At 39.5% G+C, this 72,089-nt stretch overlaps 1 protein-coding gene and 1 pseudogene across 1 annotated transcript; one reads left to right on the forward strand and one right to left on the reverse strand.

Annotated features, from left to right (window-relative positions):
• Positions 1-331: 331 nt before the first annotated feature.
• Positions 332-959, forward strand: LOC147606582 (uncharacterized; annotated as a pseudogene).
• Positions 960-28,455: 27,496 nt separating this feature from the next.
• LOC147606583 (fe-S cluster assembly factor HCF101, chloroplastic-like) lies at positions 28,456-48,638 on the reverse strand. Its single transcript, XM_086792232.1, has 5 exons — positions 48,418-48,638; positions 30,365-30,443; positions 29,159-29,282; positions 28,927-29,051; positions 28,456-28,794 (listed from the first exon to the last, which is right to left on the reverse strand). Exons 1-5 carry the CDS (start codon positions 48,636-48,638, stop codon positions 28,678-28,680), a joined length of 666 nt encoding a protein of 221 aa, XP_086648358.1. The 3' UTR covers positions 28,456-28,677.
• Positions 48,639-72,089: the final 23,451 nt, after the last annotated feature.

Consider the following 72,089-nt stretch of genomic DNA (forward strand, 5'->3'; position numbering starts at 1 on the left):
CTTCCATGTGCTGACCACAAGGTACATCTGACATGAAAGATATGGAATCTGACATGAAATCTGACATTTCTCTATTTTTTTAAGATATGGGTTCTTCTTGAGTCAAAGATTGTTCCATCCGGTCCTGGTGCCCCCTTACCCGACACAAGAGATTCAAGCTCTGTCAATGTTTTAAGAGAGAGGGTTAAGCAAAATAACATGGTGGATCCTTTGCTTATATTTTTTCCCATAAGTGTGATTGAGCATCCACCAGTGGATCCCCAAAGAGGAAGAAGACCCTTAGAGGTTCGTGCTGTTGTTGGATCATCATGTTCATAATCTAAAGTACAAAATGAAAAACAAGCCGAATGCCATTGTGTTACCCTTGCTTGTTTTAGTGGATAGACAACAGTGTCCTTATAAGGAATCTTGGGTGAAGGCCAATTCTAAGTCTTACAGATATTGGGTTCTTGGTGGTACTCATTCTTTGCTTGCCAAACAAGAGCTTGTTGCCAAATATGAGGATGTTGGCACTTACAAAATGGCTATGTGTTGGGTGTATGTTGGTTTAACAAATGAGGAGGCAAAGGTACTTTCCCTTGACCATAATATTGACCCAAAATTTTGAATGGAAATGACTTCCATTCAAAAGATAAGGTTCTTTCATAATGAGTGGATTGATTCCTTGAAGCGTGGTGAGAAAAGTGATGAGAAGTTTCGAGTTGCGCTTTGTGAAAAGTGTGGTGTTGAAGTGAAAAAGAAAGGTGGTCGTGGAGTAAGTCAGAAGCCCAATGTGAAACAATATGATAACTATTTTCAACTTGCCTTTCGTGATAGATGAATTCGGGATCTATAAGAAGATATTTTTAAGCTACATGAGCAGGGAAAATTAAAAGGTCAAAAGTTAAGCAAGTCTGTAGCGTCTAAAGGTAAAGGTGCCTGAAGTGATGATGCACCAAAGCCCATCCCCGAGGAAATGAAGATAACAATGTGGAGACATTTACCAGGAATTTGTGAACTATCATTGTTCATTGCAGTTCTCTCATGCGTGAAGGGTGGAAGCATCTCCCTAAAGCAAATGGGAGAAGAATTTGAAAGGTTTGTTTGTTAAATTAACTCTTTTTTTTTAATAAAGTTTTACTTGTTTCATCAGCTTTGATTGCTTTGGTTGTCTATTAGGCAAAAAACCATGCTTCACATGTAGAGAATAATGATTGAAAAGTTGAATTGCTCTAATTGGGATGAGGTAGTGCTCTACCATCTAGACTCAAGCAAACCCCAAGTGTTGGAGAAGTTATTTGGTAACATGGTGAGTTGTTCATCTTGCCTTCTCTTTCTCTTTTCTAGTAGCATGTCTGAAATTCAAGTGCATTCACCATGGTCTTTGAGGAAAAATGACTTTTGATATCTTTTGGGTTGTGTCTTTGGCTTCTAGAATCCTAAGATAATGCTTTTTTATTGTTTGCATGTGGCTTTGTTTTCTAGAATCCCAAGGGATGTTCCATTTGTGTTTTATTTATGGATTAGTTTATAGAATCTTTAAAACAACCCCCCCTTTTTTGAAGATTTAGGATCTTAATAACCAAATAATGGCTTGGTTTCTAGCACTTCTTTTTTGTTTTTTCTTTGGATTCTAGAATCCACTGATACCTTACCTTTTGATATCTAACTGTGCTTAGATTTCATCTTTGTTTAACAAACCATTTTCTTCACCTCTTACATCTTGCTTGGTTTTTTCAGAACAAAGATCCATGAGGTGCCATCAAGAAAATCCTTGTAATTTCTTTCCCATTGTCATCTAGAGAGGAGGAGGAGACAAAGAGGAGGAGGAGAGAACAACCCCAAAGAATTGAAATCACTCCTGGTCTAACACTTTTCATTCCTCATAACGTAGACGAGTCTCCAACTCATTGGTGTGTTCATGAAGGAAGAGTTGAAGACATGAATACTTGTCATAGCACATCCTTACACTTTGGCCATTGCAAATGTTCCTTATGGTTTTGGTGCTCCAAACTCAATCAATGACGATGTGAAGTATGGAGTATATCTGCCTACAAAAAAGCATAGAGGCTTTTAGCAAGGTCACTACTTGTGACTCTTGGGCACTAGTATTTTTTCATGTCCATGATCAAATTATTGTAGCGTAAAAAGCCGTCATCGACTCAAACATGATGTGCTAAATGATGACATGGTAAGTAAAACCTTTGAAAATTTTGATACTAGCATTAAGGCATTATTATGTATTGCTCTTTTCTTAGATGTTAACTTTTGTTTTGTAGGACAAAGCCAAACATCCATGGCTATAAATTTTATCATCTTTCTTGGGCTTGTGAGTTTGCTACCATTGGTTATTACTCATCTTTGGGTGTGCAAAGTAGAGGATCATATAATTTTGCGGTGAAACCAAATCACACAATTGTTTTTGAATGACCAAGAGTTTGTAAAAAATTCAAGCACATGAGTGCAGTTCTACAAGGAGTCATAAATCCATATCAAAAGCCTCAGTTTTTTATGATGGATTTAATTGATTTACTTTCTGTGAAAGGAGAGTGGTTGATGGATCTCTTTGCGGGGACTAGTACCACAACTGTTAGTGCATTGAAAAGAGATAGAAAGGAATGTGATCAACTCCAGGTAAAAATTTATTGAGTAAAGAGTGACGGCTCTCAACAAGGAGTTACCAGAGACGAGTTCCAAGAGGTGGGAATGAAAAGCATGGCATCTAATCCTCATTTTCTTGATGCATTTGGAGAGTCACAGCCTCTGATTGTTGGTAGTGAGAAGGTTGAAACTTGTGGAATTGGAGAGTCACAGCCTCTGATTGTTGGTAGTGAGAAGGTTGGGAGATAGTTGACCTTGTGGATTATGAGCGAGATGGCCCAGAGGTTGAGAAGTTACTAGCACTCCTCTTGCAATCACTTCAATGGGAAAGGAGGCGAGAAATGAGGAGGAAGATGAGCTTCCCATTCAATCATAGTTGTAATGACTTTTTAGATCTCGTTGACACATACTTTTAGTTTAGGAAAACTTGTCATTTTGTTTGTGAAGGTACTTGTTTCGATTTAGAGCTTAAATTGTTTGTAGCAATTGTTTGCTAAAGTTTGACATGTTTTGAATTTTAATTGGCATGTGATGGAGTTTTATTCATGTGTTATAATTCTTTGGAGATTGCATGCATGTAGGCCTAGTATCTTGATATCTTATCTCTTAAAGTATTTTGGTGTATTCATTGAATGCCTAGCTACAAAAGCATCAAAACCATGAAAATTGATGTGCTAGAGTCACAAATTTGATTGAGGTTCAAAAGGCTCATTTTTTTGCTAAGTTTTGGAAATAGAGCTTTTTAGGTGGTGTCTATGTTGTCTTTTTGTTAGAAAAATATCTTGTTTGTTGAGACAGAGAGGCCATCAAGTAATGCTATAAAATTTTAATTTAAAAATTAGCCTTTTTTAAAACAAAATTGAAACTATTTGTTACAAATGGGTTTACATGTTAAAAAAAGTGGCCATTTTCTAAGTTGTGAAATTTTGGATGCGCCCTTGCAAATTACAACTCACAACTTGTGCTAATTTTTTATGACTCGGTGTTGCAAACACTTAAGGTAAAGAGGAGCATATGTGGATTTGTCATTCTACCACCTAAATGTGCATGAGGCTACTCAAAAGAACTTGGATTTTTCATTTTCTCTATTTCTCTTCACTCTTTCTAAGGGGATAAAACCTTTCTTAATTTCTATTTATGTCCCTCATGGGACAAGCTTCTTGATTTCTATATATGTCCCTCATGGGACAAGCTTAGGGAATTGATTCCAAGAAGCCAAATATTCACATCTTAAAATCCAGACATACCATGATAATAGCTATGATCTTATTTTTTACCATGGTCTTAGGTAAGATCACGTGTTCCATTTCACACAGTCCCTACCCCAACTGAGGTGTTGTTAGTAGGGAGACCTTGCTAGAGCCAAGCATGAAGCTCTAGATGACTCCTGATCTTGAATAATTTATAATGAACCTCAAACTCATAATTATGATTAGTTTAGGATCTCATGTCCTTATTACTATTATAAATTACTCTTAGATAACTTAACCTCATAAGATAATGTATTATTATGAATTACTCTTAATTATAATTAGGCTTGGCCCTTGGTCCTTAAAAACTTTCTTGATTTCTATATATGTCCCTCATGGGACAAGCTTAGGGAGTTAATTCCAAGAAGCCAAATATTCACGTCTTAAAATCTAGACATACCATGATAATAGCTATGCTCTTATTTTTTTCACCATGCTCTCAGGTAAGATCACATGTTCCATTTCACACAGTCCCTACCCCAACCGAGGTGTTGTTAGGGAGACCTTGCTGGAGAGCCAAGCATGACGCTCTAGATGACTCCCAATCTTGAATAATTTATAAAGAACCTCAAACTCATAATTATGATTAGTTTAGGATCTCATGTCCTTATTACTATTATAAATTACTCTTAAATAACCTCATAGATAATTTATTATTATAAATTACTCTTAATTATAATTAAGCTTGGCCCTTGGTCCTTAATTAACTTAACCTCATTGATAGATCTGGTCCATGTTATATTTTTAGGGTACTTGGTAATGGCAACCTTATGACCACCCATGGATTTACCATGCAAGAATCAAGCCTTGTAATTTGTGCTCTTATTTCTTTGCCACAAGAAAATTAAATCACAAGATTTTTTCCCACAGTTGGAATTGTGCATGTTGAAGAAAGTAGTCATGAGGTTCTATAACTTTTATAGATACAAGAAAGATTTTGCTACTAGATAATAAAGCATTGAAGACTATTTTCTTTCCCTTGAATTCATATGAGATTCCAAGAGTATGATTTGTACAAGAAAGTAAATACTTGATTGATAAAGAAATTGTATTTAAAGCTAGCTTCAATTGATACATGATAAAAAGTTAGAACTCCAAGAGAATCCACTTCCATTTGCCAAACTTAAACACACATACTCGTGTATAAAAAAAGTAAATATATTTGTATTTGAAAGGTGTACTAATCTTTTGTGAATCTCAACAAGATCCAAGTGCCCTAAGCATTTGATCATGAATAAAAGGCATGGGAGGTGGGCTCTCTCTATATGTATGGTACATTTCTAAGGTGGAGAGGAGAGAGAGAGAGAGAGAGAGAGAGAGAGAGAGAGAGAGAGAGAGAGAGAGAGAGAGAGAGCTCCTATATCGAATTGTTTAAGACATGATGAGAATCCTTTTTCTATTTTATAAGACTTGAAGAATACTGTGGAATTATTATTTTTCCTAGATTTAACTTTATATACCCCCCTCTCCCCCAACAATCATGTGCTTGCATGCATGCACACAAACTCACACATGTGCACGCATGCACACAAACTCACACATGTGCACGCATGCACACACATATATGTATACACGTGTGTGATGATTGAATTAAACAACTTCACATCCCTCCTTTCCACTCTTTTATCCTACAAATTATGGACCTTGGTGCGATAAATGTTTCTTGAATTGTTGCAATGGTGTAGAAGCATGTTGTTTGCTTTTCAAATCTTAAACCATGAAAAAGCCTTCCCCATCACCATGGTCATGAAACGTAATTGATTTAGGCGTTGGAAAAGAGAAAAAAGTGAATCCTAATGGCTTAACAAAACAGTGAATCGTATTGGGTTAACATATATCCAACATATCTCACTAATCGTTATTTTCTCTCACCTACAATATGAATTAGGTGAAAAAAGGGATGAGAAAGATAAGCATAATTTGAGCTTATAATTGTTGAATATATTTCTATTGAGATTGAAGTTGTATCAAAGATTGAAATGATTCCATATCAATTTGGATAATAGAGGTGCACAACATCGATGATTTTATGGTGCCCTTTAAAATGAAGGCACCACCCATGAACAATTGACTGTGATGCTAATGTCATTAGAAAAGAATTGAAGAGAACGATAAAGTGAGATAATATCTCATGAAGTGTAGCCCGAACACCAATAATATAAGAGAAACCAAGAGTAGTGAATAACTTTGTATAAGTTAACTCTGTAGAAGTAGGCTATAAAAAACATTGAAGTTTGAGAGGTAATAAGGAGCTTCATGCATGTTTCTCTCAAAGGAGTAATTGGTTGGCCAGTCATAACAACCACTATTATTTCAAAAAAACAACAAAAATTTATACCTTATTAAGATATGATAAAGTATATGCACATGTGAGATTTTCTCGCTTTCTTTAATTGTGAGCCCTAAAAATCCTTGCACATGCAAAATAGCAAGTCATGAAAAACTACAACAAACTCATGCAAACAACAACTCAAGTCCATTTTGCCAAAAAACATTAAAAAGGAATACTTTTTATAGATTGTTTAAAATAAATCACTTTTTTGTAGGTGCACTTTAATTTTTTTTATAAATATTGCTATCTTTTCAGACATTTTAGTATGCATTTGATCACTTAAATCAAGAGAACTCTTAAAAAAAGACTTGATTTGGACCAAACCAAAACCTTGACATTCCATGAAAATTTGAGTACAAAAAACATTACAATAATTGCAAAAAACAAATACTCTAAGAGAGATCTTTGACCTTTTGCTTCAATATCTCTACAGTTGTCTTGTGCAAGTGACTAGATTTTTAAAAATCAAACCCATACACAAGGATTTCTACATCCTCTAGATTAAGTGTGTCCACAGGGGTCATGACAACTTCCTGCTTTCTTTCCCTTTCTAGGATCGTACTTGCCTTTCAATGGATCTTCTCCAATTGTCTGATACCAATGCACTTCCACAAATTCAATACATCTTGCTCTTTGAAAACCTTTGTGACTTTTACAAACCAAAATGGATTATCATTTTCATCATTGGTAGCAAGAACTGCGATTATTGTGCCCTCACTTAGCTCATTACATTTCCTTCCCACATTTCTTTCTCTTGTCAATTTTGTGCTCTTTCTAGGACCAACATACATTTCCCTTGTTTCTCAATGAGTAAGAGATAATAACTCCACTGAAATTGGCACATCACTGACACCACAACAGCTACAACATTGCCACTCCTTTTACTAAGGCCACTCTCGTGCCACACAAATGCCTGTTGTAGCTGAAATGTGTCATCCTCCCTGAACTCTTCAACCAGCTTCTCCTACATTGCAAAAAAACTCTCCCACCATGCTAGAGCTTGCTGGAAAATACAAATGTGCAGCACGTATTCTTCTAAATTCTATTTTTTTTAAATTTTGGAGTGAAAAATAACGATCTACATCTTAAGTGGAAGAAACATTTAGATTCAAGAATCGTTTTTATGATTCTGTAAAAAATATGAACTTGCAAAAATTCTTTAGTGAAACGAAATCCTAAGTTTAGAGGAAAATATGTATTATTGTTAAACTCTTAAAAAAACTAAACATAGGGTGCATGTTATTTTTTAAAATCCATGCTTTGAGCAAATTCTGGTTCCAAAACCCAGCTTGTGAAACAAAGTGGATTGTAGAATCCTACTTTGTGATAATCTGGTTTCCAGAATCCAACTCAAGAGCAAAATTGGGTTCTAGAAACCAGCCTCCTTGAAGAAGTGGATTCTAGAATCCAAAAAGCACCAAAAGCACAAAGGTTTATGAGGACGAAGGAGAGAAGACATGCACATCTTACAAGCTTGGGAAGGAGAAAGTAGCATTAAGTGTGTTCCGTGGTGACAGGCAAGCGGAGGTGTGCGTCAGCTTTGTTCATTCTCAGCTATGGTGCGGGAGCTGCCAGTGGCTTCGGTTGTGTTCGTGTGCTGCCGGAGCATCCTAGCACCGCCGCTGGCCTCTTATGATTCCTTGCGTCGATCGCACCCCTTGCGCTGTCGTGCACCCGCTCCTCGCGTTGCCTGGCCTCCTCTTGCACCTGCCCCTTGCTTGCGCTACCACCTTGTGCTGCGCTCCCTTGCACTACCCCCTTCTACCCCATGGCCATGGCATTGAGCGTTCCTCGCTTGCACTACCCTGGCTACCTTTCTCTCCCTTGCGCTACCTCGACTCCCTTGCGCTCCCTTGTGCTACCTTGCCCTACTCCCAGCTCCCTTACACTCCCCTTGCCCGGGCTCCATTGTGCTCCCTTGCACTGCCGCTTATCACCATGGTGCTTGGTGTTCCTCGCTTGCCGCCCGACTCCCTTGCGAACTACCACCCTGGCCCCGGCCTTGGCCCCTTGCACTGGCCACTCTGGCCCCAGCTCTTTACATTACATGCCTGCATTGTCGACAGCTGCTTTTTCTGCTACCAAACTCGGCTGCCTGCACTAACCTATGTGCACTGTCGACCACCCGGGGCCTTGCAGGATTCTAGAATCCCACTCCTCTTTCTATAGTTTTTCTAGTTTTTCCAGTCACTTCTCTTGTCCTTTCTGGTGGATTCTAGAATCCATGATTAACTTTTAGCCATGGTTGTTTCTTTTTTTGTAGGTCATGGCTTCTTAATCTCAACTTTTTCATGCAAGCAAGAAGTCTAAAACTTCAAGACAAACTTCTATGCAACCTCAACCCGATTCAAGCTCAAGGAGGAGACACTCAGGTGTGTTGAAGTCTTCTCAATTGGTTCCCGCACCACGGAGTCCGGGTTTTGAAGTAACGAGGCTTTTTGAAAGGCCATCTCATTCTTCTCATTGAGAGCTTCTTGTTGTTGCTGAGCAATTCCGTTGTGAGAGCTAGTGACTCAGCACATCAAAAAGCATCGCCAAAAGGTTAGAAAGGGAAAAAGTCAAGATCTGGCACTTGTGAGAGAGGCAAAAACCCTTCAAAGCTCTCAAGCAAAAGAAATATGGGATAAAGTTCTTGCGAACAGCAAGTAGGATCATGCATGGACACTCAGCTTTGGGCGTTATGGGGAGCGCATATAATTGATTGATTTAACAACCCCTTTTTTGATTGTTACAAAACACAAAGGACCTTCAAGTGATTCTAACAAGTACTCTTTTGTTGAACACATCGAGAAAGTGCAAGAGAACAAAGGCAAAAATATGGTATATTTTCTTATTGAGCGTGATGACTCCACTCGCTTTGCCATTCTTGTTTTATTGAAGGACTTTGAGATGGATGAAATAAATCCTCTGAGCACAAAAAACTTGAGGATTGATGCAATGCAAACTTGAGGCATGGTACGAACTAAGCTATTCCCATATTCTTTTCAACTTTTGTCTCTTTTTTTTTTTAAACATGTCATTGATTTCATTGTGTTTGGTTGTAGACATTTGGGAGAGCCTACAGTGAGGTGTTGGAAGGTTTTTTTAACTCAGATAAGAACTCTTCAAGTGACTACATCAAAGAGGAAGGAGAGGAAGAAGAAGAGTCAATTTATTCAAGTGATGAAGAGGTTGAGAAAGAACGCCCCCCCTCTCAACTGATGCAAACCCCTTTTACAGGTAAGAAACGAAGCAAAAAGTCAGGTAAATCAAAAGACTCTAAGTTTCTTCTTGAGTCAAAGATTGTTCCATCCGGTCCTAGTGCCCCCTTACCTGACACAAGAGATTCAATCTCTTTCAATGTTTTAAGAGAGAGGGTCAAGCAAAATAACATGGTGGATCCTTTGCCTTTATTTTTGCCTATAACTATGATTGAGAATCCACCAGTGGATCCCCAAACAAGAAGAAGACCCTTAGAGGTGTGCACTGTTGTTGGATCATCATGTTCATAATCTAAAGTACAAAATGAAAAACAAGCCGAATGCCATTGTGTTACCCTGGCTTATTTTAGTGACAATAGTGTCCTTATAAGGAATCTTGGGTGAAGGCCAATGCTGAGTGTTACAAATATTGGGTTCTTGGGGGCACTCATTCTTTGCTTGCCAAGCAAGAGCTTGCAGGCCGAATATGAGCATGTTGACACTTAAAAAATGGCTATGTGTTGGGTGTATGCTGGTTTAACAAATGAGGAGGTAAAGGTACTTGTCCTTGACCATAATATTGACTCAGACTTTTGAATGAAAATGACTTTCATTCAAAAGTAGTAAGCAGGTTGGGAGATAACCTTGTGGATTATGAGCCAGATGGCCCAGAGGTTGAGGAACAAGTTACTAATACTCCTCTTGCAATCACTTCAATGGGAGAGGAGGCGAGGAATGAGGAGGAAGACAAGCTTCCCATTCAAGCATAGTTGTCATGACTTTTTAGATCTCGTTGACACATACTTTGAGTTTGAAAAAACTTGTCATTTTGTTTGTGAAGATACTTGTTTCGATTGGTAGTTCAAATTGTTTGCAGCAATTGTTTGTTGAAGTTTGAACACCATATTAGATAATTTGGAAAAAATCTCATTCCCATTTGAAAAATGAGATCATGGTGAACTTGTCCAGAATTTTGTCAAAACCCTCTCGTGTGACATATCATTGGAAAGATCTTGAAGAGTAGAATCTAGATCTTCAATCTCCGACAAAATTTGAGTTGGCTTGTTTAAGATATATACAAAATTAAATGGAGTGATTGATTCTCAAAATATGAGATTTTTTTAAAATTATCTAATATTAACTTTTTGTCATGTTTTGAATTTTAATTGGTATGTGATGGAGTTTTATTCATGGGTTATAAATTCATCAAGATTCTTTGGAGATTGCATGCATGTAGGCATAGTATCTTGATATCTTATCTCTTAAAGATTTTAATGCGTATTCACTGAATGCCTAGCTACAAAAGCACTAAAACCATGAAAGTTGATGTGCTAGAGTCACAAATTTGATTGAGGTTCATAAGGCTCGCTTTTTTGCTAAGTTTTGGAAACAAAGCTTTGTAGGTGGTGTCTATGTTGTCTTTTTGTTCGAAAAATAGCTTGTTTGTCAAGATAAAGAAGCCATCAAGTAATGCTATAAAACTTTAATTTAAAATTAACTTTTTTTAAAACAAAATTGTAGCTCTTTGTTACAAGTTCGAAAAAGTGGCCATATTCTAAGTTGTTGTGAAATTTTGGATGAGCCCTTGCAAATGACAACTCACGACTCGTGCTAATTTTTTATGACTTCGTGTTGCAGACACTTATAAGATAAAGAGGAGCATATGTGGATTTTTCGTTCTACTCACCTAAATGTGTATGAGGTCAAAAGAACTTGGATTTTTCATTTTCTTTATTTCTATTCACTGTTTCTAAGGGGAAAAAACCTCTCTTGATTTCTATATATGTCCCTCATGGGACAAGCTTAGGGAGTTGATTCCAAGAAGCCAAATATTCACGTCTTAAAATCTAGACATACCATGATAATAGCTATGCTCTTATTTTTTACCATGCTCTTAGGTAAGATCACGTGTTCCATTTCACACAGTCCCTACCCCAACCGAGGTGTTGTTAGGGAGACATTGCTAGAACTAAGCATGAAGCTCTAGATGACTCCCGATCTTGAATAATTTATAATGAACCTCAAACTCATAATTATGATTAGTTTAGGATCTCATGTCCTTATTACTATTATAAATTACTCTTAAATAACTTAACATCATAGATAATTTATTATTATAAATTACTCTTAATTATGATTAAGCATTACTCTTAATTATAATTAGGCTTGGCCCTTGGTCCTTAGTTAACTTAACTGCATTGATAGATATGGTCCATGCTATATTTTTAGGGAACTTGGTAATGGCAACCTTATGACCACCCATGGATTTACCATGCAAGAATCAAGCCTTGTAATTTGTGCTCTTATTTCTTTGCCACAAGAAAATTAAATCAGAAGATTTTTTCCCACAGTTGGAATTTGTATATGTTGAAGAAAGTAGTTATGAGGTTCTATAACTTTTATAGATAGTACAAGAAAGATTGTGCTAGTAGATAATAAACTATTGAAGATTATTTTCTTTCCCTTGAATTCATATGAGATTCCAAGATTATGCTTTGTACAAGAAAGTAAATACTTGATTGATAAAGAAATTGTATTTAAAGCGAGCTTCAATTGATACATGATAGAAAGTTAGAACTCCAAGAGAATCAACTTCCATTTGCCAAACTTAAACACACATACTTGTGTATAAAAAAAGTAAATATATTTGTATTTGAAAGGTGTACTAACCTTTTGTGAATCTCAACAAGATCCAAGTGCCCTAAGTATTTGATTATGAATTTCTATATGCTACATTTCTAAGTGAGTGAGTGTGTGTGTGTGTGTGTGAGAGAGAGAGAGAGAGAGAGAGAGCGAGAGAGTGGAGGAGGAGGAGGAGAGGCTTTCAACATGACAAGCACAAGTCCAACACTCTATTAGAGAGAGAGAGAGAGAGAGAGAGAGAGAGAGAGGAGGAGGAGGAGGAAAGGCTTTCAACACGACAAGCACAAGCCCAACACTCTAAGAGAGAGAGAGAGAGAGAGAGAGAGAGGAGGAGGAGGAGAGGCTTTCAACATGACAAGCACAAGCCCAGCACTATTAGAGAGAGAGAGAGAGAGAGAGAGGAGGAGGAGGAGGAGAGGCTTTCAACATGACAAGCACAAGCCCAACACTCTATTAGAGAGAGAGGAGGAGGAGGAGGAGGAGGAGAGGCTTTCAACATGACAAGCACAAGCCCAGCACTCTATTAGAGAGAGAGAGAGAGAGAGAGAGAGAGAGCTCCTTTATTGGATTGTTTAAGACAACATGAGAATCCATTTTCTATTAAATAAGACTTGAAGAATACTGTGGAATTATTTTTTTCTCAAATTTAACTTTATATACTCCGCCCCCCCTCCCTTCCCTCACTGGAACCATGTGCTTGCATGCATGCAGAGGGACTCAAGCATGTGCATGCACACGTGTGTGATGATTGACTTCACATCCCTCCTCCTCTCTCTTCTTCCACCCTTTTATTTTACAAATTATGCGCACACACGGCGTTTAGTGTGGAAACTAAGCGCAAAAGGAAGAAAATTGTGTGTTGTCTACGTTGGAGAACGGGAAGGGGAGTGGCAATTTTTTTTAACGAGGGTACACGCAGAGACAGAAGAGAGAGAGAGAGAGAGAGAGAGAGGGAGGACATGTGAAGAGATGTCAGTTTGGGGAGGCAGTAGCTAGTGAAGGCGATCCTCATCCCATCGCCAAGGAAAGGAGAGGTGGCAAGGTCCCGTGCCATCGCAGTAGCTAGTACCATCACCTGCATCGCCTTCTCGGCTTATCACTTCCGCTCGCTCTCTCGGCCTGCGTCGCGCGCAAGAAAATGGCGATGGCCGCGCTGCTCCTGCGACGCCTCTTGCCATGGCTCCTTCATTCTCAAACGCTCCGCCTTGCCTTCACCTGCGCCAACGCCTCCGCTCTCCTCCACTCTGCTCTGAACTCCAACGAGCTTGAGCTTTGGAACTGCTATTGAACTGCCCAGCCATTGCCCTTGCTTCGATCGATGCCAGCATCAGGCCGCTCCTTTCTTTCTTCGTTTCTTGTACTTACAGATCTAGTGAGAGGTCCCTCCCTCTCCACTCCATCAAATAGGCACCCTGTCAACCTCTCCCTTTGTCATCCCCATTGCTCTTGGCATACAATGTAACCACATCAATGCACATTCATAAGAAGGATCCATAGTTCAATTTTAAGTTGCCCTTTTTTGTTTTTGTTTTTGTGGGAACATGCATTCCTTTCCTTTTCAACATTTTTTAAAGCAGACTTTTCCATTTTTAAGGGCTTGTAAATTGGCATATTGTTTTTCAAAATTAAGCTTCTAATTTGGTTTGGGATTATCCCAAATCTCGTAATAGTTATGCTAATTCACCCTAAGGTTCCTGGATAATGGAATGAAGATTCGTTGGCTTCATGAACTTAATTTGTGAGTAGCTTGTGTAATTAGGGTTCCTTGATAATGAATGAAGATTCATTGGCTTCATGAACTTAATTTGTGAGTAGTTGTGTAAGACTCCTTTGGTACTCCATGGGTTTTTGTCTCTTTTGGTACTCTATGAGTTTCTATCTCTTTTGGTACTACATATCTTTCTTTTCCATGGGTTTTTTTGTGTTTGTCCCAAACTTGCTGGTTTTTACTCTCTTTTCCTCAAACTTGCCTCCATCTAACATCTATAGTATCCTTGCCTTTACACAATAGCTCCTTGATTTCCTACCAAACCACTTTGATTAAGATTCTCTCCTACCAAGGCATTAATCATAAAATCATCTAGCATCTTTGAAGCCTATTTTCCCCATGTTTCTTTAGAAAGGAGACTTAATTTTACATTCACCTCGCAAGAGTGCCCTTCCTATTTTTTTTACTCTTGAATTGCATCCTTCACCTAAACTATTTCAAGAGCCATCATCATGACAAAGCAAGGATAAGTTGGTGTGGTTTTTGTTCTCTTTTTGTCGAAGCGTAGAAATTAGATCTTTCAAATTTTATACATTCAAGAATTTTTTAAACCCATTCTAGTGGAGCCTAATTCTATTTTTATCCCATGGTCATAAGGCACCATATGTAATAAAAGCAACAAGGAGGTAGCGATGATACATAAGCTAAGTGTAGATGTTGCTTACAGTTGTTTTTGTTTTTCAAGCCAAGGTCTAGCACGGACTTAGAGTGCCACCCATAGACTTGAACAAAGAAACACTTTTTGTCATTAGCTACATTGGTTACTCTTCTTTGCTTGCCCTTATGAGAGGAAAACAAGGTTTGTTGACAAGCGAAAACCCTGGTTTAGAATTGAGTACGAAGGTTCTCCTTTGAGGAAATGATTAAAAGTTTGAAATTTTTATTGTTTTTTGTATTCATGAAAAAGAAAAACTTAATTTATCAAAGCTTTCAGAATCTTGGTTTATGGAGAAAATAATCTTTTTAGGAAGCTGGACTTATTTAGAAGAAGCCTTTTCTTCTAAAAATACTTGCCTTGTATGCAATAGCTCAACTATAAAATCCATGCCTCCCAAAGTAGAGGTAGTGGATTCGAACCTACTCATGGGAGTGCGAATAATAGCCTGGCGGTTTAGGCGCATTGTGAATAATAGCCGGGTGGTTAAGGTGGAGTGCGAATAATAGTTGGGTGGTTTTAAGGCAGAGTGCGAATAATAGCCGGGTGGTTAAGGCAGAGTGCGAATAATAGTTGGATGGTTTTTTTTGTTGTTGGGAAGGTGGATATGTACCATCGTGTAGTCCCGGGTCTTCATCGTGGAACCCAACCGTTCTACCAGTTGAACTGCACACCCGTCGGTGTGGTTTTAAGGTGGTGCCCTTCTCGGGGAGCGGGTGGTTAAGGCGGAGTCCAAATAATAGCCGGTGGTTAAGGTGGCTCTCTTCTCTTCCCAAGACGTGCCCTCCAAAAAAAAGGTTAGGGAATATGCCATATGTAAGCATTTTATTAGGGGTTCCTTTGCAAATAAAAAGCTCTTCGAAGTGCACGCTAGAGAATATGCTACATGTAAGCATTTTATTGGCTTGGGAAAAAATTGCCATTATCCATATATTAGTAGAAAAAATTTAAGAAAGCCAACTGTCAGTGCCAACTATGGGCGCCGGGTACTTACCCGTCACGAATCGTAATATAGGCATTGTGCAATTCTCGTACATCTGTACGCCCATGTGGCACGTCCTCAAATACTGCCGCGCATGGCACAAAGACAGTGGGCTGATCTACCGGCCATTTGTCTTTAAAGGGGCCCACAATACGACCCGAATTTTTTTTCTTAGGGGTTTCAGACTGTCGTGGACAGTCCTCCCCTCCACGTCACCTGTCCGCACACAAGATCAGGAGGTGTCCGGACTCCGTCCCCAGCTTCAAGTCATTGAAAACACTCATTGAGCTAAGTGCATCAACTTAAGATGTAGGCTACATGCTATGTTTATACAACATGTCAATGCATTAACAACTTTTTCTAATTCAAGCTTTCGAAGTTATTGCTGTGTATACATTGAGTTCTCATGTCGTCCTAGATCTCACAACTTATTACGATGGATGGTATAGAGCTTCAATATATTTCTTGGCATGATACTTAACAAATCCATCTACATGTAATTGTTTCCATTCATATTACAAATATAAGAAAACAAATAATTAGTAAGTAGTCTTTCTAGATTGTTGTGCATCTAAATACAGAATTGTTAGTAGCTTTGATGATAGCAGGGTTTGAAGCCACCACACCTTATTTTTTAAAGGACCCCACCATCTTCTCAAACAGCTTCCCAAAATATAGTCTCTTGAGATCGGTGAGGAGGATTGCCACACCTTGTGCTCCAATCTCGTGCCATATCACTTCTTGTCTTAGCCAATCTCTCAATAAACTTGCATTTACAGCGTTGTCATTAAAATTGTTATTAATACAAGATACAATTAATTATTACTTACTTTTTGGGATTTGTAAGGTCTTTAGTCTCTGTGAATCTCCATCAATCAAAATATCTAAAATCACAGCTTTATGATAATTTGGCAATGTGCTATACAACCTATCCTCTATCATAACAATCTGGTTTGTCATTCCAATTTACTTGCACTAGTCGGCTATAACACGCAACACCAAAATCAAACGACAACATTAAAACCAAAATATGTCATTGCCTACAAAAAGACTAAGAGGGAAGAGTGAAGGTTTTCTTACTTAAAGAAACTTTCTCCTTATGCAGGGTTTGCAATCATGGTCAATCGTCTAGTAGCATGTCTCCACTTTCTCTCATCTTTATAAAATGCGGATTTCCATTTTCCTTCAAACTCATTTGCAAGCAAGGTATCTACTAAGGGGTTAATATCTCGGGTGGCAGAGTGAGGTACTCATCCTATATTTCACAGGTTACTACATTAATATGACAATATATAAATGTTAATCATATATTGTAAATGTTAGAAGATAGGATTTTGTACATGGAATGCTATTAGAGATCCACTCTTTTTTCACCTATTCCCTTGTGCAAACTTATACCTACTTCTCTATATAAGAAGAGTTTAGTTTAGGTACAAGAAGTTGACAAGGAAATTCTGCACAAATGGCTATGTTGTCGATCGATATAGGTTCGAACATTTTCTCTATCTCCTCATCCCACAATCATCTTAGAGAAGTATTGTAGGATGATGTTAATAGATGGGATAACATATGGCGAATGAAAAACGAGGAGTTCCAGAATGTGATCAAAGACATGATTTTTAATGCTTGTCTAAGAAGATGTTTTATGTGTGGAACGGTAATCATCGAGGTGTGGCATAGATGGAGGAGATTAGTAAATATGAGTGATCTTAAATTGCTAACTTTTTGAACACGGTGTTAAGTCTTTTAAAATAGAAATGAACTAATTAGGTTCACACTGAATGTAGTATTCAAGAATGTTTTATCAAGATATCCATGTCTTGACGCTATCCTTATTGAATTTAATGAGGATACGGCATGCGACGGAGCTATCTGCCATTTAAAGTAACCTTTTCACTTTATTATGTTGCTTATGGATATATATATCTTATATCTCTTTGACTTAGGATGGTCCGAGTGCAATATGTTTTATCTTTTGTCATAATGTCTTAAATATCTTTGACTTAGGATGGTCCAAGTGCAGTATGTTTTACCTTTCATCATAGCTCATATTTTGTTTGCCATAGTATGAATAAAGTGGACTATGTTTTGTCGTCTCTTGTGGACAAAGTGTGCCTCATTAGGGCGCTCAAATTGCCAAATAAAGAAATAATATAAAGCACATAAGAGCAATGAACAAGGCATGGATGGAAAATCATGCCTCGATGCAAAAAAAAGGGTCACACAACTATGAACGTTTAGAAGTGCTTATGCCAGATTACTTAACAATTACCTTTACTCTCTTAAAACTATCCTACAAGAGTTCTAGTTGCATATGAGTTGCATGTGTTACCATGTAGTGGTCTTCATTCTCGCCTTCTTTTTTAGTTCCCTCTTCCATCTCTTATACTGCCTTTGTTTCTTTTATGGATTTTGAAGAAGCACCTTTTTTTGTAGACTTAAAAGATCGACTTGGATTTCTTTGTGGAGGTACCCAATCATTATCTTCTTCTTCTTGCATTGTTTTTTGCTTCTTCTTCATGCTTGTTACTTCCTGGCTTACTTATCTGGTAGCAGTGCTCTTTAAGCGTTGTCCACACTTTAGAGATTTATATACGTGTTGGGCTTCCATTGAGTGTGGGTCAATCTAAATACAGACATATACAAGATAAATTAATTTAAGTTAAAAAAAACAAAATTACCAAGGAAACAATAGATATAAAAACACTTATGCAATCTCTTGCTGGCCATACAATGATGTAGCCTTTGCTTTGATTGAATGTGGAGACATCACCATCTTTAAGAGGAAAAGGAAGCAATAGTTCTCCCACCTTGACATCTTCAATCGACACGCCAACATACCCAGATATAGCAAAGGAGATCCATGCATGGTATTGACAGTAGAGTTTACATGCAACACAGTGCCAGTAGCTACTTTCATTTTAATGAATTTTAAAATCACCCGTGTCTCTTTTTTGAGTTAAGGAGATGCAATATCTAAGAGAAAAGAAAGAGAAAAAAGAAAGAGATGAGAAAAAGCAGGAGAAAAGTAAGAGGTTGATAAATAAAATGGAAAGAAAGGAGATTAAAAGAGGACAAGGAAACAAAGTGAACAATAATAGGGAGATCAAGAAAAGAGAGAGAAGAGAAATATATTAATATAGAAAGTGAAAGACAAAAACAAAGAAATAAATCTAAATAGGGAAGTAGGATAAACTTTTAGGGTTTTTGAAAAAAAGAGAGAAAGGTATAAATACGAAAGCAAGACAAACTTTTAGGGTTGCTTGTATAGATAAAAAACAGAAAAGAAAAAGAGGAGAGAAAGAGATAACATTTACAAGAAAGAGAAAGAGCAAGGAAGAGAAAAAGGGGAGGCACAAATAAGGAAAGGCAAGAGAGGGGAGGGAAGGGAGAGAGGAGAAGCTAAAAAGGGAGGCAAGAGAAAGAGGGTGAGAGAGAGAGGCAGAGGGAGAGAGAGAGAGAGAGAGAGAGGTACCCTTAAGGGCGGTCTCCCTTACTTAAGGGTGACCCTTAAAAGCGGTTGCCCGATTGCTCTTAGTAAGAAGGGCAATCGCCTTAGTGAGAACCCCTCACTAAGGGTAACGTCGCCCTTAGTGAGAGACCGAGACCCCCTCACTAAGGGTGACTAATTGAGATGTCGCCCTTAGTAAGGGAATAACCCTTCACTAGGGGGGTCACCCCCCTCACTAAGGACCCCACATTGCCCTTAGTGAGGGGGGTGACCCTTCACTAAGGGCAACCCTTAGTGAGTGTCGCCCTTAGTAAGGGCAATGGCCTTAGTAAGGTCGTCCTCACTTTGGACAACATCCTTAGTAAGGGAAATCTTACTGAGGTTGCCGTCACGTTGGGCGACCTTGGTAAGGTCGTCCTTAGTGAGAGTAACCTTACCATCACTTTGGGCGACCTTGGTAAGATCGTCCTTAGTAAGGGTAACCTTACCAAGGTCATCCTTACGAAGGGCGACCTTAATTCAAAGGTGGTTTTTATTAAGAGTAATCTTAATTTTAGTAAGATTATTTTAAGGATAATTTAAATGATGTTATTTTTAATTAAAAATTTAGTAATTAAAGTTATTTAAATAAAATATAAAGAAATAATTATTGAAAATTTATATTCTTTTAAATAATAGATAACGTCACACAGAACCTTTCCTCATTAGGCTTAACATCAAATGGATATAGCTCTCTCACTTGTTTCTACTGCTGCAAGATCAGACCTGTATGCAGAAGCATGTGTGGTACTACAATGTATAATTGTATGCCTGCTCTGATGACCCATATATGACCAGATTGATGATACATCAAGGGAAACATTTGCATGATGTGCGAAGGAGAACATTAAGGCAAGCATTACAAAAGATAAGAGAACTTAATGCAAGAGGTATTTTTAGAGGTGGCTATAAGTGGTCCAAGGAAGATACAAATGGATATCACCAAACAACTTGTATTGGATGCTAGGAAGCATGCAAAGAATGGATCAAATATTAGCAACATGGAGTTGTCACTATTATTGGAACACATGCATCCCCTAATTCAATGTCAAAGGTAATTTTAACTCTATATTGATTTTAAATTTTTTAATCGTCTTTATCAACCTAATTTTACATAGATTGTTAAGTTTTCCAATTTCTCTTGTAGATTCGAGAGGATGGTATGTGCTTCTAGAAAAATCAACAGAACAATGTAAGGCACAGAGTTCAGTATCCTAGATTTGAAGAGACAATGCGCTTTTGAGTTCTTCCATGGTAGTTGTTTTCCTGGGCAAGCTTTGGATGAGTCGGAGCGATGTTGTGTGTTTAAAATGTCAACCATAGGGCTCGCATCGGAGATCTAGGCCTAGTGAACCGTATGCGTGAAACAAGAGACGGTGATTTGAGAAGAGCTTGGTTTTATTTTAATCATGTTAGGCATGTGCAGGGATGGACAACAATGGCTGCACATGTAAGGGCTTCGGTTTTCTTTAATCATGTTTGGCATATGCAGGGATGGACAACAATGTATATGATCCAAGGTACTTTGGTCTTATAAAACTCCTAAAATTTTTAACTTCTTTACAGTTGTTTTACAAGTGTAATGTAATGGCATGTAGCTTGCAAGAGCTTATGACAATTGCTTCTTGTGAAATGAAAGAAGAAGACTCAATAGCACAAGTTCTATTATGGGATATGATTAACAATGTTGTGGTGCATAAAGGCTTTCCCAAACAAGATTTTTTTGGCTTCATGGCCGATGAGGCTGGAGCCAATTGGAAGGTAGTAAGGACAACCTGTAACAACAGACTAGAGAATATATTGGAAGGTCATGAGCGGTGTGTCTTTTTCATTGGGAACAAAGCTTGAATATTCATACAATTCAATATGTAGTCAAGAATTTTCAACAAGAGCACAAGCAACTAAGGAAGAAAATTTATAGGATGGAAAAGGACGACAAAGCCAGTGCTGCTTCTCATGTCAATGACATTCGATGTATGATTAATCAACTCACTGGTGCAAGTGTTACCATTGATGAAGAAGAGGCCATCTATGTGTTGCTCTCCAGCATGCCTCCTTGTTATGAGTAGTGTGTCTCAGCGATAGCCAATCATATTCTTACCTCAACTCAGTGGTGCAAGTGTTACCATTGATGAAGAAGAGGCCATCTATGTGTTGCTCTCCAGCATGCCTCCTTGTTATGAGTAGTGTGTCTCAGCGATAGCCAATCATATTCTTACCTCAGTGACTTTTGCCCTCATTTTTTAGGAAACCCGCATGGAGGGTTCCAAAGCTTCAACTTCTTCAACAACAGTTCTAGTGGTGCATGCCTATTCTGCTACAGTAAGGACAAGAAGACCAAGGCTCCTAGGACTTGGTATTATTGCAAAATGAAGGGCCACATCATCAAAGATTGCTTCAAAAGCAAAAAGGATGAAGAGGAGAAAGAGAAGAGCAAGGCAAAGAAACCAGAGAGAAGGAGGAGGAAAACTTCTCCAACTCATTATTCTTGAAGTTGTTATGCATGACATTTTATAGCCTGTGGGACACTTTTTATCTTAGTAATTGAAGACAAAACAGGGTTAGGGTTAGGGTTTACAGAAAGCAAACAGGCGTGGAAACCAAGGAGAAGGAGTGAACACAACTGCTGTAGATATCTCAATGATAGAAAAAGTAAAGTACAAGCCACATGATAGTGACCCCTAAAGGATAAGTGTTCACATGTCCGGCCATAAATGTGCCGGGTGGACCAAAACACTTATAAACTGCATATAAGTGAAACTGAACTAAACTGGGGGAAAAAACCTCCACTAACTGAAGTAAAAAGTGCCCCAGTAACCTACTGATGATCACTAGCACTCCTCTGGGTGCATACACAGCATAAAACCCAACAAACCCCCCTGGAGTGATATGTGATCACTGTACATCATCCACCAAAAGGAAACAAATTCAAAGCATTGCGGAATGCTTCAAATTTCGGACGTGGTAATGCCTTGGTGAAGATGTCTGCCACATTCTGATCTGTAGGACAGTAGATCAGACTGATATCTCCTGCCTGGAGTCTCTCCCGAACAAAATGATAGTGAATCTCAATGTGTTTCGTGCGAGCATGAAACACAGGATTCCTGGCCACAGCAATGGCACTCTGACTATCAGTATAGATAGGTGTAGGCTCCTCCACTGAAATATCCATATCAGTCATAAGACGACGCAGCCAAACACACTCAACAGTAGTAGTGTAGGCTGCTCTGTACTCTGCCTCACAAGATGAAGTGGCCACTGTGGTCTGTTTCTTGCTTAGCCAAGAAATGCATGAAGCGCCAAGGAAGAAACAATTTCCACTAGTGGAATGTCTGGTATCAAAGTCACCAGCCCAATCTGAATCACTGTAAGCATGTAACTGCATGTCACCCCCCTCAGGATAAAGCAACCCAAGAGACAAGGTACCCTGCAAATAACGGAATACATGCTTCACAGCTTGCCAATGTGACAACCGTGGGCTGTGCATGAATCTGCTCAACTGAGAGACTGCATACTGAATATCTGGCCTTGTATTACACAAGTAAATTAGGCACCCAACAGCCTGAGCATATGTAGTGGCATCAAAGGAAACACTGTCATCTTGTAGTGACAGTTTCATCCCAGGCTCCATAGGAGTACTAATAGGCTTGCAATCCTGAAATTTAAACTTCTCCAGAAGTTTAGCAACATAACGTGATTGCAACAACCCAATGCCTCTGTTATCCTGCACAAACTGTATGCCCAAATAGTAATGTACAAGGCCCAAGTCAGACATGTCAAATGTCTGTTGCAGTATCTCCTTAAATGTTGCAATTTTGTCATCATTTGATCCCATGAGCAAGAGATCATCCACATAAAGACTGATGACCAGCAGATCTGTCTCTTCTTTCTTCACATACAAAGTGGTCTCTGATGGACTGTTCACAAATCCCTGAGTGAGTAGAAAAGCATCTATTTTTGCATACCAAGCTCGTGGAGCTTGTTTCAAACCATACAAGGCCTTTTTCAGCCTGCATACTTTCCCTTCATGACCATGTTCTGCAAATCCCATGCGCTGAAATACATAAACTTCCTCCTCGAGGTCCCCATGTAGGAATGCAGTCTTTATGTCCAACTGGTGAACAACCCAACCACGATGTGCAGCCAATGCAATGACACACCTAAGTGTCGACATACGGGATGTAGGAGCAAATGTCTCCTCATAATCAATGCCCTTTTTCTGTGCATAGCCCTTTGCAACTAGACGGGCTTTGTACCTGTCAATGGATCCATCTGCATGTCTTTTCAACTTATAGACCCATTTAGTACCAATGGCTTTCTTGCCTTTGGGCAGATCAACCAAATCCCATGTTTGATTCTTTTTAATAGAATCAATCTCATTCTGCATGGCTTTGTTCCAATGCACATTATCTCGTGCATCCACAAATGAATCAGGCTCATCATCATCCTGTAAACTGGCTGCCATAACCAGATTCAAATCCATGATGTGTGCATGCTCATTGGTCCTTGTCTCCCTACGAGTACGACCAGCAAGAGGACCCTCTAAATGGCTGTCCTGTAATGTCCTCAAATACCATCTAGGTATATGTCTGACCTGTGGTGCCTGCTGTCCCATATTTGGTTCAGCTTCTGGCTGATTTGGCTGCTGAATTTCTGCACCACCTACATCATTTGCTGGCTGTCCAGTACCCTCATGAGTTGGATCACCAACTGTGGAATGAAACTCCATGGGTAGTAGACCTTCAAACACATCATTTTCAGCCTGATTTGCCTCATAACCAGCCATGGATAATTCTGATTTTTCATCAAAAATCACATCCCGACTGATGAATATCTTCCTGGATAGTGGGTCATATAACCTGTAGCCCTTGCTCTCACGGCTATACCCAACAAAAATGCATTTTGTGGCTTTATCATCAAGCTTCCTCCTCAACTCTTTGGGTATGTGTGCATATGCGAGACACCCAAAGATACGAAAATGTGATACAGAAGGCTTGCGGCCATGCCAAGCCTCAAAAGGAGTAATAGAAACCAATGCCTTTGTGGGACATCGATTCAAAATATGACAAGCACACATTACTGCTTCCACCCAAAAGATATGTGGTAGTCTTTTTGCCTTTAGCATACATCTGGCCATCTCCATGAGTGACCGATTTTTCCTTTCTACAACCCCATTCTGCTGTGGAGTGTAAGGAGTAGTATACTGATGTTTTATACCTCTACTCCCAAGAAAGGAATTCAGCACATGTGACATATATTCCCCCCCTCGGTCAGAACGGAGAGTCTTCACCTTGCATCCTGACTCTGTCTCAGCAAGTGCTACAAAGGCCAAAAATGCATCATATACCTGTGATTTCTGTGTCAAAGGATAGACCCAGCATATACGAGAGAAGTCATCAATAAATGTTGCAAAATAAAAGCAACCACCTAATGACTTCGTCTGCATGGGACCACAAAGATCACTGTGTATAAGTTGCAACTTTGCAGTTGCTCTTAGAGCCTGATCACGTGGGAAGGAAAATCTGTGCATTTTTCCCAAAATACATCCTTCACAAATGTGATCTGGAGGCTTCTCCATGAGAGGTAGATCTGTAAACATATTATGTCGCTGCATAAGCATAAGACTACCAAAATTTACATGCCCCATGCGAGCATGCCACAACTCCGCATCAACCATAGCTGGAGTAAGAGTGAATGCATGATAAGCAGACTGATCCACTGGCTGAAATGCATCCAACTCATAAAGTCCATGACATAATGTACCAGTAAGCATCAAGGTCAAGGCATTTGCTTTGTCTCTGACCATGCATTTATCATCATCAAAGTGGACTTGCATTCCACAATGTGCTAAAGAAGAAATGGACAACAAATTCTTCTTTATCCCTGGTACATATAAGGCATCTGTAAGGCGGAGAATGGAGCCATCAATGGCTGTAAGCTGAATCTCCCCAATGCCACACACTGGATATGAAGCATTGTTGGCACACTGAACAGTTTTGCCAACAGGGGCAGGGCCAACATGACTAAACAAATCCCTGCGAGATGTGATATGCTTTGAGGCACCACTATCAAAATACCAAGTACATGCATGCTCTGTCAAACTGAGTGCCTGTGAAGACCAAGAGGCATCATAGCTGCATGTAAAAAAACAGTAATCCCTGTCCTCAACAAAAGAAGCAGTCTCTGGAGGAGCTTTAGGAGCATCATTAACAGACATCTCAGCTTCCTTTGCCTTCTCTTTGGCAATCCTCTTCCTACATTCCGTGATGTAGTGACCTAGCTTCTTACAGTAATGACATTTGCCCTTCTTCTTGGGCTGTCCATCACCTTTCTTGGTATCCTGTGAAGAACCACCATCACCTGAATTTTGATTTGCACTCTTTGGCTGAGATTTCCCTTTCCCCTTTTGACCTGTAGTAAATGCTTGTTCAGCATTTGTGTTCATATTCATATTCTTCCTCATTTGCTCCTCTTGTAGTAAGAGAGCAACAAGTTCCTGATACTTGAGGGGTTCAACAGCATTCCTCATGCTGAGGTTCAAAGAGGTATGGAAAGCCAAGTAAGATCTTGGCAAAGAGTGCAAGATGGTGGACACAAGCTGTGTCTCAGGAATAATCTCATCCACATTGATGAGTTGCTCTCTCAAATCCTGCAGCTTGTTTAAGTGGCTAGACATATCATCTCCTTCATTCATTTTCTGATTTTCCAGCTCTCTTTTCAAAAATGAGATCCTAGCCTCATTACGAGCAGCATACATCTGCTCCAAAGTCACCCATGCATTCTGTGAAGTGCCAGCTGAACGAATATGAGGTATAATGGACCTCTGAACTGACAATGCAATGAGTGACAATGCTTGTGTATCCCTGGCATCCCATGTCTTTTGAGCATTTGTTCTCTGAACAGGCAATGGCTGTCCTGGAGCCTGTACCTGTTGTCCTCGTCCACGAGCACCCCCTTGAGGAGGAGTCTCTGGAGCCAATGGACCTGGACGTGGTTCATCACCACTAACAAAATCCCAAAGACCTTTTGCCACAAGCACATTTTTCAGCATAAAACTCCATAAGGAGTAGTTCGTGCCATCCAATTTGTCTTCCTTAGACAAATATGTGAATACATCACTTTGCTGTTGATTTGCCATTATGCTTTACGCACAAAGTTGTACCTGTTTACCAAAAAACCCAATAGCAAAAACCCTGATAACAACTGTACTCCACTGAATACAGTTCACCCAAATCTGCCTGCACTCTCAATCCTCTGAATGTGCAGCTTAATGCACCAATGACTGAGTAGAGCAGCAAATGGCGTACACAATGCCAAAATGCCCCAAAAATGCCCAAATTTACTGCACCCAAACTGTGCAAAAATCTGTATATTTTCTTGCTAGAAAATCTGCCTGTTGTGCCTGTATATTTTTTTCTTGATAGAAAAACTGCTTGTTGTGCCTGTGTATTTTTCACAGAGAAAAATAAGAATGCCCAAAATTCAAAACCTGTAATGCTTACCAGCTGAGATATGAGTTGATTGTTGTACTCGTAGACTGTTGTACTGTGCAGGTACTTTACGAAACCAGTCTTCTGTAAGCAAGCAGGTACAGTACGGATACTGAGGCGACCACAGTACTGTGCAGGTTCAGTCGGCGCTGAAGGCGTTGAAGGCGTATGGCTGCGCTTGACTGTATGGTGGCTGGTACACGTGCGCTGTACACGTGCGCTCAAGTTATAGGCGACGTACTGACTAATGCAGTACCCGACTGAAGGCGACCAGGTACGGGCAGCAGGCGCAGAGTATATCTGACGGCGCACAGGTGTACGGGCTGAAGGCCAACTGGAGGCGACTAGACACGGGCAGGTAGCGTAGACAAACTGGTACACAAGCTCCGACTGAAGGCGACGTGCAGTACTGTACTGCTGGCGCAGTCGGCGAACTTGTACGGAACCTACAGTGTACCTGCTGAAGGCTGCGCAGGCTTTGTACGGGCAGGTACAGTTGTACGGGCAGCAGCTATACAGAGCTTCAATGCTCTGCTGAAGGCGGCGCAGAATGAGTACGGGCAGGTAGTGTAGAGCTTCAAAGCTCTGATACCATTTGAAGACAAAACAGGGTTAGGGTTAGGGTTTACAGAAAGCAAACAGGCGTGGAAACCAAGGAGAAGGAGTGAACACAACTGCTGTAGATATCTCAATGATAGAAAAAGTAAAGTACAAGCCACATGATAGTGACCCCTAAAGGATAAGTGTTCACATGTCCGGCCATAAATGTGCCGGGTGGACCAAAACACTTATAAACTGCATATAAGTGAAACTGAACTAAACTGGGGGAAAAAACCTCCACTAACTGAAGTAAAAAGTGCCCCAGTAACCTACTGATGATCACTAGCACTCCTCTGGGTGCATACACAGCATAAAACCCAACAGTAATGCCTTAGTGATATTTATCTTAGTGGTGGTAGATCTGATCCAAGCACACCATGTGTGGTATGGATGCTTGATCAAGGGAGGGTGTTAGAAGATATGTGATCTAGCATCCATTCTTAGTGTGATATCCTTAGTGATACCTTATAGTGTCTTGTTGTAAGGTTGGAAGGCTCATTTACTAGAGTAATTAAGTGTAGGTCTAGTAGATACCTTTCTCTGATTGAGGCATCACATTTTAGGTGAGTCTTGGTGAGAAATCTAAGGAAGGTGGAGAGATTCATGGGCCCTTGGCACCTCCTTCTCCTAAACATGGTATACTACTCACACTATAGAGCTAAGTGGAGAGTGTAACGCCCATGCTTTGTGTACTTGCTTAGTGATCAATAAACTAAGTGGTCCTTTGTGGAAATACTCTCATCTTTGTATTTTCTATTAGCTTGTGTTTATGTGATGCTTGTGGTGACCTTGAGTACCCTCTATTGCTCATTGGTTACATCTCATTATTATCTAAGTGGTGGCATGTGTTGCTCTAGTGGTGTGAGTTTGCTTATTTGATGATCATTTCCATTGTTTGATTCATTCATTCATTGAGCTCACACCATGTCTTTTAACACCACTTTAGTAGTTTTCTTTTTTTATTGAGCCTTTTTCCTATGAGGAGTCATGTGATTAGTACACCACCCAATCTGTAAGATGTGAGGTGTGAAAGGAATAGAAGAGTCAGAGGAAAGCTTCTCAATATCGATGAAGACAGTCTCCTTGGTGGAAGAGGATTTTTGAGTTTGGTTGGTGGATGAAGAGGATCGATTCAGGGATTTCTTAGTAGAATCACTCTCTCTTCTTCTTGCAACAATCAGGCTGAATGTGACCTTTGAGACCACATTAATGACAAGTAAGCTCCTTATGAGTGGGATTGTTGGTAGGTTTGTGGTCACCTTTGTTGCTCGTGGAAACCTTGGACTGCTATTTGCTTTTGCCCTTAGCCTGAAGAAGAGTACCCTTGTCTTCTTTCTCATGGCCCTATTCTAAAGCATGCTAGCAATGGCATGTAGATCAGGAGTAGAAGGAAGAACTCATATAGTATCACAAAAAGCAGAGAAAGTCGAATGACTTGTAACTCAGATTCAAGTGTGGTAATGAATTTTGAATTATCATCCTTGCAATGTACCCTGAGATCTCTGTCGATGTTGATCGATTCCTCTTGTCGAATATAATCATAGCCTTTGATGTTCATGCTTGTTTGAGCTCTATAAGTTGTTCATATAAACTTGAGAAAGGCATGCATGCGAAGAGGTCGTGTTGCAAAAATGATATGGGTTGCAGTGTCCATCTTCATTCAAGCGCTTCAAGATGTTTATACGTGAACGGAAGGACATACGTTCCTTCAAAGTTGGAAACTTACCTGATTGAAACCATCTGGCCAGCTAATAGACACTGCATAGTTGCCCATTGGTCGGACAGACTCAGGCTCAATGTTCTCCGGAACATCTGTCCACTCATCCTATGAAGAGGTGAAAAACACAGGCATTAATGGTTAAGGCATGTCACATGTACAAAATACATCATGTAGAGGAGAGGATGCATGTAATCAAGCTTCAGACAATGAGATTTAGAGTGATTCAGTCGGGCTTACGATGCTCTGAGTCGAATGGTCGTTTCGACGGACAGTGGCTGGATGCAGCAGAAACTCCTCAGAAGTGCCAGGCACCTTCACTCTGAAGGCTCTGATACTCTTGTCATAAATGACAGCTGTTGCAACTGTACAAAGCATAGGGCTATTATGAGTAGCAAAACTACCTTAGATTCTTTTAATGACATTCTTGGATATATATGCAGAAATCTAGCAAGAAAATAATCAATTATACCTTGCTGTCTAAGCTTGGCACGCTGCTGGACCACACAAACTCCAATATCTGAGAAAATCTTTGCTACATCGCCAACAGGATCACTCAAAACTTCAGGTTGCCCACCATCTCCAGATGCTGAAAGCTACAAAGCCGTAATTCAACATCCGCTCTAGACCTTTCATTCTAGCTTGTCTAATGTGCAGGCAAAGTTTAGACTGCTTATTTTAGGTAAAATTTTGCTGGAGGTGAATGGATTGAAAAATAGCCAAATGCCCATCTTTCTCTGATAATATAAATAAGAGGTGGAAGGGGAGGGGGACTTCCGTCCTTCTATAATATTGATATGGTTGTTCTTAAGTCAAGGTTGAAAGGTGGAAGTAAAAGGAGGACAAATGAGCATGGTTGGAGACTCTGCAGGCTTCAATGACCGTGAGCTTGGTAATGCGGCCAGAACATGAAATGGTGGAAGCTATTTTCTGAGCCTGGCTAGAATTGGTTTATTGGGAGGTAAGCCAGGAAAGCTGGGGTAAATAGAAGAAGCCAATGAGATTGCGTATGGAGAAGTCTGAGAAGATACATGGTACCATCATGTGGCCATGCTGCCCTATAATGATGCTAGTTCAGGGCCAACCTTGTATTACCTTCTGTGCAGGCACAGGACCTGCACATTAGGTAGCTCTACTGATTGTTGCATGTATTTAGGTAAAGAAACAGGCACACGTACAGAAACCCTTTGAGCTTGCACCCATGACAAGAAGGATACCAGGAGCTGTAGCACTCGGCAACAGTGTCTGCATTCTTTAAGGCATCACTGCCACCAACAGATGCATGTTATCATAATGGGCTAGATCTAGATTGTGTAAGATCAAAAGTCTGTGATGTAATCCCTGAAGCGAGAAAAGATGGCCATAATGAAGAGAGGGCATGGGTACTTTCATAAGGGTTTCACACATGGGAAGCGGATGTGCCACCTCAAGGCATATCCTGCACTGGAGCACAGGCAAGATGCAATAAGAGAATAAGTAGTAGCTTACATGATTCAAAAGGGTGTAAACGGAGAACAATTGTTGGCAGCAGGATTTGTTGATTTGACAACACCACCCTGCCACCAACCAACCAGATGTTTAATCTTGTGTCTGGACCCATACACCAGTTGGTGTGAAACATGCGCAATAACCCAAGTATGCTAACCTGCACATCTCATACAAGAAACCATCAGTTCACCTTGCAGCTTGACACAGAGTAGCCAAATTCAAGAGAAGTTTGGAAAAGAATCAAGCCATCTATGGTAGGGGTAAAATACCTGTTGCATGACGAATGAAGATCAATACAAGGATGCAACAAAAAAGACACTTAGGGCTCTTGAAAAGAGTTCAAAGTTGTAGATGAATGTGGGAGAGGGCTTGACAATAATCCCACATGAGAACTTTTGGGAGTTCTAGAATTTTTGTATAAAAGGTGGCCCATTTGAGAGCTAGGGGCAACTCTTTGGTCATTTGGTTGAGAGGCTCATAGAGAGAGCTTGCTCCATAGCTCCTTCTCAAGTGCTCTCCCAAGGCTCTCCATCTCCATTCTTGTTTCAATCATGTACTTTCTATTCTTTACATTTTCAATGATATGAGGTTTTGGTCTACACTCTTGCTAATCTAGATTTCTTAATGATGTTTTGATTTGTGAGTTATAGAGTGCTTGTGATGAAGCTTGTGCTTGAAATAATGTGCAGTTGAGGCTTGTGTGATAGCTCTTTGCATATTAGGTTCCTTGCATAAGTTGCATTTGTGTGCTTAAGTGTAGCCTAATCTTGATGCTTTGATTATGTAAGATTGATTGCTTGAGTGTTGAGAAGGATTGAGTAGGACTAGAGGTCATTAGTGTGTGGTTAGCTCTTCTTCTCCCATTCGGGATAGCCTCTATGCGCTAACCGGGTTGCATTCACGGATTGACAAGTGTGTGGGTTGGAGTGTAGCCTCCGCTATGCTATGATGTCCCAAACAATGGCGCCTAGTTTTTGGTATATCCTTTTTAAGAGGTGGAGACTTTAGCAATTGTCTCGGAATTTGAGCAAGATAAGAGGATTTAGGCATTGAAATACCAGAATCTATGCTCAAATGAGACTCATTTGGACTTGTCCTAGATACACCAGTTGAGGGTGGAATTGTGTAACAAGGAGAATTTGGGACAACTGGTGATTCATTACTTGTTTTGGGAAGATCAACACAAGTGGATTTGTAGGTGCTATCACAGCTACCTTTCCTTTCTTGAAGAGTTTGTGTTGATTTCTTTTGCACCCACTGATATGGAAAATCAAGGGTGGCTTTTGGAATCTTTCGGATACACTCTTTTACCCTTTGCACAGCATGGCATTTTGGAAGCCAAATTGATGTTGCACCCTCATAATAACCTTGTGCTTTAAGAACCCGTTTTGGGACCCATCGAGTAACAATCCGAGGTTTAGGCTTGGAAATAATGTGCTTCTTAAGAGGCTTAGCAATTGGACTAGATGGTACAATTTTGTACGCATCTTTGGGTAGCCACATTGATAATTCCTTTTTGCCTGGCCTTCTCTGAGCAGCAACTAGATTAGTTGGAACATGCCAGCCATGGCCCTCACTTGAGTACTCATCAATCATCCACATCATTTGTTTTGGAGCTGCAAGAGCACATTTTGATTGTGGGTTGGGTAAGGTAGAAACATTACCCTTTTGACACGATAAAGCCCGTGGTGTAGCAGATCCCAAGATGCAATCCGAATTAATTTGCAACTTGTATTGTCTATTCTTCCAATCTAATGAGCAATTGGTAGCACTTAACCACGATCTACCGAGAACAACCTCTACTACTGCCTTGGACTTACGTGCCACATAAAAGGGCACTGACATTTGGTGATCCTGAATGGACATAAAACCAAAATTTTTTTTTGACCTTATGTAATTACGGTCGGGACGTCTTGTAGAGTCTAGGGCACCTTCTAGAGTACCTACGCAGGAAAGTGGGACCCAATCGGTAGGCAATTTGGCAGATATTGCTGAAACCCTTTCTGAATCCCAATCCGATACCCTTTCCTCTAGAACAACTAGTTCATTGTCCATGGACAATCTAGGGCCGACAAATAGTCATCCCGTAGCCCCAAATAGGACACCCTCAAGATCCTTTAATCCATTTGAAGCCGACACCATGGGGTTAACACTTAATGTGAGACTCCAATATGTCTACACAAATGCTCAAGGAGCTGAGATCTTTAGGGACCCACAACAACGGTATCTTGTTAAGATCGCCGACATATTCTCAGAACTTGATAGAGCACCTCTAGTCAATTCTCCACCACCAGCGCAAGGGTAAGTTCAGTGACTCCACAATAAGATCGACAAGCCAGGGCACTTTTCTCCCATTGGGTTTTTCCCCTAGGCTATATTCAGTGTTTGGCACCAATGGCAAATTTTATTTTTTTCTTTTCTTTTCGTGTTTGTTAATAAAAATTTTGCAGAAATCTCCATAAAAAACAAGAGCATCAAACACGCCCCAATAGTCCACCTATCGTGAAAACAAATTAGGAAGGGGGGAGACATGCTACGCCTACAAAGATCAAGGAGGAACAATCTGCACAAAATCAGCAATGCATCAATGCAAACGATCAACATCAACAGGGCACTACAACAGGTGTATTCAAATCTTAATCTTTATTTCTTTATGTGCTCTTATCTTTCGAATATATGGTTTGCATGTTCACCCAATGTTGGCTGGTTTAAGTTTTTGATTAGTTGTTAAAATATGGTGAGTGAATTCTAGAGTCTTAGAAGACTTAGGAAAAGATATTTCTATCTAAAGACAGTGTAGGATATGTACTAAGGGATTATGCCAAGTTCTTATGCTTTCAAGGTATATTAGTTATCCTTAGTGGTGGCTACCTCTTAGATATGAGCTAGGTGCTAGGAGTAATAATAATTTATTAAAAAAAAAAAATTATACCCTAAAAAAATATATATCCAAAGTAAATTGAGACATGACGTGTCTACAGCCATGAGAAATGCTTGGTAGGACCTGGGGTTGTCTTAGCACCTTGGGGCCGATGCCTTGGTTTCCATGGGGTGAACACTGATGTCTAAAAACTTCAGAAGAAGAACTTTGAGGAATCTATCGCCTTGATAGATGTTGGTAGGACTCGGGGGTACACTATGGGCCCTCAAGACCGATGCCCTCATCTTCATGGGGTACTCCTTAGGTCATAAAAGAAAGAAAAAGGGTCTGTCGCCCTTGAGATACTTAGCGGTCTTTAGATTCTCTTGGCGGAGGTCTCTTGGCCATTGCTTGGGTCTCTTTGGGATAGAACCTTAATCTTTATCACCTTCTACACACATATCAAAAAAAAAAGAAAAAAAAAAGAAAAAGAAAATGAGTTCCAATCACCTTTGCTCATATTTAGGAGTAGGTTTGCCACTTAGGAATAACTTAAATACTTGTAGGACATAGAGACTGCGGTCATAACCGGCGGTGTACAAAGCACACTTGCCTTTGCATAGAATTATCTACCACTTAAGTCTCATTTGGACTAGTCTTTACTCACCCATTTTAGTACTCATTAAAACTTTAATCAGCCTTGCACTTGTATGCTCACGTGTGAAATTATCATTGCTGGTTTTTTCTTTTCTTTTTTTTTTTTCAATAAAAGACTTTAATGTATCCATTCTTTTTTGCTGCAGCTCTTGTTACTACCGCGCTCGAGGACGTGCGCAAAATAGGAAGGGGGGAGTGTTGCATGACGAATGAAGATCAATACAAGGATGCAACAAAAAAGACACTTAGGGCTCTTGAAAAGAGTTCAAAGTTGTAGATGAATGTGGGAGAGAGCTTGACAATAATCCCACATGGGAACTTTTGGAAGTTCTAGAATTTTTGTATAAAAGGTGGCTCATTTGAGAGCATGGACACATTGGGAAAACTCATGTTTGAGCTCTTTTGAGACTAGCTCTCCCTCTTCTTCCATAGAGGTGCAAGCTCTTCTCTCTCCCCATCAACATTGTTGTAAGTTCTATTCTTTTGTTAATTCAATGCAATGAGTTGATATTTGTCTCTCTTCTCTTGTCAATTCTCTAGTATGCATGCTTCTTATTGATAGCTTAAAGGATTGTGTGCATGCTAGGGAAATGAGTATTGAGAATGAAGAATGCTTTGATCTAGATGATTTGTACTATAGGGATACATCCACAACAGCTCTGCATGTCGAGGAAGTTTCAGTAGAGGACTTAACACTCGAATCTGCTAATGATGCTGATAAGGAAGATGGCTGGGACTCTGATTTTAATAATGAGGTGACAATCCCTGAGGAAGAGTTAGGAAAGGCACGCCTACTCTTGAGAGGAAGGGAGGTTCAGGTAGAGATCCCTAGAAGCCGACCTAAACGAAAATGCTGTAAGAGCCATAAAAAAATCCGTAGACAAGATGAGCGTGAACAATGTGAGAGACTACAAAAAGAAAAGGAGGAGTCTAAGAGTGAAAACTCTCAACCACCACCTCACTTCTCAGGAAAGAATGAATATCTATACTATGTCCAAGCACAAGACAGTATCAAAGACCAAGTCAAACGATCAGATGGATTCCAAGCAGGGGAAAAGCTAACAACTGTTAGCTTGTCTTTTTTGTTGCAGCTCTTGCTACTACCGCGCTCGAGGACGTGCGCAAAATAGGAAGGGGGGAGTGTTGCATGACGAATGAAGATCAATACAAGGATGCAACAAAAAAGACACTTAGGGCTCTTGAAAATAGTTCAAAGTTGTAGATGAATGTGGGAGAGGGCTTGACAATAATCCCACATGGGAACTTTTGGGAGTTCTAGAATTTTTGTATAAAAGGTGGCCCATTTGAGAGCTAGGGGCAACTCTTTGGTCATTTGGTTGAGAGGCTCATAGAGAGAGCTTGCTCCATAGCTCCTTCTCAAGTGCTCTCCCAAGGCTCTCTATCTCCATTCTTGTTTCAATCATGTACTTTCTATTCTTTACATTTTCAATGATATGAGGTTTTGGTCTACACTCTTGCTAATCTAGATTTCTTAATGATGTTTTGATTTGTGAGTTATAGAGTAGATTTCTTAATGATGTAGGTGCTATCATAGCCACCTTTCCTTTCTTGAAGATTTTGTGTTGACTTCTTTTGCACCCACTGATATGGACAATCAATTGTGGCTTTTGGAATCTTTTTGAAACACTCTTTTACCCCTGTCAAAGCATGGCATTTTGGAAGCCAAATTGCTGTTGCACCCTCATAATAGCCTTGTGCTTTGAGCACATTTTTTGGGACCCATCGAGTAACAATCCGAGGTTTGGGCTTGGAAATGATGTGCTTCTTAAGAGGCTTAGCAACTGGACTAGATGGTACAAGTTTGTATGCATCTTTGGGTAGCCACATTCATAATTCCTTCTTACCTGGCCTTCTTTGAGCAGCAACTAGAGTAGTTGGAACATGCCAGCCATGGCCCTCACTTGAGTACTCATCAATTATCCACATAATTTGTGTTGGAGCTTGTGTCTCTTTCTTATCAGCATCATTAACAGATTTGAGTGTTAAATTCTCAACTGAGACTTCCTCGACATGCATAGCTGTTGTTTTGGATGTATCCCTATAGTACAAATGATCTAGAAGAGCACGTGGTTGTACCATTCGTATAGGTATAATGTCATATCCATCTGAGTCACAGAATTGAATTGGCTTCGGTAAAGCACATGTCGATAATGTTGCAAGGACATGACTCCATTCTAATGGATTAATTAAATGCTCAGGGAAGGGTTGTGGAATGTATGCCTCGTCTGATACACTTCGATTACCCTTAAGTCTCTCAGTGTTGAAATCCCTACATGAGGCTCCACACATCCATAGATCTTCTCGCCCATCTGACAATGTAACTCTTGAGCCCTCAGATGAAGCAGAATCAAACTCATCTATTGGAGACCTTGTTACATCACGATATGAGTGATTCCTTAGGTTGACCCTTGTGATAACAGAATCATGTCGAAGGTACAAATAATTGTATCCCCAATCTTGAATCATTTGAAATTGTCGCATGAATGGTCTACCCAATATCACTTCGTAGTTTGGATGTTTTCCAAAATCTACTACTGCAAAGGTGTGCTCATATTCAATCCCACACATGGTGACCAATATGTTCTCAAGCAACCCAAGGGGATGTTCTAAGCTTCCATCTGCTAGCTGCAATCGCATCCTGGTACTCCTAATAGCTGGTTTGCCCCATTTTTCCCAAATGGATCTTGTGACAATGCCCACTCCTGCGCCACTATCAAGTATTGCAGTTGAAGATACTTTTCGCACTTCTAATGGGAGGGTAGCATTTCCCTGATCGTCCTCACAAAATTTTCCTACTTTGTTGATAGGAACTGGCATAACATGTTTTGTCTCAGGGTGTATAGTACACTCATGGTGACCCTTTTGTAGCAATACCTGCTCTGACAAACATGTGGCAATATCATTCCACAACTCAGGTCGAATTTTTATCAAATCAAGCAAAGGTAAGGTACAAGCCATTGGTGCTGACAAAATAGCCTGCACCATACTCATATCTTTCTCCTTTGTCAACCTTTTATGCATGGAGGGTATCCTCAAGGTTTGAGAACAGTTCTCATATTCTCCCAGATATGATGGTAAGGTTTTCAGTGTATGCTTACTTCTAGGAGAAATAATTGTTTGACCTTCCTCCTGGATGCTTGGGCGCCCAAAGTTGTTTTCCATGCCTCTGGTAAAATCCACCTCAGAGAATGGAGGCGAACTAATAGAAGACATGTTCTCATTAACTTTCTCATGAACTGCAGCCCACATCTCATTTGCCATGTCCTCATTAGCATCAATAACTTCATCATTGCATGGGAAGACAAGGCTAGGTGATGGCAGAATGTCATCTTTCAATGGAGTGTCAATTGGTGCAGACCTTTCGCTATGAGCTTGTGAAATGAGTTCACTTTTCATTTCCCGACTCGACGACACTTCTGGTATGGTTTCTAATGTTGGCTTAAGAGAGGTTGGGCCCCGAGGAATAGGTGGTGGTGGTCCCTCAAGTATTGACTGAGCTTCCCTAATGAGTTGCTGATGTACAGCTAGATTGATCTTCTCCTCACGAGGGTTTGGGTATTCTTGAAGCTTTTTGGGTAGCTCAGATAAAGCTGCAATGCGACTTCTATGAGCATCAATGATGGCCTCTAGAGTCTCATTCACTTTATCCACAAAAACAGATCCCCCAAAACTATCCTCAGTCGTACTAGCCTCATCTTGTTTAGCACTAGGCTCAGGTTGAGGTTGATGTTCCTCACGCACTTCTTGGGATGTAAAAGTTTTATCCCTTATGTTTTGTTTAGAGGTTTCCTGAGAACTAGTGGATGTACTTTTAGTTTGTTTGCTTCAGTTCTTCTTCCTCCAAGTGGTTTTTTTTCTATTGGACTGTATGGTCTTGTCCACTAGATTTGTTTTTGCATCCCTAGTTCGAGGTGTCTCATCAGTTTGCATTTCTGCATTTCGTGTCTGTGATCTAGTCATGACTCTAAGTGGCACGACATCATCATTCTCAGATGAAGGTGGCGATGGAACATTAATCGACTTTGGGCGGGCTTCTCATCTTCTGGGCAACGATTAATGTACTGCTTCATTCTATTTACACAGTCTCTAACACTCTCATTCTCGCCTTGTTTGAAAGAGTAGATGTGTGCTACCGTGTCATGTTGAATTCCCATCAAGGAAAAAGCTGCAATGAATCTCTCTTCCAAAACTCGCAAAGAAGATTTGTCTGAAGCTTCTAATGCCTGAAACCAAGCCAGGGCTTTTCCCTCAAGAGTGAGTCCAAAGCCTTCAATTTGAGTATGCTTATCAGCCACTTGCTTAGCTCGAACTGCTTGCCTAAATGCTGCTACATGGTCGTATGGATCTCCCGACCCTTCATACTTCTTTACCAGTTTCTGAAGAGTTGATGGCCTTACTTGTCTTGAATACTCATCGTAGGGCCTACGGCCTCTCACTCTCAGTGGGAATTGTTCCTCTCTTTGGAAAGATGGTCCACATGTTTCCAAAATTGGTGTGGGTACCCTATTACCAGCCTCACCAAACCCTTCCAAAGATCTTGTCACCCGCATTTCAGGATGTGCATTAATAGGAGGCCTAGTTGGCTCCCCTACCCTCCGATTGTCATAGTGAGAAAGATGTTGGTGTGATGTGACCTGTGGTCGCACATTTGGTGTAGGACTATATCTTGGTGCTAGAGTTGGGCTACTAGCTGTGGTCCACTTAGATGTTGAAGGTCCCTCTCTAGTGACCTCTCGTAGGGGAGGAGTAACAGTTTCTCCAAGAAAGGCTGTCTCTCCTGGTTTGGCTGTATTTGTTGAGAACACTTCCATAAATAATGGTTGTCCTTTCCACGTGAGTTCCCGAATCTCTTTCCAATCTAAGGTTCGGTATTCATTGGCCCATTTATCAATTATTCTGTTCATGTGTCCTGCACGCTTCTCAACTAACACCACATGAGCTAGAGGAAGATCCAGCTGTGGCAATCTAGTTGTGGCATAATATCCCTCTAACGAGTCCTTATAGACCTCTTGAAGTGGGTCATCCTGTAAGACCTTTGTCACAGGAATTTGTCGTACAAACTCCCATTGGCATTCAGCCCCCTGATCCAGTTTACACTTGCCTTCTACTATCCTTTTCCAAACTTAGATCTACAAGAAGTAAATCAACTATGGATGGCTTTGAGGACTGGGCATTGGATGGTCCAGGAATGTTTGGCTCAATGAGCCAGTCATCTCTAGACTCCCTTGCTCTGGAAAGTTCTGATAAGTCTAAGAACTCGGTTTTAGAGAGCTCCCCTAATTTGTCTACCTTTTCTGGATGGTAGGTGACTTCGTAGCGAACACCATCTCCACCCATATACATGTTACCCTGGTCATTGACTAGAGGTGCTCTATCAAGTTCTGAGAATATGTCGGCGATCTTAACAAGATATCGTTGTTGTGGGTCCCTAAAGATCTCAGCTCCTTGAGCATTTGTGTAGACATATTGGAGTCTCACATTAAGTGTTAACCCCATGGTGTCGGCTTCAAATGGATTAAAGGATCTTGAGGGTGTTCTATTTGGGGCTACGGGATGACTATTTGTCGGCCCTAGATTGTCCATGGACAATGAGCTAGTTGTTCTGGAGGAAAGGGTATCGGATTGGGATTCAGATAGGGTTTCAGCAATATCTGCCAAATTGCCTACTGATTGGGTCCCACTTTCTTGCGTAGGCACTCTAGAAGGTGCCCTAGGTCCTATGGCAGAATCTACACGACGTCCTGACCGCAAGTGCATAAGGTCAAAATTTTGTTTTGGTTTTTTTATGTGTTTTTGTTTCGTTTTGTTTTTGTTTGTTTTGGTTTTGGTTTTTGTGTTTTGTTTTTTTTGATAAAAATATATATATATATGTATATATATATATATATATATTTTACCCTACCTAACCACTAAAGGCAACTAAAAATGGGTATGTGTGGCGTAACTATCTATCCTATTTTTTTATTATTTGTTTTTTAAATGTTTTTTTAATGATTTAATGATTTTATGATTTTTACTTTTTTTTTAAATAATATACACAAAATTATGAATCACACTAAAAAAAATACTAATTATGCACAAAGTTACAAAAATTTAAAAAATGCAAGTTCATTGTTTGGGACATCATAGCATAGCGGAGGCTACACTCCAACCCACACACTTGTCAATCCGTGAATGCAACCCGGTTAGCGCATAGAGGCTATCCCGAATGGGAGAAGAAGAGATAACCACACACTAATGACCTCTAGTCCTACTCAATCCTTCTCAACACTCAAGCAATCAATCTTACATAATCAAAGCATCAAGATTAGGCTACACTTAAGCACACAAATGCAACTTATGCAAGGAACCTAATATGCAAAGAGCTATCACACAAACCTCAACTGCACATTATTTCAAGCACAAGCTTCATCACAAGCACTCTATAACTCACAAATCAAAACATCATTAAGAAATCTAGATTAGCAAGAGTGTAGACCAAAACCTCATATCATTGAAAATGTAAAGAATAGAAAGTACATGATTGAAACAAGAATGGAGATGGAGAGCCTTGGGAGAGCACTTGAGAAGGAGCTATGGAGCAAGCTCTCTCTATGAGCCTCTCAACCAAATGACCAAAGAGTTGCCCCTAGCTCTCAAATGGGCCACCTTTTATACAAAAATTCTAGAACTCCCAAAAGTTCCCATGTGGGATTATTGTCAAGCCCTCTCCCACATTCATCTACAACTTTGAACTCTTTTCAAGAGCCCTAAGTGTCTTTTTTGTTGCATCCTTGTATTGATCTTCATTCGTCATGCAACACTCCCCCCTTCCTATTTTGCGCACGTCCTCGAGCGCGGTAGTAGCAAGAGCTGCAACAAAAAAGACAATGGATACAAGTAAAGTCTTTTATTGAAGAAAAGAAAAGAAAAGAAAAAACCAGCAATGATAATTTCACACGTGAGCATACAAGTGCAAGGCTGATTAAAGTTTTAATGAGTCCTAAAATAGGTGAGTAAAGTCTAGTCAAAGTGAGACTTAAGTGGTAGATAGTGCTATGCAAAGGTAAGTGTGCTTGGTACACCGCCGGTTATGACCGCAGTCTCAATGTCCTACAAGTCTGTAAGTTATTTCTAAGTGGCAAACCTACTCCTAAATATGAGCAAAGGTGATTGGAACTCATTTTTTTTTTCTTTAAAAAAAAAAATAAAAATAAATAAATATATATATTTACTGTTTTGTTGTTTTTATTTTTTTTATTTAAAAAATATAAAAATCATGAAAATTAAATAAAAAATAAAAAAAAAATCCACTAACCTTATCTTCTTCGCGCCGTTCCCTCCCGGATTCGTCGCCGCCACACCCCGTCGATTCTTCAATGCACCGCCTCACAGCTGTCGTCTCCAGCTTCTACACAGCCTCCGCCTTCTTCTCCTCGCCTGCTGGTGGTCCGTTGCCTTCGCCAGCAGCAGCAGCTGCTGCTTCTTCAGCCTTCATTGGCACACCCCTGCTACGGCCCTTCTGCGCAGCAGCCACTTGCTCTCCAGCCCGCCACTACCTCCTCGCCTGACTTCTGCTGCTTTCAGCCGTCGCCAGCTGCTGCAGCTGCTGCTGCCGTCAACACTTCGCCACACCAGGCCCTCTTCGCCGGCCTCCTACCACGCCTTCGCCTCACTACCTTCTCTTTGGCGGGCTCGGCTGGTCCCCCGCCAGCTTCTTCACCGCCTCACAGCTGCAGTACCTTCTTCAGCTGGCAGCCTACTCAAGTCCTCGCAGACCTTCCGCCTTCGCCACCTCCACTGCCCGCCTCCAAAGCCTTGGCTTTCACGGGACCGCCCACACCTTCGCGACCCAAAATTTATATATAAGTTTATAATATGTAAAAAATATGTTGCCTTCCCTGCAAAACAATATTAAACATGCATCATTTACACATTAAAACATGTTTACAAGTTAAAACTAAAGAATCTGGGTGAGCTAGTTACATTGGGCACCCAACCCACCAATTGGCATCAATAAACCAGCAACATCAAGAATCAAGTTCCAAACTCCATCATCAATAATGGCAACTACTCAAAACTCAAGAAATAATATATAAAGCAAGCTAGCAGCCTACAGGCAAGAGTGACATAGTCCACTGAGCACTCAAAGTGATCACAAAAAGTATGAATCCTGAGTTGATACAAAAAAAGAAAACTCAAGTCTGAAATACACAAAGTAAAGCATACTCATAGATGCAATCATGCATGATAAAAATAAACTAGAAGAGTATGATAGCCCCAAAGACTAGAGTCCTCAATCTGGAGTCTGGGCACTCAACCCTCAACATCCTCGATGTCCACAACAGTAGATGATGCTGCTTGAGCTGCCACACTCGTCTCAGCTGCTGCACTGGTACTAGCAACTCATGATAATGTTGGCCTAGATGCTCGTGTGGCATGAGTAGGTGCCATCAATTCCTCATACAACATGGCATATATGTCGCGCTCCTCTTGAGGAATCTTTGGGACATCTTTCATCTTCTCAATGTCGATTTTATTGACATTGACCTGGCGAGGCTCTATCAGATTACCCGACTGCTCAATTAGGCAGAGATTGTAATGGCAATACACCAACCGCTCCAACTAAGCAGTAGACAACCTGTTCCTCTTATTTTTATGGAAGAGGGCCCATGTGCTCCAGTTCCTCTCACAAGGATCTGAACTGCAATCCTGTGAGAGGACTCAAATGGCGAGGTGTTTCTGCCCCATTAAAATACAAGAACTTTGTAAGTATAATCATCATTGATCAATGTATTTAAGCGCCTCCCCAATCCGGTCCATAAATTCATACAAAAGTCCAAGCGTGTTGCTCTCCATCTCAAGTGATACAAAGAACACTATAGATTGGTTGAAGAGCACTCAACAAAGCCTCTGACTCCTTCCACCAATCTTCTTGCATCACTTTGCATGAAAAAGCAACTGCCTTCGGGTGCTCATGCTCCTCCCAGCTCATCCACTCTCGGTAGACCACTGTGCACATGAGTCCCTGTTGGACTCTCACTACCCTCACAACCCGTGGTTTGTGAGGGATCTAGAAGCTCAAGGTCACTATTTGCACGATACATTGCCAAGACCTTGGGCCTCTTGGTAACAAGCTTCACTAATCTATGCATAGTGTCAAAGATGTCAGCAATCCACCTAATCTTTGCAAGATCTTTACTGAGCAAGTCTAGGCTATGGGATGCACTTGGAGTCCATACAATCTGTAGGGGAACTCATCCTCTAGCATCCGTCCCATAATAGAGACACAATTGCTACCATTGTCAGTGACCACCTGCACTATGTTTTGTGGGCCTATCTCTATGATAGCCTTTTGGAGGTGTGACCATATAAACTCTCCTGTCACCACTATCCCAGGCACAAAACATAGTGTCCTTGCAAGAGGACACCAAAACATTGTACACATTCCTCTTGCGTATATCTTACCACCCACCACATAACCATGTGCAACCATACTTGGTCCAAGTGGCTTTTACTGGCTCCATCTCCACCTCCACTGCTTGTTGCTTTCTTTTGAGCTCTTTAGTGCGCAAGGTCTCATAGGAGGGTCCCTCCCACTCACATCCAATGTGACCGATTGCCCTCATGGCCTTTTTCCATCGTGGGGTGTGCACAAAGTGAAAAGATAAAGTGCATTGGAGGAAAAGCATAGTGAGTTCCCTGGTTACATCTTTAATTGCCTGCTTTTGCATGCTTACTTGCTCTATTTAGAGAGGCTCTAGGTGCTGCAAGCAAAGGGGTTCGTGTTGCTGTGGGAGTGGAACTACTAGAACCCTTGAATCTTACTTGGCTATATGCATCTTCCTATGAATCCAACCGTGTTCTCTTTGATGCATCACCTATATCCTCACTAGCCTCAATATTTTCAGGTATAGGCCCACAACCGTGTCCTACCAGTTGCTATATTTTCCATTCTTGTAGCTCTGCTTTGATGTTTGCAGGCACCAATGTGCATGCACCAATGCCTTCCCCTGTTAAACCTGTGAAATGGGCCTTAACACGGATTATGGACCCTCCTGAGCAAACCCTGCAAAAATTGCATTTCTACTTTTGGGTGCCTGAACCACCATATTTTGATACAAGAGTGACATGGGCCCACATGCCATCCTTAGTGTGAGGCATCTTGGCAAAGGTAGGGAAAGATTGGCACCTTAGCATGAATACCCCCAAATTTCAAAATCTACGTTTTTTTTTTGCAAAATCGAAGAAAAAAGGCATAAATTAGCACAACCAACTTGAGAGATGGCAGGTATGGAACATTAGAAGTGCTGGCTGCTTTATGCAACGTAGGAGCTCCTTCAAACAATATAACATGCACATGTAGGCGGTTTTTTCAAAAAATGGGCTCTCTAAATAAAAAACACTAAAATCATACATTATCCCAAGTGATGTGAATGAAACTTGTTTCAAACATATGAAACATTTTGTTTCATTCATACTGAATGAAACATGTTTCGTTGCTACTATGGGTGTCCATTGGTGATGCTTCCAACATGGAGGCCTCTTGAGTTGGTAATGTGCAACTTAACTCTTCCCCAGGCTAGCCTTCTGCTTCATCTTCCCAAGCTCTCCAAGAATCTCCTCTCAATTTTTTGGATTGCATAGAAAGGATATCGTGTCTACTTCGATAGTTCCATCCTTTAGATCATCGACACTAGCACCTTGCAGATTGTTGCCACACAGGTATCCAAGAAGGTGGTCTTTATCGGTTGAAGGACTTTGGTGGTTCTTTCACTGAGTCCCAATCTCATATGCCGCAACTTCTTCACAACTATCATGTCTTGGTAGCTCATGTGGATACGGATTTGTGGCATGCTCGCTTCGGGCATATGAATTATACTTCTCTGCAACTATTGTCTTCTCAGCACAGGGTCAAGGGTCTTCCACCACTGAAACACTCCCACTCCACTTAATATGTGGCTTGTCTGCACGACACGCAACACTCCAATGCCTTTCCTCATGAGACTACTCATCGGGCTTCTCATATTCTGGAGCTCATTCGGATGGACCTGTGCAGCCCCACGCAAACTACTACTCAAGGAAGAGTCATGTACTTTATGTTTATTATTAATGATTACTCACACAAAGTTTGCGCTTATCTCTTGGCAAGAAAATCTCAAGATATCTCCCCCTTCCAAGAGTGGGCGACTTTGGTCAAGATTGTAACCACACAGAAGGTTAGACGAGTCCGCTCCGACAATGGAGGAGAATTCATCTCCCAAGCCTTCCATAATTTTTGCTCACAGAAAGGTATAAGACATCAATTTTCCACCTCACTCAGCATAATGGCGTGGTTGAACACAAGAACAGAATTGTTCACGAGATGGCCCATACCATGATTTCTTGTTTTGATCTTCTTTTCTCTTTCTAGGGAGAAGGTGTGAGCATTGTTGTTTACATCATCAACCATTCTCATATGACTCCAAAGAAGGCTTTTACTGGAAAGAAACCTTCCATCTCTCATTTCAAGGTTTTTAGATGTGATGCCTATGTTTATATCCCTAATTCTAACATATCCAAATTTGATCCCGGGTCCAAGAAGTGAAAAATCCTTGGATATAGCTCTCATTCCAAAGCTTACAGATTATGGGACCCGAAGTCGTGATCCTTGGTGATTTCTCGTGATGTTCACTTTGTTGAACCCTCATCAAATGAGTCTCGCTCTTATCCAAAGCTTACCATCGAGGTCCCTCCTCCTTCCTTGGCCTCTGCAATTCCACCACCAGCTTCTCCACCATTAGCTTCTTTACCCCTTGCCCCTCCATAGTTCCTCCTTCCCCGGCTTCTCCTCCTCCTCCTACTCGTGTGACAGAGGATTGCCCCCAAGATTCCATGATAGCTGAAACCACTGTTCATGATTCTCATCTCTCTGATATGGAACTTCATCACCTTGCTGATTCTTCAGCATAATCTTTGACACAAGCATGAAGATTATAGCACCTTCGTCATTCTTGTAACCTCGCCCTAATAATTACAATGGTCTAGTCATATGAGCCTACTACAAATAAAGAGTATCTTGCTCATCCTGAGTGGCGAGTAGCCATGGAGGCCAAGATTGATTCCATTGAGAGGAATCGTACATAGGAGCTTGTGGACCAGCCTCTACATCCATAGTGCATTGGGGTCAAGTGGGTCTTTAAGACCAAGTTTCATGTTGATGGATCTCTAGACAAACACAAAGCCTGATGGGTCTTTGGACAAACACAAAGCTAGATTGGTTACGAAGGGATAATCTTAGATTCAGGGTGTGGATTATGAGGAAACTTTTGCTCCTACAGGAGATACACCACTATCCGGATATTTGTTGCTCTTTCTACTCATGATGAGCACTAGTCGGTTTACCAAATGGATGTCAAGTCTTCCTTTCTTAATGGGGTGACTTACATGAGGAGGTGTATGTTGAACAGCCTCAAGGTTTTTAGGTTCTCGAACATGAGGGTAAGTATTCAACAACCTCAAGGTTTTTAGGTTCCCAAACATGAGGGTAAGGTGTACAGATTGTGCAAAGTGTTGGACATGTCGTCTCTAGATCTCTTTTACTTCATTTGATATGCCACTTTTTATCCATATACTTATTTGATATTTTAAGGAAAGTTTCCCATATTTCTTAGGCTATTTTAGGCATTTTTATCAGTTGTGGACATTCGTCCTCCAGTGCTACTGGCCGACTGCTCTAGATGAGATGTATATAAGTGTGGCCATTGTGCCTTCATAATGTATTTAATAGAATTCAATACTTTTCAGTTCTTGGCTCAAGTGTTGGATCTCTCTTGTGTGATATCTATTTGCTTCTACTTCATATTCACATATTTGGACATGGTATCATAGCCTTGTCGACTCCTACTCTCGGCTTTGGGCTTCGCATCCCAAGGGGGTGTTGGAATGGATTCTTGCTCTCTGATTCTCACAATGCCATGTGGTAGTCTATTCTCCCAAAGAGTGGATTGGAGTCAACTTAACCCCTATATATACGACAAAATGCCCCTTGGTCTCCCCTCATCCCCCGCCTTTATTGGTGGTCTCATGGGGTGTTTGGGGGTGGGGGGGACCCCTTCGGTTGATGGCCGTCTTTTGCATGCTACACCTCCATTTGCTTCATGCTTCGCATTCCATGTTCTTTTATGGTATCAAAGTTGACTCAAAATCTGCAAATAATTCCTCTCACAAGGAACTTACTTGTCATTATTGTGGTCTCAAAGGTCACATTCAACATGATTATTGGAAGAAGAGAGAAGGTGGTTTTGCTAAGAAACCCCCCAGTCAAACCTCTTCAATGTTCATCCACCAACCAAGCTCAAAAATCCTCTTCCACTAAGGAGACTATCTTCATTGGTATTAAGGAGCTTCCCTCTTACTCTCCTGTTCCTTCCACCTCATGTCTTATGGATTGGGCAGTTAATAGTGGGTGTACTATACTGACATGACTCCTATAACAATACCATTATTCATGACATTCATCCAAGCTCTTCGACGGTGTCCATTGGTGATGCTTCTAACTTGGAGACATCTTCGATTGGTAATGTGCGACTTAACTCTTCCTTGGGTGAGCCTTCTATAATTCAAGATGTGCTTCATGTTCCCAAGCTCTCTAGCAATATCCTCTCAGTTTTTCAAATTGCAGAGAAAGGATATGGTGTCTACTTCGAAAGTTATCGCCTTGAGCTCATCGACATCAGCACCTTTCAAATTGTTGCATAGGTATCCAGGAAGGCGTTATTTATCAGTTGAAGGGTTTTTGTGGCTCTTTTATTGAGTCCCAATCTCATGTGCTGCAACGTCTTCACAGCTATCATGCCTTGGTAGCTCATGTGGATATGGACTTGTGGCATGGTCGCTCTTCAGGCATCTAAATTATACTTCTCTGCAGCTGTTGTCTTCTCAGGAGATGATTGAGGGTCTTCCACCACTGAAACCCTCCCACCTCACTTATGTGGCTTGTCGGCATGGCCCGTAACACCGTGATGCCTTTCCTCATGAGATTACTCATCGAGCTTCTCATCCATATGGACCTGCAGCCCCACACGAACTACTACTCAAGGAAGAGACATGTACTTTATTCTTAATATTGATGATTAATCATGCAAAGTTTGGGCTTATCTCTTGGCAAGAAAATCTTAAGATATCTCCCGCTTCCAAGAGTGGGTGACTTTGGTCAAGATTGTGACCACACAAAAGGTTTGATAAGTCCACTCTAAAAATGGAGAAGAATTCATCTCCAAAGCCTTTCATAAATTTTTCTCATAGAAAAGTATAAGCCGTCAATTTTCCACACTGCACACTCCTCAGCATAATTGCATGGTTGAGCACAAGAACAGAACTGTTCACGAGATGGCCCGTACCATGCTTTCTTATTTTGATATTCCTCGCTCTTTCTGGGGAGAAGATGTGAGCACTGTTGTTTACATAATCAACCATTCTCATATGACTCCAAAGGAGGCTTTTATCAGACAGAAACCTTCCGTTTCTCATTTCAAGGTTTTCGGATGTGATGCCTATGTTTATATCCCTGCTTCTGACAGATCCAAATTTGATCCCAAGTCCAAGAATTGCAAAATCCTTGGATATAGCTCTTATTCCATAGCTTACAGATTATGGGACCTGGGGTCGTGATCCTTGGTGATTTCTCGCGATGTTCACTTTGTTGAACCCTCATCAAATGATTCTTGCTCTCATCTCGAGCTTACCATCGAGGTCCCTCCTCCTTCCTTGGCCTCTGCAACTCCACCATCAGCTTCTTTACCCCTTGCCTCTTCACCCCCACTTCCTCCTTCCCCGGCTTTTTCTCCTCCTCCTCCTGCTCTTGTGTAACAGAGGATTGCCCCCAAGATTCCACAATGGCTGGAAACCACTGTTTGTGATTCTCATCTCTCTGATATGGAACTTCATCACCTTGTTGATTCTTCATCACAATCTTTGACACACGCACGAGATTACAGCAGTTTTGTCATTCTTGTAATCTCACCCTTATAATTACACAATGATCCTATCATATGAGCCTACTACAACTAAAGAGGCTCTTGCACTGACGAGCAGCCATGTAGGCTGAGATTGATTCCATTGAGAGGAATTGTACATGGGAGCTTGTGGACCAGTCTCTACATCCATAGTTCATTGGGGTCAAGTGGGTCTTTAAGACCAAGATTCATGCTGATGGATCTCTAGACAAACACAAATCCAGATTGGTTACAAAGGGATACTCTCAGATTTAGGGTGTGGATTATGAGGAAAATTTTTCTCCTATAGGAGATACAGCACCATCCGGATAGTTTTTGCTCTTTCTACTCATGAGAGCACTAGCCGATCACAACAAATGGATGTCAAGTCTTCCTTTCTTAATGGTGACTTACATGAGGAGGTGTGTATTGAACAACCTCAAGGTTTTTAGGTTCCCGAACATGAGTGTAAGGTGTACAGATTTTGCACAAAGTGTTGGACATGTCGTCTCGCGATCACTTTTACTTCATTTTATGCCACTTTTTATCCATACATTTATCTGATATTTTTAGGAAATTTTTCCATATTTCTTAGGCTATTTTAGGCATTTTTATCAGTTGTGGACATTTATCCTCTCCTGCTACTACTGGCTGACTTCTCTACATGAGATGTATATAAGCATGGCCATTGTGCCTTCATAATTTATTTAATACAATTCAATACTTTTCAGTTCTTGGCTCAAATGTTGGATCTCTCTTGGCTATCTACTCTCTTGGCTCAAATGTTGGATCTCTCTTGGCTATCTACTCTCTCTTGTGTGATATCTATTTGCTGCTGCTTCATATTCACATATTCTGACATGGTATCATAGCCTTGTAGACTCCTACTCTCAGCTTTGGGCTTCGCATCCAAGGGGGTGTTGGAATGGATTCTTTCTCTCTAATTCTCACACTACCATGTGGTAGTCTATTATCCCACAGAGTGGATTGGAGTCAACTTAACCCCTCTATATGGGAAAAAATGCCAATTGTTCTCCCCTCATCCCCCACCTTTATTGGTGGTGTCATGGGGTGTTTGGGGGCGGGGGGACCCAGTCGGTTGATGGACGTCTTTGGCATGCTGCACCTCCATTTGCTTGGTGCTCCGCATTCCACGTTCTTTCACGGTATCAAAGCTGACTTACAATTTGCCAACAATCCCTCTCACAAGGAACTTACTTGTCATTATTATGGTCTCAAAGGTCACATTCAGCTTGATTGTCTCAAAAAGAAGAGAGAAGGTGGTTCTGCTAACAAACCCCCTAATCAAACCTCTTCATCCACCAACCAAGCTCAAAAATCCTCTTCCACTAAGGAGACTGACTTCATCAGTATTAAGGAGCTTCCCTCCGACTCTCATGTTCCTTCCACCTCACGTCTTATGGATTGGGTGGGTGTACTAATCACATGACTCCTAACAAGACCATTCATCATGACATTCATCTCAGCTCTTCGACGGTGTCCATTGGTGATGCTTCTAACTTGGAGGCATCTTTGATTGGTAATGTGCAACTTAACTCTTCCTCAAGTGAGCCTTCTACAATTCAGGATGTGCTTCATGTTCCCAAGCTTTCCAGCAATCTTCTCTCAGTTTCTTGGATTGCAGCGGCTAAAGGATATGGTGTCTACTTCAACAATTCTGTCCTTGAGCTCATCGACACTAACACCTTTCAGATTGTTGCCACAAGTATCCAGGAAGGCGTTATTTATTGGTTGAAGGATTTTGGTGGCTCTTTGACTCAGTCCCAATCTCATTTACTACAACTTCTTCAGAGCTATCATGCCTTGATAGCTCATGTGGATATGGATTTGTGGCATGTCGCTTCAGGAATCTAAATTATACTTCTCTGTAGCTATTGTCTTCATGAGATTCATGAGATACTCAAGTTTCTTCCACCACTAAAAACCTCCGACTCCACTTATGTGGCTTGTCTGTATGGGACCCAACACCGCAATGCCTTTCCTCGTGAGACACTCATCGGGCTTCTCATATTATGGAGCTCATTCATATGGACCTGTGTGGCCCCACACAAACTACTACTCAAGGAATACCCACTTACTTTATGCTTATTATTGATTATTACTCACGCAAAGTTTGGGTTTATCCCTTGGAAGAGAAATCTAAAGATATCTCCCACTTCCAAGAGTGGGTGACTTTGGTCAAGATTGTGACCACACAGAAGGTTCAACAAGTCCACTTCGACAATGAAGGAGAATTCATCTCCAAAGCCTTTCATAATTTTTTCTCACAGAAAGGTATAAGTCATCAATTTTCCACACCTCACACTCCTCAGCATAATGGCATGGTTGAACACAAGAACAGAACTGCTCACGACATGGCTCGTACCATGCTTTCTTATTTTGATCTTCCTCCCTCTTTCTGGGGAGAAGCTGAGCACTGTTGTTTACATCATCAACTATTCTCATATGGCTCCAAAGGAGGCTTTTACTGGAAAGAAACTTCCGTCTCTCATTTTAAGGTTTTTGGATGTGATGCCTATGTTCATATCCCTCATTTATGACAGATCCAAATTTGATCCCAAGTCCAAGAAGTGCAAAATCCTTGGATAGGTCTCATTTCAAACCTTACAGATTATGGGACCCAGAGTCGTGATCCTTGGTTATTTCTAGAGATGTTCACTTTGTTGAACCCTCATCTAATGATTCTTGCTCTCATGCCGAGCTTACCACCATCGAGGTCCCTCCTCCTTCCTCGGCGTCTGCAACTCCACCACCAGCAACTCCACCATCGGTTTCTTTACCCCACCCCCACTTCCTCCTTCCCCAGCTTCTCCTCCTCCTCTTGTGCAACAGAGGATTGCGCCCAAGATTCCACGATGGCTAGAAACCACTGTTCGTGATTTTCATCTCTCCGATATGAAACTTCATCAACTTGCTGATTCTTCAGCACAATCTTTGACATAAGAACGGAGATTACAATATCTTCGTCATTCTTGTAACCTTGCCTTGATAATGACAATGGTCTAGTCATATGAGGCTACAGCTAAAGAGGCTTTTACTCTTCCTGAGTGGCAAACAAGTAGCCGTGGAGGCCGAGATTGATTCCATTTAGAGGAATCATACGTGGGAGCTTGTGGACCGGCCTCTACATCCGTAGTTCATTGGGGGGGTCAAGTGGGTCTTTAAGACCAAGTTTCATGCTGATGGATCTCTAGGCAAGCACAAAGCCAGATTGGTTATGAAGGGACACTCTTAGATTGAGGGTGTCGATTATAAGGAAACTTTTCTCCTACAGGAGATACATCATCCGGATAGTTTTTGCTCTTTCTTCTCATGAGCACTAGCCGGTTTACCAATGGATGTCAAGTCTTCCTTTCTTAATGGCGACTTTCATGAGGAGGTGTATATTGAAAAACCTCAAGGTTTTTGGGTTCTCAAACATGAGGGTAAGGTGTACAGATTGCACAAAGTGTTCGACATAATAGCATAACTTTACCATAACTTTTTTAAAAAGCACATGCTCCTTTTGCTTTCTTCAAAGGTAGAGTTGTACCTTCCTACTTCAAATATCAGGATACCTTTCTTGCGTTTGGGAATCCTTTCTTCTTTCTTCTTGTAGAGAGATGCCCCATCTCAGTACATAACTCCAGAGGCCCACTACATATACGATGCAGAGAAATCTATGTCTTCTAATGTAAATACGTAATATATATCTTCACATACACACAAGTATGTATATGTACCTAATCTCCACATGGTGCTATTGTAATTATATATGTATATCTATGTATGTTATTGTATATATAAATAAAGACATATGTATATATGTATGACTACATAGACACATCACACATACATGCATGTGTGTGTGTGTGTGCATAAAGGTAGATAATGTTTATTCATTTATAGTGTATATACATAAGCATATTTAAGTGTATTACATGCCTATGTACCTAAAGGTTTATATTTTAAGGTGAATTATTCACATAATATATATGTGTGTATACATAGAGGTATACATTTCAAGCTGAATTAATATATATATTATATGTACACACACACACACACACACACACACACACACACACACACACACACACACATGCATACCCTCAAGACTAACTACCATGGGGTCATTAAGACCCTTACTAGAGGGAAACATGGAATGGGAGTGATTTAAAATCTCATTGCCAATTTTTGGCCATCTTATCAAGTAAAGTAGATAGTGGGTCTAAGCATAGTTGCTTTTAGACGACGTCACGAGCATTTTTTTTACCGTAAAATATCAATAAAAAATTTAAATACCCATAAAAAATTACACTGAAATACAAAAAAAACTTGCTATATTTCACCAAACCTGTCAATTTTGAAGGGCAAGGGTACCAGTCAAAAATCAAGCATGGGTCTAAGCATGGATAGGTGGCCTATTTTTTATGCTTGAAAGCATATGGTTCTCAACATCTATACAAGATAAATCATGAGTGCCGAAGGATCCATGTGGTTAAAAAAGAGGGAGAGTTTGAGAAAAGGAGAAAGGAGAGGAGAAGGAGAGAAAAGGGGGCAGGATTCCGGAAGGGATGAAATTTTGAATTTGAATCTCACATCCTTCAATGTAACCTTGGTTCACGCCGCTTAGCTTCAATGCTCTTTTTATTTGATCCCCTATCACATGTCATTCTCTCTAGCCATCTCCCTTCCCCTTTCTCAAATTTGATTTTTCTTATCTCATGATGTCATTTCAATTTCTGAAAGGAGAGCTATCCCTTCTTACCTAATGATTTTCTTGAGAGAAAAAATAGGGGGCTCCCTCTTAAAAAGTGAGCTTCATAATGAAAACATCAACCTGTAGGTATCTCTATCTTTCTCTCTTTCAAAAGAAAAGACAAAAGACATTGTATGTAAGATACATTTATTTAAGAGTGAGCAGACCTCATCATGCATCCCCATTGATTAAAATTTAATATTAATTAATTAAAATTATGTGTGTTTATTTATTTTATAAATACACATGTATATATAGGTATATATGTCTAAACATTTATTAAACATAATATTATAGATAATATATATATACATGTGTATTTATTTCATAAATACACATGTATATATATGTATATGTGTCTAATATAATAAAACATACTATTATAGATAATATATATTTACATGTGTGTATGTTTGTGAGAGAGAGTGTGTGTGTGCACGCGCATGTGTGAGAGAGAGAGAGAACGAAGAAAGAAAGAAAGATTTTATTAACGTCTTCTAAAGGCCCAAAAACGGCCTATGAGACAAAACCTGTGACCATCATCATCATGTTTCAATGGACATCAAATGGATACAAAAGAAAAAAAAATGAACAAAGTAAGAGAGAGAGAGAGAGAGAGAGAGAGAGAGAGAGAGAGAGAGAGAGAGTATGCGTATATGCACACATGTCAGAGAGATAGAGAGAGAGAGCATGTGTGTGTGTGTGCATGCATGTATGTAAGAGAGAGAGAGAGTGTGTGTGTATGTGTGTGCATGCACACATGTGAGAGAGAGTGTGTGCATGTGTGCGCGCACACGTGAGAGAGAGAGAGAGTGTGTGTGTGTATGCATGTGTGTAAGAGTGTGTGTGTGTGAGAGAGAGAGAGAGAGAGAGAGAGAGAGAGAGAGAGTGTAAGATTCCTCCCCCAACCCCTTTTTGATGTCTAGTATCTTCCCCTGTAATCAACCCTCTTCAGAAATATAAAGACCTTGTTTCTATCTGTTTTAACCTAGAGAGAGAAAAATATTCTAGAGAGAGAATATTCAGATTTTGAATATTTTTGGATAGAAAAATATCTCTTATAATTCAGATGAGTTCCCCTGAAATAGAAATTCAAAAAGAATTTTCCAATGTGCAATTGGAATTAATTGGAAATAGGTATAAAGAACCTTAGTCTAAGGGTCTAGATTTTCAGAAATCTTTAGACTATGGTCCAATTAAGGTTCCTATGGGCCAATAGCATCAATCCATGTGTAGGGAAGAGATAAATCCAAATTTGTAAAAAAGAAGATATCCAAAAATGAGTAAATGCTCACATAAGGTGAAGAGTTGAAAATGTACAAGGTTTATTAGTAAAAAACTATGAGCAATATTAAAAATATGAGATATTTTGGGTATCCAAAAATGAGTAAATGCTCACATAAGATGAAGAGTTGAAAATGTACAAGGTTTATTAGTAAAAAACTATGAGCAATATTAAAATGATTCCATTATGACACATATGTAAGGAAGGGGAATTCTTTAAAGGAGGTGCATATTTCACATAAGATGAAGAGTTGAAAATGTACAAGGTTTATTAGTAAAAAAAAACTATGAGCAATATTAAAATGATTCCATTATGACACATATGTAAGGAAGGGGAGTTCTTTAAAGGAGGTACATATTTCACATGCTTGAATGAGTTTTAAACTCATAAAAATTGAGATATTTCATCTCTCCTCTCTCCTCATTCAAGTCTAGTTCCAAAAAGTTAGCTTAACTGACCTAAAAATGGTCAAATATTGACCAAACTGATTTAGAAAATTCTAGAATCAGTTTGTTTGGTTAGGAGCTCAATTTTTCCTATAAATAGAAGCCTCCCCCTTGTTGAAAAATAGTTAGTGTTTATGCATCGTTACTCTACTCCACCTAAGCCAAGAACTGTGAATTCATTTAATAATTCACTAGTTTTTGGAGCTTCCCTCTTTCTTCAATCCCCATTAGTGGCTCCATCAACATACTTAACCAATTGATTGGTTGGGGGCCTCTACCGTGAACAAAGAATCAAGCAAGTTGTAAGGTAATTAGTGAATATTGATCTTTCTATAATTTCTCAATGTTTCTCTCTTCTCAACCCCTCTCAAGCTTGAGAAGTTTAATTGGTATGGTTTTTCTTTAAATACTATTGAAGTTTGAATAGTAGTGAAGAGTTACATAAGTTAATAAATGCTATTGAAGTTAATTTTCATTTATGTTTAAATTCTAATGATTTTTATGTAAATTCTCTCTCTCACTCAAGAAATGGTCATACTCATGACCCGTTCTCAATCCAAATCAAGCTTTTCATAAAGCTTTTCCTTAACCCAAGATTAAGCTATGCTTGAGGCCAATTTAATGGCTTTTTTCTATGCTTTTAGTTTATGCATAGTGATGATTCAATCCACTATAGATTAATGATCCAATTAGAGATCATTTTAATTATTTCCTTAATGATAAGCTTTATCCCTTAGAAAAAATTGAGATTTATCAGTCATAGCAGCGGAGCTATGGCAAAATTTTTATAAAAATTATGCATAAAATAATTTCATTCAAAGCATAAAAAGAGGACTTCCTACCATATTCTAGGAATTATCATCCTAGATTAATTGAAAGAATTTCATTATAATCATGGAGAAATTGAATTTTAATATCATGCATAAAGGATAATTTTTTTATATTAAAAGTGTTATTTTTATCATTTTTAATTTTCATGCATAGAAGGATGCATAAAGGAAAATTTTTTATATCAAAAGTGTTACTTTTATCATTTTTAATTTTCATGCATAGAAGTATGCATAAAGGATAATTTTTTTATATCAAAAGTGTTACTTTTATCATATTGGATTTCATGCATAGAGGTATGCATAAAAGTTGAATATTTTATTATAAAAGTGTTACTTTTAGCATAATTGAATTTCATGCATAGAGGTATGCATAAAAGATATGGGAATGTGGTTGTGGATGTATGTATGCATGTGGATGTGGATATGGATGTGTATGTATGAATGTGGATATGGGATGTGGATGTATAAATGAGGATGTGAAAATGGAGATAAGCATGTAGATGTGGATGCATGAATGTGGATGTATGGATGTGAATGAGGATATAGATGTGGATGTATGGATGTGAATGTGCATGTAGATATGGATGTATATATGTGAATGGGAATGTGGATGTGGATGTATGTATGCATGTGGATGTGGATATGGATGTGTATGTATGAATGTGGATATGGGATGTGGATGTATAAATGAGGATGTGAAAATGGAGATAAGCATGTAGATGTGGATGTATGGATGTGAATGTGGATGTGGATGTGGATGTATGAATGTGGATGTATGGATGTGAATGAGGATGTGGATGTGGATGCATGGATGTAAATGTGGATGTGTATGTATGGATGTAGGCATGTAGATGTGGATGCATGAATGTGGATGTATGGATGTGAATGAGGATATAGATGTGGATGTATGGATGTGAATGTGCATGTAGATATGGATGTATAGATGTGAATGAGAATGTGGATGTGGATGTGGATGTATGTATGTATGTATGTGGATGTGGATGTATGAATGAGGACGTGATAATGAATGTATGCATGTGGATGTGGATATGGATGTGTATGTATGAATGCGGATATGGATGTGGATATGGATGTGTATGTATGAATGTGGATATGGGATGTGGATGTATAAATGAGGATGTGAAAATGGAGATAAGCATGTAGATGTGGATGTATGGATGTGAATGTGGATGTGGATGTGGATGTATGGATGTGGATATGGATGTGAATATATGATATGTGATGTGAAGGAATCTGAAGTGAAGAGATGGAAAATGATATGATTGGATGAGTACACATATAAATGAAATGTGGAATAAGTAATGTGGATTGCATGAGGGATAATGTGGAAAAATGAGAGTTAATATAGAAATTGTATTTGTAAACTGTTTGTAAATGCTGTTTGTAAATGGCTGTTTTATGTCAAGAATGCTGGGAAAGCATTTTGACCGTCTTGTGATTAAGGTCGTGGAGACCTAACTGATAAAGTTGCAACTGCTGACGGAGAGTCAATGGAGGACGTCTCGCGTAGCAAGGTCGGCCGAGGTCTTGACCAGCCTCGGTTCGATTAAAATGGTGAGCTTCCGGTACGGTGGATGAGGGACCAAGGAAGCGGCCTATGAGTGAAGCGCTAGGTCACCTGCGAAGGATCCTAGAGGGTGCTGACCATACGGTGCTCGGGCTCTGGGTCGCCCAGGATACCCACGCGTGCGTCGAGGAAGATATTGGAACAAGGAGTAAGAGTTGTTTTGTGAAACCGGGCATGGATCTGGTTGATTGACCTTGCTGGTCTTCAATGGATGAGTCCATGGCTCTTTATATGGATCTGTTGGTTGATCTTGCTGATCTTCAACGAGAGTCCATCTTGATTTTTATAAGTGATTATATTGCCGAGTATTATGGGCTAGGAACTATTGAAAAGGCCCCTGTGTGGACAGGTGGTGAGCGTTCTAGTTGCCAATGATGCCATAGATACTCTGATGAAGGAATGATGGGAAATTATGAATCCACCGGATAAATTGAAAGATTGTGATCAGTGGTACTATGGTTTCATTAAAGGATTGTTTTAAAGTTAGCTGATGCTAAGAAAAAGGCAATTTCATATTGGGTGTGTAAGTGGTGTGGCTAGTTTTATGTTTGCATGAACTTCCGGCTAGGGGGTCTTGGAACTCTTTTCCTTGGTACCCGGGACAAAACCTAACCAAATTCCAAATTGGATCCCATCACTACAGTGGTTGGGCGGTTGGCTAACCCATGGGATCGGATGGGGTTAGGCTGGACTGATGGATCCGTAAATCGAGACTCAATTTCTGTTATTACGATAGATAAAGTAAATCCCGGATAGTAATTGTTCTATGGATAGGAATCAACGGCTATGCCTTCTTGGTGGGGAAAAAAGCGTTGATCCCAATGATCCAAGTGCAAGTTTCTTCCTTGATCTGACCAAGTATCTTTATAGATGCAGTCGGATCTGTTTGATCAGTAAGAGTTTTGACTACGTTAGAGTAAAAATTATCCTGGTGGAATCGCCCGTGCTTTCCGGATAAGGGAAGTTTTTCTGGGTCTGGTTTTGGAAAAACCGACGGATTAGTCTTTTGTCCGGATATCCGTGGAAGAGGCCCCGAGTGTGGGACCCTGCCTCGCGCAAGAAGTGCTACTTCCGCTGCTAGTACCCCGAATCCGTTGCGCGGTGGGAACAGGGATCTCACAGTTGGTATCAGAGCATTTGGTTAATAAAGATCAACTGAGAAGACAAATATGTCAAAAATTTATCAAGAAACAAAAAAAAGGTTGTAATTGTGTGATATAAGTCATACAATTTGATATTCAAACTAAAATTCGTAATTTGGTAATTGGGTCTTCAGATGGAAGTACCACAATTATATAGAATCCCTGACTTGCTTGAGGCCTAGACATGATGGTATTTACCTTATAATTCCAAGGGCCGTGACTACCCGTATATACCGAGAGTATACTGCAGCTCTTTACTGACAGTATATACGAGTAAATCTAAGACTTGAAATTATAAGCGTTAATGCTATCTAGATGATGAATTCGAATGTGGTTGATATGATTTTTAATTCTGTTTGAGAATTGATGAATTGAATTGGATTTTGATTGAAAATTCTGATTGAAAAATGATGATTTCTGAAATTAGTTGAAATATAAAAATCTGAACAAAACCACAATGAGGATGAATGGGACGAGTCCCAGTGATGATATTCATAACTAGAATGATGATAATGAATTCAGCAAATCACTATGAGATTAGTGGGTTGTGCTGTCAAATTGTTACTGTTAACACTTGATCAGTAGATCAAGTTAAGGGATGACAAATTGAGAACTTGCTTGACTGAAATTCCCGTGGAGGAATGTTCAGAAGGAAATTTTTCGGTCTAATGGACCATTATCATGTTAAAGATATGAATGATATGATCTGAATATTAATGATGAGTTCTATATAAGGGATATTTATCCCAGTGTTCTGCTGGGTTGACCAGAATATAAGGAACCCCAAAATAAAATTGGATGTTAAGCAAAAAAGTTGTCCTCTACTTGCAAGATGAGGACATCTTGCACCTTTTAAGTGGGGTAGAATGTAAGATTCCTCCCCCAGCCTTAGAGGTATACAGGAGTAAGAATCTCCCTTTCTGATCTTATAATTATTCTCTCTCTAAAATAAAAGAAAGATTCTGTTTAAAAAAGAAAGAACCTTTTTCCTAGAATACTTCTCAAGAGTCCCACCTGTTTTAAGGATTCAGAACAATGAGTTCAGAAGTGAGAATCGATGTTTTGGATATCAAGGTTTTGGTCTTCATTCGAGTACGGCCCAAAAGAAGTTCTTTATCTCTTGGGGAGTATATGAAGTTATCCCCCAGATATTGTGAGCCTTATATCTGTCAATGAAAGTAGGTGACTTAGCCTACAAGCTTCTTTTATCTCTTCATCTCAAAATTCTTAATGCCTTCTATAGAAAAATGTGTCAAACCCAAATCATGGAAAGACGGTAAAACTTCAGTGGCAAGTTACCGTTGGCTTCTAAGTTACGCTAGCTCCTTCCTTTATATAAGTCGTAACTTTTACTTGTCGCTCACAGTAATCTTACTTCCATCGATCTCCTTTCTTTCTTAATCTCCTTCATGGCTTGGCAACAAGAACTAGTTTTATCCCTAATGATTTCTCACCTTCAAGACGCAAGGGAGTCTGTGAAGAAAGATTTTATAGAGCAGTATGAGCGCTCACTTTTCCCTCACTTGGGAACTTCTGTAGCGCAGACAAAATGGCGGACCTATCAAGACATAACTAGGGTAACACCCTGGGGTCAGCAGCACTTTCGTAACAATGTCCGCTTGGCCATGGTTATTGAAGCTTTGGGTTTGGGTCCCCGATACTACTACGTCATGAGATCAAGGCATCCTGGGTTTTCTGAGCGGGTCTTCTTACAAGCGTGTTTTCTTCCTCATGAGAAGATATGCCTTTACCCCGTTTTTGGCTTGCCTCTCAGAGGTCCTTTTGTTAGAACACCTCATACCACTGAGATAGGCGCAGCAATAACCCACAGAATCATTCCCATAGATGAGTTACCTTATACTTGTGCAGCTTGTGAGGACTGCTTTTGTGATCATATGATGGACGGGCTTATGGAAGTGTAAAGAGTTCTTCTATCTTTACTGTATAAGTTCCGAGAATGAATAAAGTTTAAATCTTGTTCTTATTTTGAATCTTGCTCTCTTTAAGACGTTTCTTGGTGGTTAATCTTGATTAAAATTTTTCTCTAAGTCTCATATTCGTGAATCTTGCGAAATTATCACAAGTTGCGAGATGAGGACATCTCGCGTTTTTTAAGTGGGGTAGAATGTAAGATTCCTCCCCCAACCCCTTTTTGATGTCTAGTATCTTCCCCTGTAATCAACCCTCTTCAGAAATATAAAGACCTTGTTTCTATCTGTTTTAACCTAGAGAGAGAAAAATATTCTAGAGAGAGAATATTCAGATTTTGAATATTTTTGGATAGAAAAATATCTCTTATAATTCAGATGAGTTCCCCTGAAATAGAAATTCAAAAAGAATTTTCCAATGTGCAATTGGAATTAATTGGAAATAGGTATAAAGAACCTTAGTCTAAGGGTCTAGATTTTCAGAAATCTTTAGACTATGGTCCAATTAAGGTTCCTATGGGCCAATAGCATCAATCCATGTGTAGGGAAGAGATAAATCCAAATTTGTAAAAAAGAAGATACCCAAAAATGAGTAAATGCTCACATAAGGTGAAGAGTTGAAAATGTACAAGGTTTATTAGTAAAAAACTATGAGCAATATTAAAAATATGAGATATTTTGGGTATCCAAAAATGAGTAAATGCTCACATAAGATGAAGAGTTGAAAATGTACAAGGTTTATTAGTAAAAAACTATGAGCAATATTAAAATGATTCCATTATGACACATATGTAAGGAAGGGGAATTCTTTAAAGGAGGTGCATATTTCACATAAGATGAAGAGTTGAAAATGTACAAGGTTTATTAGTAAAAAAAAACTATGAGCAATATTAAAATGATTCCATTATGACACATATGTAAGGAAGGGGAGTTCTTTAAAGGAGGTACATATTTCACATGCTTGAATGAGTTTTAAACTCATAAAAATTGAGATATTTCATCTCTCCTCTCTCCTCATTCAAGTCTAGTTCCAAAAAGTTAGCTTAACTGACCTAAAAATGGTCAAATATTGACCAAACTGATTTAGAAAATTCTAGAATCAGTTTGTTTGGTTAGGAGCTCAATTTTTCCTATAAATAGAAGCCTCCCCCTTGTTGAAAAATAGTTAGTGTTTATGCATCGTTACTCTACTCCACCTAAGCCAAGAACTGTGAATTCATTTAATAATTCACTAGTTTTTGGAGCTTCCCTCTTTCTTCAATCCCCATTAGTGGCTCCATCAACATACTTAACCAATTGATTGGTTGGGGGCCTCTACCGTGAACAAAGAATCAAGCAAGTTGTAAGGTAATTAGTGAATATTGATCTTTCTATAATTTCTCAATGTTTCTCTCTTCTCAACCCCTCTCAAGCTTGAGAAGTTTAATTGGTATGGTTTTTCTTTAAATACTATTGAAGTTTGAATAGTAGTGAAGAGTTACATAAGTTAATAAATGCTATTGAAGTTAATTTTCATTTATGTTTAAATTCTAATGATTTTTATGTAAATTCTCTCTCTCACTCAAGAAATGGTCATACTCATGACCCGTTCTCAATCCAAATCAAGCTTTTCATAAAGCTTTTCCTTAACCCAAGATTAAGCTATGCTTGAGGCCAATTTAATGGCTTTTTTCTATGCTTTTAGTTTATGCATAGTGATGATTCAATCCACTATAGATTAATGATCCAATTAGAGATCATTTTAATTATTTCCTTAATGATAAGCTTTATCCCTTAGAAAAAATTGAGATTTATCAGTCATAGCAGCGGAGCTATGGCAAAATTTTTATAAAAATTATGCATAAAATAATTTCATTCAAAGCATAAAAAGAGGACTTCCTACCATATTCTAGGAATTATCATCCTAGATTAATTGAAAGAATTTCATTATAATCATGGAGAAATTGAATTTTAATATCATGCATAAAGGATAATTTTTTTATATTAAAAGTGTTATTTTTATCATTTTTAATTTTCATGCATAGAAGGATGCATAAAGGAAAATTTTTTATATCAAAAGTGTTACTTTTATCATTTTTAATTTTCATGCATAGAAGTATGCATAAAGGATAATTTTTTTATATCAAAAGTGTTACTTTTATCATATTGGATTTCATGCATAGAGGTATGCATAAAAGTTGAATATTTTATTATAAAAGTGTTACTTTTAGCATAATTGAATTTCATGCATAGAGGTATGCATAAAAGATATGGGAATGTGGTTGTGGATGTATGTATGCATGTGGATGTGGATATGGATGTGTATGTATGAATGTGGATATGGGATGTGGATGTATAAATGAGGATGTGAAAATGGAGATAAGCATGTAGATGTGGATGCATGAATGTGGATGTATGGATGTGAATGAGGATATAGATGTGGATGTATGGATGTGAATGTGCATGTAGATATGGATGTATATATGTGAATGGGAATGTGGATGTGGATGTATGTATGCATGTGGATGTGGATATGGATGTGTATGTATGAATGTGGATATGGGATGTGGATGTATAAATGAGGATGTGAAAATGGAGATAAGCATGTAGATGTGGATGTATGGATGTGAATGTGGATGTGGATGTGGATGTATGAATGTGGATGTATGGATGTGAATGAGGATGTGGATGTGGATGCATGGATGTAAATGTGGATGTGTATGTATGGATGTAGGCATGTAGATGTGGATGCATGAATGTGGATGTATGGATGTGAATGAGGATATAGATGTGGATGTATGGATGTGAATGTGCATGTAGATATGGATGTATAGATGTGAATGAGAATGTGGATGTGGATGTGGATGTATGTATGTATGTATGTGGATGTGGATGTATGAATGAGGACGTGATAATGAATGTATGCATGTGGATGTGGATATGGATGTGTATGTATGAATGCGGATATGGATGTGGATATGGATGTGTATGTATGAATGTGGATATGGGATGTGGATGTATAAATGAGGATGTGAAAATGGAGATAAGCATGTAGATGTGGATGTATGGATGTGAATGTGGATGTGGATGTGGATGTATGGATGTGGATATGGATGTGAATATATGATATGTGATGTGAAGGAATCTGAAGTGAAGAGATGGAAAATGATATGATTGGATGAGTACACATATAAATGAAATGTGGAATAAGTAATGTGGATTGCATGAGGGATAATGTGGAAAAATGAGAGTTAATATAGAAATTGTATTTGTAAACTGTTTGTAAATGCTGTTTGTAAATGGCTGTTTTATGTCAAGAATGCTGGGAAAGCATTTTGACCGTCTTGTGATTAAGGTCGTGGAGACCTAACTGATAAAGTTGCAACTGCTGACGGAGAGTCAATGGAGGACGTCTCGCGTAGCAAGGTCGGCCGAGGTCTTGACCAGCCTCGGTTCGATTAAAATGGTGAGCTTCCGGTACGGTGGATGAGGGACCAAGGAAGCGGCCTATGAGTGAAGCGCTAGGTCACCTGCGAAGGATCCTAGAGGGTGCTGACCATACGGTGCTCGGGCTCTGGGTCGCCCAGGATACCCACGCGTGCGTCGAGGAAGATATTGGAACAAGGAGTAAGAGTTGTTTTGTGAAACCGGGCATGGATCTGGTTGATTGACCTTGCTGGTCTTCAATGGATGAGTCCATGGCTCTTTATATGGATCTGTTGGTTGATCTTGCTGATCTTCAACGAGAGTCCATCTTGATTTTTATAAGTGATTATATTGCCGAGTATTATGGGCTAGGAACTATTGAAAAGGCCCCTGTGTGGACAGGTGGTGAGCGTTCTAGTTGCCAATGATGCCATAGATACTCTGATGAAGGAATGATGGGAAATTATGAATCCACCGGATAAATTGAAAGATTGTGATCAGTGGTACTATGGTTTCATTAAAGGATTGTTTTAAAGTTAGCTGATGCTAAGAAAAAGGCAATTTCATATTGGGTGTGTAAGTGGTGTGGCTAGTTTTATGTTTGCATGAACTTCCGGCTAGGGGGTCTTGGAACTCTTTTCCTTGGTACCCGGGACAAAACCTAACCAAATTCCAAATTGGATCCCATCACTACAGTGGTTGGGCGGTTGGCTAACCCATGGGATCGGATGGGGTTAGGCTGGACTGATGGATCCGTAAATCGAGACTCAATTTCTGTTATTACGATAGATAAAGTAAATCCCGGATAGTAATTGTTCTATGGATAGGAATCAACGGCTATGCCTTCTTGGTGGGGAAAAAAGCGTTGATCCCAATGATCCAAGTGCAAGTTTCTTCCTTGATCTGACCAAGTATCTTTATAGATGCAGTCGGATCTGTTTGATCAGTAAGAGTTTTGACTACGTTAGAGTAAAAATTATCCTGGTGGAATCGCCCGTGCTTTCCGGATAAGGGAAGTTTTTCTGGGTCTGGTTTTGGAAAAACCGACGGATTAGTCTTTTGTCCGGATATCCGTGGAAGAGGCCCCGAGTGTGGGACCCTGCCTCGCGCAAGAAGTGCTACTTCCGCTGCTAGTACCCCGAATCCGTTGCGCGGTGGGAACAGGGATCTCACAGTTGGTATCAGAGCATTTGGTTAATAAAGATCAACTGAGAAGACAAATATGTCAAAAATTTATCAAGAAACAAAAAAAAGGTTGTAATTGTGTGATATAAGTCATACAATTTGATATTCAAACTAAAATTCGTAATTTGGTAATTGGGTCTTCAGATGGAAGTACCACAATTATATAGAATCCCTGACTTGCTTGAGGCCTAGACATGATGGTATTTACCTTATAATTCCAAGGGCCGTGACTACCCGTATATACCGAGAGTATACTGCAGCTCTTTACTGACAGTATATACGAGTAAATCTAAGACTTGAAATTATAAGCGTTAATGCTATCTAGATGATGAATTCGAATGTGGTTGATATGATTTTTAATTCTGTTTGAGAATTGATGAATTGAATTGGATTTTGATTGAAAATTCTGATTGAAAAATGATGATTTCTGAAATTAGTTGAAATATAAAAATCTGAACAAAACCACAATGAGGATGAATGGGACGAGTCCCAGTGATGATATTCATAACTAGAATGATGATAATGAATTCAGCAAATCACTATGAGATTAGTGGGTTGTGCTGTCAAATTGTTACTGTTAACACTTGATCAGTAGATCAAGTTAAGGGATGACAAATTGAGAACTTGCTTGACTGAAATTCCCGTGGAGGAATGTTCAGAAGGAAATTTTTCGGTCTAATGGACCATTATCATGTTAAAGATATGAATGATATGATCTGAATATTAATGATGAGTTCTATATAAGGGATATTTATCCCAGTGTTCTGCTGGGTTGACCAGAATATAAGGAACCCCAAAATAAAATTGGATGTTAAGCAAAAAAGTTGTCCTCTACTTGCGAGATGAGGACATCTTGCACCTTTTAAGTGGGGTAGAATGTAAGATTCCTCCCCCAGCCTTAGAGGTATACAGGAGTAAGAATCTCCCTTTCTGATCTTATAATTATTCTCTCTCTAAAATAAAAGAAAGATTCTGTTTAAAAAAGAAAGAACCTTTTTCCTAGAATACTTCTCAAGAGTCCCACCTGTTTTAAGGATTCAGAACAATGAGTTCAGAAGTGAGAATCGATGTTTTGGATATCAAGGTTTTGGTCTTCATTCGAGTACGGCCCAAAAGAAGTTCTTTATCTCTTGGGGAGTATATGAAGTTATCCCCCAGATATTGTGAGCCTTATATCTGTCAATGAAAGTAGGTGACTTAGCCTACAAGCTTCTTTTATCTCTTCATCTCAAAATTCTTAATGCCTTCTATAGAAAAATGTGTCAAACCCAAATCATGGAAAGACGGTAAAACTTCAGTGGCAAGTTACCGTTGGCTTCTAAGTTACGCTAGCTCCTTCCTTTATATAAGTCGTAACTTTTACTTGTCGCTCACAGTAATCTTACTTCCATCGATCTCCTTTCTTTCTTAATCTCCTTCATGGCTTGGCAACAAGAACTAGTTTTATCCCTAATGATTTCTCACCTTCAAGACGCAAGGGAGTCTGTGAAGAAAGATTTTATAGAGCAGTATGAGCGCTCACTTTTCCCTCACTTGGGAACTTCTGTAGCGCAGACAAAATGGCGGACCTATCAAGACATAACTAGGGTAACACCCTGGGGTCAGCAGCACTTTCGTAACAATGTCCGCTTGGCCATGGTTATTGAAGCTTTGGGTTTGGGTCCCCGATACTACTACGTCATGAGATCAAGGCATCCTGGGTTTTCTGAGCGGGTCTTCTTACAAGCGTGTTTTCTTCCTCATGAGAAGATATGCCTTTACCCCGTTTTTGGCTTGCCTCTCAGAGGTCCTTTTGTTAGAACACCTCATACCACTGAGATAGGCGCAGCAATAACCCACAGAATCATTCCCATAGATGAGTTACCTTATACTTGTGCAGCTTGTGAGGACTGCTTTTGTGATCATATGATGGACGGGCTTATGGAAGTGTAAAGAGTTCTTCTATCTTTACTGTATAAGTTCCGAGAATGAATAAAGTTTAAATCTTGTTCTTATTTTGAATCTTGCTCTCTTTAAGACGTTTCTTGGTGGTTAATCTTGATTAAAATTTTTCTCTAAGTCTCATATTCGTGAATCTTGCGAAATTATCACAAGTTGCGAGATGAGGACATCTCGCGTTTTTTAAGTGGGGTAGAATGTAAGATTCCTCCCCCAACCCCTTTTTGATGTCTAGTATCTTCCCCTGTAATCAACCCTCTTCAGAAATATAAAGACCTTGTTTCTATCTGTTTTAACCTAGAGAGAGAAAAATATTCTAGAGAGAGAATATTCAGATTTTGAATATTTTTGGATAGAAAAATATCTCTTATAATTCAGATGAGTTCCCCTGAAATAGAAATTCAAAAAGAATTTTCCAATGTGCAATTGGAATTAATTGGAAATAGGTATAAAGAACCTTAGTCTAAGGGTCTAGATTTTCAGAAATCTTTAGACTATGGTCCAATTAAGGTTCCTATGGGCCAATAGCATCAATCCATGTGTAGGGAAGAGATAAATCCAAATTTGTAAAAAAGAAGATACCCAAAAATGAGTAAATGCTCACATAAGGTGAAGAGTTGAAAATGTACAAGGTTTATTAGTAAAAAACTATGAGCAATATTAAAAATATGAGATATTTTGGGTATCCAAAAATGAGTAAATGCTCACATAAGATGAAGAGTTGAAAATGTACAAGGTTTATTAGTAAAAAACTATGAGCAATATTAAAATGATTCCATTATGACACATATGTAAGGAAGGGGAATTCTTTAAAGGAGGTGCATATTTCACATAAGATGAAGAGTTGAAAATGTACAAGGTTTATTAGTAAAAAAAAACTATGAGCAATATTAAAATGATTCCATTATGACACATATGTAAGGAAGGGGAGTTCTTTAAAGGAGGTACATATTTCACATGCTTGAATGAGTTTTAAACTCATAAAAATTGAGATATTTCATCTCTCCTCTCTCCTCATTCAAGTCTAGTTCCAAAAAGTTAGCTTAACTGACCTAAAAATGGTCAAATATTGACCAAACTGATTTAGAAAATTCTAGAATCAGTTTGTTTGGTTAGGAGCTCAATTTTTCCTATAAATAGAAGCCTCCCCCTTGTTGAAAAATAGTTAGTGTTTATGCATCGTTACTCTACTCCACCTAAGCCAAGAACTGTGAATTCATTTAATAATTCACTAGTTTTTGGAGCTTCCCTCTTTCTTCAATCCCCATTAGTGGCTCCATCAACATACTTAACCAATTGATTGGTTGGGGGCCTCTACCGTGAACAAAGAATCAAGCAAGTTGTAAGGTAATTAGTGAATATTGATCTTTCTATAATTTCTCAATGTTTCTCTCTTCTCAACCCCTCTCAAGCTTGAGAAGTTTAATTGGTATGGTTTTTCTTTAAATACTATTGAAGTTTGAATAGTAGTGAAGAGTTACATAAGTTAATAAATGCTATTGAAGTTAATTTTCATTTATGTTTAAATTCTAATGATTTTTATGTAAATTCTCTCTCTCACTCAAGAAATGGTCATACTCATGACCCGTTCTCAATCCAAATCAAGCTTTTCATAAAGCTTTTCCTTAACCCAAGATTAAGCTATGCTTGAGGCCAATTTAATGGCTTTTTTCTATGCTTTTAGTTTATGCATAGTGATGATTCAATCCACTATAGATTAATGATCCAATTAGAGATCATTTTAATTATTTCCTTAATGATAAGCTTTATCCCTTAGAAAAAATTGAGATTTATCAGTCATAGCAGCGGAGCTATGGCAAAATTTTTATAAAAATTATGCATAAAATAATTTCATTCAAAGCATAAAAAGAGGACTTCCTACCATATTCTAGGAATTATCATCCTAGATTAATTGAAAGAATTTCATTATAATCATGGAGAAATTGAATTTTAATATCATGCATAAAGGATAATTTTTTTATATTAAAAGTGTTATTTTTATCATTTTTAATTTTCATGCATAGAAGGATGCATAAAGGAAAATTTTTTATATCAAAAGTGTTACTTTTATCATTTTTAATTTTCATGCATAGAAGTATGCATAAAGGATAATTTTTTTATATCAAAAGTGTTACTTTTATCATATTGGATTTCATGCATAGAGGTATGCATAAAAGTTGAATATTTTATTATAAAAGTGTTACTTTTAGCATAATTGAATTTCATGCATAGAGGTATGCATAAAAGATATGGGAATGTGGTTGTGGATGTATGTATGCATGTGGATGTGGATATGGATGTGTATGTATGAATGTGGATATGGGATGTGGATGTATAAATGAGGATGTGAAAATGGAGATAAGCATGTAGATGTGGATGCATGAATGTGGATGTATGGATGTGAATGAGGATATAGATGTGGATGTATGGATGTGAATGTGCATGTAGATATGGATGTATATATGTGAATGGGAATGTGGATGTGGATGTATGTATGCATGTGGATGTGGATATGGATGTGTATGTATGAATGTGGATATGGGATGTGGATGTATAAATGAGGATGTGAAAATGGAGATAAGCATGTAGATGTGGATGTATGGATGTGAATGTGGATGTGGATGTGGATGTATGAATGTGGATGTATGGATGTGAATGAGGATGTGGATGTGGATGCATGGATGTAAATGTGGATGTGTATGTATGGATGTAGGCATGTAGATGTGGATGCATGAATGTGGATGTATGGATGTGAATGAGGATATAGATGTGGATGTATGGATGTGAATGTGCATGTAGATATGGATGTATAGATGTGAATGAGAATGTGGATGTGGATGTGGATGTATGTATGTATGTATGTGGATGTGGATGTATGAATGAGGACGTGATAATGAATGTATGCATGTGGATGTGGATATGGATGTGTATGTATGAATGCGGATATGGATGTGGATATGGATGTGTATGTATGAATGTGGATATGGGATGTGGATGTATAAATGAGGATGTGAAAATGGAGATAAGCATGTAGATGTGGATGTATGGATGTGAATGTGGATGTGGATGTGGATGTATGGATGTGGATATGGATGTGAATATATGATATGTGATGTGAAGGAATCTGAAGTGAAGAGATGGAAAATGATATGATTGGATGAGTACACATATAAATGAAATGTGGAATAAGTAATGTGGATTGCATGAGGGATAATGTGGAAAAATGAGAGTTAATATAGAAATTGTATTTGTAAACTGTTTGTAAATGCTGTTTGTAAATGGCTGTTTTATGTCAAGAATGCTGGGAAAGCATTTTGACCGTCTTGTGATTAAGGTCGTGGAGACCTAACTGATAAAGTTGCAACTGCTGACGGAGAGTCAATGGAGGACGTCTCGCGTAGCAAGGTCGGCCGAGGTCTTGACCAGCCTCGGTTCGATTAAAATGGTGAGCTTCCGGTACGGTGGATGAGGGACCAAGGAAGCGGCCTATGAGTGAAGCGCTAGGTCACCTGCGAAGGATCCTAGAGGGTGCTGACCATACGGTGCTCGGGCTCTGGGTCGCCCAGGATACCCACGCGTGCGTCGAGGAAGATATTGGAACAAGGAGTAAGAGTTGTTTTGTGAAACCGGGCATGGATCTGGTTGATTGACCTTGCTGGTCTTCAATGGATGAGTCCATGGCTCTTTATATGGATCTGTTGGTTGATCTTGCTGATCTTCAACGAGAGTCCATCTTGATTTTTATAAGTGATTATATTGCCGAGTATTATGGGCTAGGAACTATTGAAAAGGCCCCTGTGTGGACAGGTGGTGAGCGTTCTAGTTGCCAATGATGCCATAGATACTCTGATGAAGGAATGATGGGAAATTATGAATCCACCGGATAAATTGAAAGATTGTGATCAGTGGTACTATGGTTTCATTAAAGGATTGTTTTAAAGTTAGCTGATGCTAAGAAAAAGGCAATTTCATATTGGGTGTGTAAGTGGTGTGGCTAGTTTTATGTTTGCATGAACTTCCGGCTAGGGGGTCTTGGAACTCTTTTCCTTGGTACCCGGGACAAAACCTAACCAAATTCCAAATTGGATCCCATCACTACAGTGGTTGGGCGGTTGGCTAACCCATGGGATCGGATGGGGTTAGGCTGGACTGATGGATCCGTAAATCGAGACTCAATTTCTGTTATTACGATAGATAAAGTAAATCCCGGATAGTAATTGTTCTATGGATAGGAATCAACGGCTATGCCTTCTTGGTGGGGAAAAAAGCGTTGATCCCAATGATCCAAGTGCAAGTTTCTTCCTTGATCTGACCAAGTATCTTTATAGATGCAGTCGGATCTGTTTGATCAGTAAGAGTTTTGACTACGTTAGAGTAAAAATTATCCTGGTGGAATCGCCCGTGCTTTCCGGATAAGGGAAGTTTTTCTGGGTCTGGTTTTGGAAAAACCGACGGATTAGTCTTTTGTCCGGATATCCGTGGAAGAGGCCCCGAGTGTGGGACCCTGCCTCGCGCAAGAAGTGCTACTTCCGCTGCTAGTACCCCGAATCCGTTGCGCGGTGGGAACAGGGATCTCACAGTTGGTATCAGAGCATTTGGTTAATAAAGATCAACTGAGAAGACAAATATGTCAAAAATTTATCAAGAAACAAAAAAAAGGTTGTAATTGTGTGATATAAGTCATACAATTTGATATTCAAACTAAAATTCGTAATTTGGTAATTGGGTCTTCAGATGGAAGTACCACAATTATATAGAATCCCTGACTTGCTTGAGGCCTAGACATGATGGTATTTACCTTATAATTCCAAGGGCCGTGACTACCCGTATATACCGAGAGTATACTGCAGCTCTTTACTGACAGTATATACGAGTAAATCTAAGACTTGAAATTATAAGCGTTAATGCTATCTA

This window comes from Cibotium barometz, chromosome 57 (genome assembly GCF_041138505.1).
Source record: "Cibotium barometz isolate CiBa-2024 chromosome 57, ASM4113850v1, whole genome shotgun sequence".
Taxonomy (NCBI): domain Eukaryota; kingdom Viridiplantae; phylum Streptophyta; class Polypodiopsida; order Cyatheales; family Cibotiaceae; genus Cibotium; species Cibotium barometz.

Coding starts and splice junctions, on each gene's coding strand:
- LOC147606583 (XM_086792232.1), bottom strand. CDS start 48,638: ATGAAGAATCAACAAGGTGATGAAGTTCCATATCAGAGAGATGAGAAT. Junction 30,444..48,417: donor AAGGAGGAGGGACCTCGATG/GTAAGCTCGAGA, acceptor GTCATGCAACAG/GTATTTTACCCCTACCATAG. Junction 28,795..28,926: donor ACCATTCGACTCAGAGCATC/GTAAGCCCGACT, acceptor ACCTCTTCATAG/GATGAGTGGACAGATGTTCC.